Genomic DNA, 55004 nt, shown 5'->3' on the forward strand with positions numbered 1-55004 from the left:
ATTACACACTGCTAAACTATAATGTAGGTTTACATAGATCAAAAACATTACACTACGAAATGTTTTTAAATATTAAATACCTTTGTATAGAATACACCTCCACTGTTCATTTTCTCTGAGATTAGCACACTATGAAGGTGGTATATTCACTCCGAAAATAGTGCCAACTTATTTGTCACCAGGCTCTGTCGGAAATATTTTCGTTCTGCTATCCAACCCATAATCACACATTTACATAAAATCAAATACAATGAATCATTTGTTAATCAATTATCCATACTATTATTTATTACAAAACAAAACAAAACACATTACCAAATACAAATCATATTCAGTTACATAAAGCAGAACAAGCAGACCATATCTCCCAATCTCTATAAACAGAGTATACGAAATGTGTGTATGTGCTTGCAACCACACGTCACAAACGACAAAAAGGAAAGAAAGTTATTATTTTGATTTGTTGTTCTGATTCCAGAAGTGTTAAATTCTAAACTAGGCTTAATTACATTTGACACACACAGAACACAGTATCAACAAACTAAAATGTTTGTAAATTTTCCAATATAACAAAAAAAATATTGTGGGAGTTTGATATCCAAATAGTGGTTTCGATTAGCGTTACCTACTAAATTGTAAAGAAAATGATATATAAAAAGCATATATAGTCTTTCAAGAGAAATATTACACATACATTATCATGTAAAATAGAAGCTCAAATCATGAAATAATACATCTGCCTTAGAGATAAAACCCAAATAATACGCGTATGGATTGTTCATCATGTCTGTTCGTTTAACAAACAATCCATCAATATTGCTAAATACAGGCAAAGCTCGTTAGTTTGCTAATGGACCTACCCGATTATTATAAACAATGTTAACATACTTTGCAATGTAAAATTAACCTTTCTGTAACAAACCAAGTACACATTTCCACATACCCAAACGTTACAGTGTGATTGTATGCTATATTTGTCTTTTGTATATTGTTAGATGGTATCATCACCGCTAGTAAGATAAACTTGTACAACTCGACATATGCTAGGCAAATTACTTTCATGATGGAAGCTTATTTCTCATTTATATTGATACAGTTAGATGAAATGTTGGGTACATCCATGTTGTGATGACAGTTTTGTCGAATCAGTTCATCCTCGCTGATGATGCCCTTCGAGATCAAGTAACGATTCAGTAGAATGGGGATTAGCTACGGGAATAAGAACAAAGACATAAATAGAAACCTAATCACTCGTGCTGTCCAAAATATTGGTATTGCAGTAATAATTTAATAACATAAAAAAGTGCCATGTGATATCCGATTTGATTTTGATGAAATGTACTAAATTTTGTTAATCATCAGTCTCTTGTAGTATAAACACCGTTTATTTGAACTCAGTAATATACGGATTAGGAAACATGTTTTTTTTTGTCACTTACTTGCTCGTACGAGGACGTTCTAACCATTGGAAGTCCACAACTAGACATTTTTGTCGGTGAATTCTCTAGCTGTAAAATAAAATTTACATTCATTATTAAAAAAATGAACAAATCCACACAAGTTAAAAGTTGGACATTGTTGTTTCCCTTGATCGCAAAACATAAACGGAGATATATTGAAAATGTTGAAAAACACCAAAATGTTTCATAAGCAAATGCCAATCCATTCTAGAATGTAGCAAAAGTGCATTGGGTGTTGCGAAAATATGTACATCAGTTTATATTATAAAATGCATTGGGGTTATGAAATGTAACTCCGCGTTTTAGCACCAAATGCTCAAACTCTTATTATTGAATCTACAGAAAACAATATAGAAAACAGCACTCTATAGTATAGTATAGTTTAGTGCAAATGTGATTTGAAAACACCACTGAGTTAACACGGGTAATCAATTCTGTTCTAATCGGCGGACTAAGCACAGAAAGTTGCTAAATTACACATTGTACTTGCTGACACATTGTGAAACACTGTCTTATCTGTATTGGCGCCGACATATGCACTTAGTTTGTAGTTGCAATATTTGGCACAACCAATCTTTTTCCGGGACCAATGCAATTGACAGTATGAACACCACTATCAAAGCAAGGGTATATATCGAAACAAATATTATAAATACCTTTATATCTGCTTGAACGTTTTTTGTTTTATTCCTGTAGAAGCATTTTCGAGCAATGTTTTTCACACACACCACAGATGGGAAAATGTTGAATGGTGCTGGTAAGACTGGTGCATCTACATAGTTCACATACACTGTAGTTCGGAAATACTTGTATTCTTTGTCCATTTGGTGCTAAGTGATTTAACATTTTATTATTATATTTTTATTGTTTGTATTTGTAATTACAATAAAACCACTCGTTTATATCAATTTGCGATGTGATTGCCTGGTAGCACATGAAAAAAAAAGCTTTCGGTTAAGCATTATTGTTTGCATTTTATTGAAAATAAAACAAAACACATAAACTGATGGCGTTTATCGCAATACTAACTAGTGACTGTTCACACTAAAGGCCACGACTATGGAATATATTCATAATGATCCTGTGAAGTATCGTCAATATAGTACATGGCAAATAAGGGATGACTATGTACATGTGCGTATCATTATTGCAACGAGTATATACACACACTTTATATATAAATACTATTCCTATCGGGATATGAATTTCGATGTGTTAAACGTTGGCGTTATATGACGTGATGGAATATTCATCAAATGTTTTACCTTAACACGTACTTACACATTTTCTTGCGTATGTATTTGACATCATGGCAATACATACGGAAAGCAGTACTAGCATAACAAGCGTGCCAAACACTGCGTATAACGTAAAGCCTACCCCTTTGTACAAAGCTGATGCATCATATAGCTCGTTCGATGTGTTGTTCACTAAAACCACAACGTTGAGACTGTTGGTGGGATCACCGCCGAATATTGCCGTAATTAACGTCGCAATCGTAGTACCAAAGCTGAATGCAGTAACAAATGACATGCATCAAATTACTGACTTGGTAAGCTGTGACACAGGTTGCTCATACAATACACAAGTAATACGTTTTAATGGTGGGTCTCGTGCATGCCAAATAGACAAGGTTCTCCTTCGAAAATATCCGTATAGATGACAACTTGTGAACGACTAAGGAGTGTTTTATAACAAGCGACTTACTTGTTGAATTGGGTTTTCTCAACGCCATCGAATATGTAATAAAATCCAATGGCAAACGACATCACAGCAAATGTGAAGATAACTAGAAATCTTACAACGTCGGCTTTCATCGCAGAAAACATTAACATCATAGGCCCCAAGTTAGAAGACAAATATAGATTCTCCATAAGGCGTAGACAAGCAAACGTAATAGATATACCTGTCCATGTAAACCAGAAAAGAAAGAAGGAGTCGGGGATATCGACCAAGAAATACCCATGCAGAATGCGAAGAGAAATGTCTACGAGGAATGAGAAAAGAATCAACAGATCCACGTAGTTCCAGAAATCGAAAAAATACTTAGTAGGTCCGTATATCATCATCTGCGTCATTTCTGCCCAAAGCAATGCAATGTCATAAACGAGAGCCAATAACAATAATGGCACGTATAACATGAGCAGGTCATCGCCAGTATATTTATCGAATAACATATTTAGAATGAGAACCAATATCAAAAACACGACGTAGGACACCATTTGCGTAATAAATTTTGCCTTGGGGCTGTCCAAGATTGAAGCTAGACTACATGTAGGTGCAACGATGTAGACTATAGCGAAGAACGGCAGCAGTATTACGTAGAAGAGGCAACAATACAATACGTAGATAATCAGCCAATGTATGGCGTTTCGACGATACCACTCGGGTTGGCCGCGATGCCATATATTCCTGACAATGTTTTGGCATTTATAGTGGGCGATGAACTGAAAAAAATGAAATTCATGACTGCTGAGTTGAACCATAAGTGTTGTTAAAATAGGCACTGGTTACCCACAATTGCACGTTATTTAATAAATGATCTATCTAAAAACTACTAACAAGCTAATATGTTAACACCCAAAACAAACTATTCAATTTATTGACTCTCCACTTATCACAAACTTCGTATGTTCATAAAAAATATATTAAAGTTGAAAAATGCATTCAGCTAATGAAAATTATGAAATATGTTATATTTAGTTTTGTTGATTACGCATGGTTCAGCCCAAATAAAAACGCTACACAAATACACAAAATTATACCATTTTATATTGCATTATAAAATCAATATGTATTTTGCATTATGTATGCTATATAATCAAACTTTTCAAGAGGTTGGATGGAAGATACACGTAATACACCGCGAAAAGATATGGTAAGAGACTGCAAACCGCGATCGTGCGATTTAACATACTAAATAAAGTTATACCCCATAACCTACATTTTCTCGTTTTGTTCATATTGATTAACCCACAGTTTCCGTCATAATCTAGCGATCTTTTGGAATTTTATCAAATCTCTGGTTTATTTATATCTGTAAATCCACACCTTATCGTGGTGGTAATAAAACTTACTTCTTTGTTGCGAGCCGCAATTGCACTCCTCAACATTTCACCTTTTTTCAATCGATTGTCTCCGTTTCCAAGCAATAGGGTTTTTACCTCTAACGAAGTGACACAGCAATCCAGTATCTCCACAGCGTACTTCTCAGGCGTCTTTCTTAATTCGTTATACCGTCCCTAGTGCATTTACGTACAGAATTACTGACTATAGAATTATTATGGATAACACCAATGCGAACATCATAGTAACCAAGTATGAACCATTGATTCAAAGTTGGCAAGTGCATCGTAAATAGCAAATATTTTCGTTACCTGTGTTGTCACATTGATTTCCCTCGACTCGCTTACATTCCGAAGTTCACCAGTTAGATTGATAGCCGCCAAAAGCGGGTCTCTGTGTGCTAAGCTGAGGTAGGCAGGGGATGATATGGCGACATATCGTCTAAACCGAGCATCTTCGTCTGTAATATCTTCTACCCCTGTTATGGCAAAAAAAAAAAATATCGAAATGATCAAACGTATGTTATTTTAATCGTTAGAAATTGTGATGAAAAATGTTAATACGAAAATAATGCACTGTGTGAACTATACACATTGCAATATATATTGTCATGAGATATAAAATCAATTTTCCAATCTGCGCATTTTTTTTTATTAAGAAAATATTAATAAAGGGGAGGAACGAGAATATGAAAATCCCATTTCCTAGTAAATATAAACATGCCATGCCATGGTCTTTTTCGAATAATAATCATCCCGACCTTATCAGCCAATTCAAATATATTGAACACAGTGTACCTAGTCAAACTCACATCTTACAATGTGTCAATGACTCAATGTGACATACTTTGTGACAGTGCAATGAATATGTGTTATGTGCATATTCGTTTAACTGCCATAAACCGAATATACTGGATATCATTCTGATCGCTCGAACAGTTTATATTTATATATATAATTCATAACGCCAATATTGACAAACACAAACTTTTTTGGTTCGGCAAGTTGGTTGAAAACATATATTTATGCATCAAAATTCCCTTTACAATGCAACCAGTATTGAACACAGGCAGTGACCTAGTACAAGCTACAGTAAATATAATTCGAAAATGAGCCGTTTTTTCTGAATTCAATATGTGCAATATAAAGATATCTGTGATTTACAATATATTAGTTATGCATGTATAGTAAGTGTTGCAAAAATCCATTAAATATTCATCTATCTTAAAATAATTACAGTATTATAGTGTGCATGGCGACTTTTGTACAAAATTACGTCAAATACCCCAATGCTTCCACTCTATGACTGACCATTTGACGGACGGGGGTAGTCTAGACGATTTGCGCCGCTGTCAATCAACAGTTTAACCATGTGGTAGTCATCCGCCTCAGCTGCAAGTTGTAACAGTGTCATCTGTTGTCCCATATGATTGTATATTAAGTTGCAATTGACGCCATTTCCTTCATTCTGCAATTAATAGTGTGTTAATTAATGTATTAAAATTAACCTATTAAATGCATGTCGATTTTAATTGCGTTGTCGTGTATTATAATATATACATATTCTTTTAGGATACATTCACGCAAGTGCAAGCAAACATTGGTGTGAATACGTTACGGAGAACACTTGTATAGTGATGAGATATACAGGCGTGAGAACGTAACGCCAGCGAAAAAATATCAACATGGCGGAGTATAAATCACTTCGTACGAGGCGGTATTATCACCATGGTCTCCACGCCATTACTGTGACCATTCTAAGTGGATTAGGAAAGGGAATTTAGGTCAACTATATTCACTTTTAACCAAATTCTAACCGCAAATAAAAATGCGTTTAAGTTGAAATATTTTAACATTTATGACATCTTCTTTTTTGTAACTAATGGGCGTGACTTGACCCAACTGTAACTAGTCAGAATACGGCGAATAGCAAAGAATGTACTTAAAATGACTGATATATCAAAATACACTTGGACCCAACAGTGTTGATAATGTAACACCATGTGTGAGGGGATAAACAAGGTACAATCAATACATAGAATATAGAACCACGACACATACCTGTAATATATACTTTGCCTTGGGAACGTCGCCATGTTTCACCACTGAAAAGAGTTGACGTTCTTGATCTGTCAATCTCCCATTCGACAGTGACATGTACTGCCATTCGCATTGCGTCAACGAGACGAGACTTTCCGCGTTCATCATTATTCACCGTTACTTTTCATATGACGTATTAGAAATTCGGAAAGCGTAGGCCTGGGCAATATCGATGTGACTGTGTCGAGATATGCGGTTGCACGGTGCCAATACACGTACATTTTATTTGAAACTAATGTCAATATGTCATCGAGGCAACCTGCATGGGTGTGATAAAGCAATAAAAACAAATGTAAACATGTGTTTTTTTAAGTGATAACGTCAGTTTTAGTTTTATTACCAGATGGTAATAAAAGCTAATGGACACGACCTTGTTGAACCAAAGGAAATAGAAAACTTGTCTATTTCATAGTTACGAATTTGTAACAAGTTCGTAGTTAAACTGAACATTTTCTATAAATGCCACAGATACATATTTATTCAAGCAGTCATCGGTTACACCAGATTTGATGTGATATGTATGTTTCTGATTGATAGACGGTCTAGTCAATTTCCGTACGTCGTTTCACTTGCACAATGTACTTTACTTATTACAATGTTAAAATTGCACCTTATTCACCAGCTCTACGCAATTGTGGGGGATATCTCATGTGTAATACACGAGCTACTCAATCCCCATGAAGTTATATATAAATATAATATAATTGGTTACACTAGCTGAACATATCATATATCATTTATAGTATTATATAATTCAAATTACATACAGTAAAACCGTCAAAACATTGGGTTGTTTGAATATTTTCTAAATCTTCTTGGAGAAACCATTCAGGTTACTGAGATTATTACATATTATTAATATACATCTATCACCGTAACGCCATACGTTACAGCGTGCAGTAATTTAGCGGTATTTTATGGCATGCAAATTCTGAATAATAATAAAAAACAAACATGACTGCCACCAGGGTTTGACCGGAGTCTATACAAAGAAGTTCGCTGATTCTGTTTTAAAACAATTATTACACTTATTTATTACACAGAATATACTTATAACAAACATACCTGGGTGTAATCTGTCAGCATCCTTATTCTCTGTTTTTTTATATATTACCTCAAACCTTGCAAATATAAGTGTGCATGAAATCATGGGAAGTAACGGTGTACATTGCCGTGTTATAACTGTCATAAAGGTGATTACAACTCTGGAAGGATAAGTGGAATATACCAGGGGTTGTTGTGATTTACATAACAAACGATGTTTACTATTTACTGACTTGCCTACGTGAGACAGCTGCTAGCAAGACCACATTCCGATTGGCTCATGTGCAAACCCGGGTGGTGTACCTGAATCTGGGCCGTTTATGCATATAAATATGATGGAGTGAGGAGAGCTTGTGTCCACTATTTCAATAAGTAACTTGTGTGTTGCTGCTGCGATATTGTGAGTTATTATTAATGCACACTTCCCTAGTCAATCTATTTTAGTGAATTTATTCATTGTATTATTAGGTGCTTTGTTTCTTGTTACATGTGTTGTTATGTAAAGGTTGGTATTGACGCGAACTGTTTACTGGATTTAATACAATTTTCAACAGTGAAATATTCACGGTAGACAGAGCTACAGTGAGGAGAGAAGCGGGACACAGCTAAGATCCTAGAGGGTATAAACGTTTTTCTGTTAGTCGTCGGCTGATATTTTCGAGTAATACGGGTGAAAACCATCACCGGTATCGCAAGAGGGCGTCTACAAGGGTCACAAGTCCTTTGTTTTTTTGGCGGTAACACGACTTTCGCCATTTACACACTTCCATGATATTTTATTATGAAAAAAAATAAATAAAACAACAACAAATAAACAAGAGACTATGCAAGTCTATTACACAGTAGGTATAGCTAACAGGGTTACGTACAGACACAGACAACTGAATATGTGCGTGTTGGTGACTTTGTAGTAATACACCGTAATATGTTTTTGTAATTGTCTCACTATTGAACAGCACACTGATTATATGTCACACATTGCGCATTGGGAGGTTTAGTTACGCGTTCTTATTCAAATTTACGTGTGGTGAATACGCGTAACGTGATCATCACGTGACATAAGAACACATACGCGTGCGTTCCGATAGTTAAGGTGCAGTTCTAGACGTTGATATCATCAAGTTACGATTAAGTTCAAAGACAATTTTCTACAATTGTGCTTGCATTTTGCGATTAGATTCTCCTAATATGTAATATTGATAATTAATATAAACTTAAAAAATCGATGATAAATATTTGTGTTTGTTTTATGAGAGTATTTCGTCACGGCAGCTGGATCATCTCAGTTGGCTCCTCATAGCCCTGCACCTAACATTTGAGAAACAATGATGACATTTGCTGCATAGCAAGATGTATTGCTACTGGGGAATGTAGTCACAGAAAATCCTTTCACTGTTCCTTGAAAGAATCGGGTAAAACCTTGTATGTTATCGGGTCGTTTGTTGTGGATGGTCGGCGGGTCAGAGAGAAGACTTGTTTACTTTTATACTGTGTGAAATTATCTCCTTCGTGGTGGTACAGTGTTAAATCTGGTAAACAAACGACTAGCTGTAGAAATATACGAGTTTATACAAATTATGCATGATTTGGACCAAGAGTGAATACTGTGTAGAGCAAATGGTTTCCCCCATGGTGGTATGGTATTAAATCTGGTATACTACCAACTAACCATTAGCTAACAAAAGTAGATGTCCATTATCTCTGACAAGAATGTACAAATGCAGTAACGTATTCATTAAATATTTTAATTTTAGTTTATAGAGTAACTCCAATGTATGTATATTCCAGTATAGTAGTCAATAGCAAGTTGTTCCAATATAATCCTTTTAGATATTTTCAATAAAAATAAGAATAGGAAATTTAGACCCATTAGTTCAGGATAAAAAGCATTAAGAAACATGCGTTCCTTAACAACATTCAAGTTGTACATATTAAGTGTGACGGACAAATATTCAAAATACAAACCCATAATGTTTTTAAGCAGAAAAAAAACAAAAGCTTTTTTATTCGAATATATACTAGTTTTAACTTAATTTTTCATTTATTCTTAGCCAAGGCAGCAAGAATTGACAATATTTTACGGGATCATGCACGCCGATTGTCGTCAACTCACAATGTAATGGCGCCCTCAGCGACGTAAATGTACACGCTTTCCTTTTTAAGGTTCGCGCGACTAAACACGGACGCCGAAATTGTCAGTACGTGTACAGATAGATCAGACGCATGGAATCACTAATCCGATCTACTTTCTAGTCACTGGTAACGAATTGGGAAATACCATGTTATCCTATTAGTTTAGATTGACATATACTTGAGTGCCTTTATGGCTAGATACAATATCTAGTGTATGATCTTCTAGAAAATACTAGGATTTGCCAAAAGATATATGCATGATCAACAAAATATATGAATAGTATAATTCAAAACAATTTCTGATACGTAAAAAATTTTCATGTGACAAGAACACGCTGTTCTACTGTAAATTGAAAGTCAAATAGAGCTTAAAGGGGAATCTCGTGCACTGTAGTATTGGATACATGAAGTACAAATCAGGAATAATGTACTTGCTAAATTAGAACTACATATTCAATATACAACAATACTTGTTCCCGTCATTTGAGCAGATGTACAAATATAAGCAAATATTAATGCAATGAACAGAGTGACAAATGACTTTGGTATAATAATTATAAACATTTAATGAAATCATACCATATAAGATGACTTAATATTTCGCCCTTAAATCTTATCTAACATCAAAATTATTTGCTAATTAATATGCAAATTAGGTCATCAATATACACGATACTTCGACAAAAAATCATCAGGTCGATGCATTATTTCAGACATTTATATAGCATGTTAATGGTACTTGAAGAAAGTGAAACTTATTGAAATTGGATAAGTATCTATTAGTACTAGGTGTTATTACATTATGTTCAATAAAATATAGAAACTAGTGGAAATGTTTAAAATCAACTAAATATAAATATGGAGATTCGTTCATGAATATGCAAGGAATTCAACATGAAGCTGAATACAGCATGTTCCATTTACATTAATATCACATTCGTGTCAAATTAAGAAATACAAGTGCAAACATGTCTGCTTTAATTTTTAGAATGGGCAGAAGTATGGAATTTCCGATTGATATCTTCGTTCACAACACCCTTCATCACCATATACCGAGCATGTAGTACTTTTATTAACTGCAATAAATCACATGTATGATTACCTAATATGTAATGCTCTTTAAAACAAAGTTCCCAGGAATAACTAAACATGTATACATATAACTCGTGCAATGACAATCTTTGTGTAGCTTAATTAAGAATGAGTCTTATTTTTCCTATAAAATCTATCTTTAGATATTAAAACAAAAAAAATAGGTTTCCTGTCAAATTTTAAAATACTGCCTAGCCATTTTTTTCAAATTGAATATTGTGTTACAAGAACGTTATACAATCTACTCACCTCCTCATAGAGTAGCTCTTGCTTCATGGACATTTGTCCTGTGCTCTCATTCGATATTTTGACCTGTAGATCAGAAAAATTAGAATTATTCTGAAGTCAAAAACTTATTTCTTGTAATGACCGCATTCCTATGTTATTTTTATATGGTCTTACCTCAATGCCTTCATCTCTTCTCAACCTAGGCCAACACCAACTAACACATTTTTTGATAACAGTAATCAAACAGGGGATCGTTGGAATGATGTTATATGGAGCTGGCAGTACTGGGGCGTCAACATACCCCAACCTAATCTTCGTCCGCATAAATGCATACTCAACATTTATATTTTCCTAAAAAAAGTCGACAATATGCATAAACTAGGAAAGAAAATTACAAAATACAAATGATCTCATAGCCTTAAAACGAGCTCAGCTGTTGGCATAAATGCTGAATAATCCAATAACAGAGAAATGAACATTAACATGTTCCGTGCGAGATATAGTAGCCCCCAGCGACCGTCCGTTCTTTCTGAACTGAATACATTTAATATTCATCCTTTTAAATCGTCGTAACCACAATGCATATGAAGTTTAGGGACCTATTGTTTTTGTTAGCTATGAAATTGTGATATCCAAACACGTTCTATATATTATAAGACAGGTGCATTTTTGTTTCACAGTGACGTCGCAATATTTTAAGATGAACTACCTCACGTAAAATAATTTGTTTTAGAAATTATTTATCAATGTCTGACAACTGTAGAAACTGAATTACAAATAATTGTATGTATGTATTGACATTTTTTATTTTAAATTTTATATCTTCGACTTTTGATAACTACCTGCTGAATTGCTTTGATGCTTAATATGTATGTCTTTTGTATGAACGTATGTTAGAATATTAGGGTTGTACAAACCCGTTTGTTTATCTAATCATAGCTACCAGAATGTCTGTAGAAAAAATAAATCCCATTTATTACTCGTTGGCTTAACTACAGATTACAGCTCCAGTCGGAAACTCTTAGGGAACATATCCTGTTTACAAAGAACACCTTAGGGTAGCATTCCTTATAGAAAAAAGGCCTCTTTTAATGGGCCACCCCGCACGCTGCCACAATGAGCCGCCGGAAGCTTTGTGGGGAGGTGGGCGTGTTTTTTCCACAAACTTTCTGGTAGGTGTGAATAGGTAAACAAACGGGTTTGTTCAACCCTAATAGTTTACTACATCATCTATCAGAAAGTCCGTGGAAATAATAAATTCCATTTATTTAGGTGGTCCAAAAACCAAAACTGAGAAATCTAATGTTACTCACCAACAAGGAATCTAGTCCCAGGATGAATCCAGTTAGGTGACTCTTCAGGGACCGGATGCCTGAGGGTAGACCCACAAATTTAGGGAGGCTACTAAAGCCGGTCAAATGAACAATAAATAGGGCCCCAACAATTTTAATGCATCGACACAGTATATTGCTAAGGTTCAATAGCGCTGAACAAAAACCGGTAGTGTCGAGCAAAAGAGGCTGGTTTTGGCTGAAGGCACTATCGCGCTACGCTTTTGCACAGAGGGCCCCTTGGTAGTGCGGGCTGAGTCAGCGAACACAGTCTGACCCGTCACCACTGGACCCAACCTGTATAGACCCTCCTGCAGCGCTTGGAGGTCTCTCAGATATGAGTTAATGATGACATTCTGAGATCTCCAGAACCTGCTCGAAGCACCTGCTCGAGCAAGGCCCCTGACATTAAAGCCAATGAGTTAGCTACCCCACGCACCTCGTGTGCGTTATCTGGTGGCGTTCCAAACGAACTGATGAAGAAGCAGTTAACTTGTACGCTTCCATGATCGTATCAACAATCCACTGCGAAATGGTGATATTCAAAGCAGGGTGGCTCTGTTTGCCTGGCCCATAACAGACAAACATGCGCTTCTCACTACCCCTAGACACCTTGGTGCGATCAGGCATAGGATCCGTTCCTGACAGTCCTCCTTGCCCACAATGTTAGTGAGGCGTGGGATGATGATCGGCTCAGGATCGCGCCCTGGAATTTGATTCTTGACAAGAAAGCCCAGCTGAGTCTTCAGAATAACTTGCGAGTTCATAAAGGAGGCACATTCATCACAGTTTCATTCAGAGTACAGTTTCCATCTGTATTCGTACAACCGTCTGGTGCCATCCAACTGTGCCGAAGAGAGAAACTTGGACAACTCTACAGAAAAGCCTTGCGTTTGCACGAGTTCATCGATAGCCTCCAGGCGTGAAGATGGAATAGCACTGGTCTCATTGGTAGCATGCCGTCCGGATGGGACAACAAATCCGGCAGCTCCACGGGTGACTCGACTAGAAGTTCCAGCAACGTCAGAATACAGGTGGGCTTGAGTTGTAACTTCTCAAACACTTGGTGCACCAGATGGAAGGGTGGGAATGCATAAGCGTCTATGTGGCTCCAAGAAATAGATAGAGCGTCCATGGCGAATACGCTCGTCTCCGAGAAGTGTGACACATTGGCGTTCTGGTGATTGGCAAACAGATCTATCTGGGGCTCGTCCTAGAAACAAAAAAGCCGGTCCGCCACCCTTTGGGGGATCTGCCATTTGGTGTTCTGGAACCGAATACGTCTTGAGAAGGCGTCCGCGGCGCTGTTGCGTATCCCCAGAAGGTGGTGAGCCGATAACTCCACTCCAGGCACCAAAGAAGAATCTCCTCCGCTAGCTTTGAAAACATGGGGAAATGTGTCCCCTTTCTTGTTGATGTACGACACTACTGAGCTGTTGTCTGTGCGGCTTCCTGAAATGTTTCAGAGAGAGTAGGATGGTCTCCAACTCCAACCAATTGATGTGGCGGTCCCAATACATGGGCGGCCACATCCCCTGGACCTGAGGGTCCATCAGATGACCACTCCATCCCTCGAGCGACGTATCAGTAATGAGAGTCAGCGAGGGAGTCGTCGGATCTAGGGGTAAACCCGTTTCCAAGTTTTGTGCATCCTGCCACCAAAGGAGGGCCCCCATCGCTTGATCCGACAGTTGAACTCTGAACGTCAAGTCCTGCATGTTGACTCTGTAGTCCAGTAAGCACCTCTGAATTGGACGAGACTGGAGAGCTGCTAACGAAACCAGATGCCGAACTGACGTCATTTTGCCGCATCAGTTCGCACATTGACGCCGATCCCGACCGGAGTTGGCTGGCGAGCTCTACAAGCGAAGCGCATCACTCTTGAGGGGGGCGAACACGCCCTTGCTCCGTGTCGAACTGCATACCCAGAGAAACTAGGCTGTGGGATGGTATTCGGTAGGACTTGGCAATATTTATTAAAAAGCCAAACTCGTGCAAGAGCGTCTGCGTCAACCGCACATGCTCCACTAAGACCTCCCTGTCTCAGTTGTGTATTAACCAGTCATCGAGGTATGGGTTCAGATAGACCAACGACCGGTGTTGCAGCTGGGTCACCTGTCTTAGCACTCAGGTCTTCACCTACAGTGCCGTGCACAGACCGCAGAGGAGGGTGGTAAACTCATAGACTTTGCCCTCCATTGGGAATCTGACAAACCTGTTCATCCGACTAAGGTCTAAAACTGGACACCACCCCTGAGCTCTTGGGAACGAAGAAGATGCGGGAATAGAACCCTGGTGTTACACAGGGGTTCCCCACTAGGCCCTTTTCCCTTTTCCCCAGAAGGCTTGGTACTGTCAGATTGTCTCTGCCTTGCCTCCGTCCCTTGGCAAAAGACCTGAGGGAGGGTGAGGAGTCAGAGGAGGAGGAGACTGAAGAGGAATCCGATACCCATGCAACACTACTTCAAGCGACCAGGGATTCGAAACCATCCTGCACCAAGCTGATATGTGCTGCATAAGGCACGATCCCATGGGAAGGAGCGGACGGGGGTTCGGAGCTAGTGCTTCCCGAAATCCATCCTCCAGAATGGGAGGACAAAAAGGTGTAGACAGAGCCCGGGGACCCCAGGGAGAGAAACCCGGAGTCGTACCACCATCCATGTCCTGGCAGCTGGCATAACCTTCAAAGAGTCTTTGCAGCCCCCAGTCCCCAGAAGTGTCAGAACGCCCACCACCATCACTACATTTCTTGGGCTTTTGTTGATGCTTCCCACTACTAGTCTTCTTCTGCCACTTCGAAGGAGACCATGAGTGCTTTGATCCTCGTCCGTTGAGGCTGCAAGTGGCGGACTTACTACCTGGGCTGCCTTGCGGTTTTGGTCTGATCCATTGACCAGAAGGAGTAGCTATCTTAGCCAACAGAGATGATTGCTTCAATTGGACACGCTGATCTTCCACAACCGCTAAACCATTCACTGCATCCACTAACCAGCCACCAAATAGCCAGTCACGCCCCCAAGGCCTTCTCCGCAGGCAACTAAACTCGTCTCCCACTGGAGTAGGATATGTGCACAGACCCAGAACTGCCTCACGCTCAGCCAAAACCGCTTCTGCCAAGAGGGCAGTATGGACTTGCAGGATATCGCACATAGCAAATCTCTGCTCCGCCAGGAACTGGCCCATCTGCCCGAGGATCAAGGTTTGTTACTGAGCACTCAGACGATCAGGACTAAGCAAGGTGAGCTGACACTCTAATGCTAGAGAAACCTATTCAAAAAAATTGATGGGTCTACGTTCCGCCCGTAAAGCCCTAGTAGGCTCTGGTGCCGGTCAAATGACCACACAGCGTGGCCTTCCAGATCAGCACTACCCGCCTTAACAAATGTATGGGTACTGGGATCAGGACGAGGAACCCGTGGAGAAGGCTATGGCACCACGTGTGTAATCCACTTCAGAAAGCCATCGACGGTTTGTGTAGCCCCAATGGGGTACCGATAAACCCTTCCCACTGATGTGAATTGTCCCCCTGACCCTCTGAAGGAGGGGTCACTAAGAGAAAGAAACACACCTGACCCTAGCCCTGTACAGGCAATATCTCAACCCCCCCCACTTACCCCCCAGGTTATCCTGCGTCCTACCCTGAGACTGCAGAAGGGAGTTGACTTTTGAAGCCAGACGCATCCAGACTGTTCAAGCCATATTTTCACTCTGAGAGAGTCGTTTGTCATCTTGACTAGTACCAGTACAGGGAGGCAACTGGGCATGTCCCTGCGATTGTGCAATGCACTCAGGCTGCGTCAGTAACCGTAAAGCGTGGCAGTCGTCGCGCATGTGCGAAATATATGGGTCTCATATAAACAGAGATGGCGACTTTGACTGTTGCGCAGATCAACGAGTACGAACTGACACGTTTCCAAGCTTTAATTAGGTAATTTTCATGTGATTGGAAGGTATTGAAGGAGTCACCGACGGTAATCAGTGCAAGTCGTTCCCAGATCAAACCTCATACTTGTGATTTTCATTTGAAGAGCGCATTGGATTGTGGGAAAATTAATGTTTATCAACACAAATGTCGAACATGTGCAGCGCGACGACTACCACGCTTTAAGTACCGGTGGATTAAACCGGTTCGGTCTCTAAAGGACGTGCCGATTCCACCATGGAACTGAGAGGGAACACGCCGTTTATCAACGTCCGTCGCCGTGGTGACTGGGAACTCCGATTTCCCTGCAAAAGTGGTTGACCGATGAATCAGACATACTAGCTAGCGCAGTAAGGGATTTCCCCTTCTTTCCGCGACTTCCACCAGCTTTAGATCGCCTGTCTTCAGTCTTCTAACCCGCTTCACAAATGAACCACATTTTATGGTCCCATAAATCACAAATCCCCTCAAGGCAGACCCCGGGGTCCCTGATACAATTAAGGCAAGCGTGACAACACATATGAGGATCCCTCTCGTGCACTAGCGTGAAGCAGGAAGAGCATGTCCCACGTTCCGTCTGAAGCGGGACGTTCTTCGTCTTTTTGTGTGACTTATTAGCATCTGCAACAATTACGAAAGGGAGAAACGAGTAAATTCACCGCGCCAAATGAGCCGGCAATTCAACTAAAAAACAGTAAAAACGGGGCTCCTAATAATGGTAAGCCTTTACCGTAATGAGTCAATCACCACACTGGAAATTCTAGATGATTCTCAGTCAGAAAACTGTAACCTGTCTTTCGTCATGCTTGTAAAAAGCAGAGCGAAAAAATATAGCTGCCATTGTAAGCAGAAACGAAAGAGAATATCCGATCACGCCTCTTATGCGTGACCACCCCGCGCGCGTGGTGTTTTTTGTGAACAGGGTATATTCCCTAATAGTTTCACATTGGGCTGTAATCTGTAGTTTAGCCTAGAGTAATAAATGGAATTCTAAAAAAAATCAATAATAACATTGTTTGACAATCCATTAAGTGAACGTGGATTAAAAGATGGAATTCTTATATACTGAGACGACATTTAATTGTATGAAAACGTTGCCTTGTGAAACGAGTGGATACATGAATTGAATTTTCGATAACAAGTAATAGCAATAATTATAATTTATGTTATATGTAAAAACTTCAAATCTACCATTTTTCTCCGGATTTCTGAAGGTGGTGAGTTAACAAAACGATATATAACTGTAAGAGGAGTATAATATATTTAGTTTTTAATAAAAAGTAAATTGTTAAACGTTTTCTGAAATATTTCAATTATTTAATTAGAACACTCTTTAGCGAACACTCAACCGATATATACACAGATGTAATAAGGGAAACTTTACACGTATGCTTAAGAAATTCTAGCATTTGAACGCTTTCTTAACACAGTCGTACCCTGGTAACGAACTTGACTCTTTTAATAGCTACACTATTTAGTCTATCTATTCTGTATTAGGGAATGAAAATACTACATTTGGTACTAAAAATTACATATTTTGCAAGATTTTGACTGACATGTTATATCGTACACCACATTAGAATCCAACATATATTCTCTTTGATATATATTATATTATAGAGCTATGTGTTAAACATTGTGTTTCATTCAAAACAAGAAAGTGTTTTCCCGATTTATAGGTACTTTATATGAAGGCATGTTCTACTCACCTTCATCTTTGCATAAGTATCAGACATCATGGCAATGCAGATATTTAGCAATACGAGCATACATATAGTACCAAACGATGCATATAGTATAAACCCCATTGTTTGGTACATAGGTCTTGCATCAAGTAAACCCTCAGATCCAGCAGCAGTAACGTTGAAAACCAGATCGTCGGATTTTAAACTATCCGTCGGGTTGCCTCCAAAGATAGTAGATATTAGAGCAACAAAAGAAGAAGAGAACCTATATGTCGGTGGAAAGTACATGAGATAAAATAAATGTTCAAGTTGAGGGACCATGTCCGCGTGCACTAATTCAAAAATATATACTGTGGTATGCGTGTATGCATGTGAGTGTATTTTTGCCTATGATTGCATACCTCCTTATTAAGAACTTGCAGGGTGAATATGTAGCGTTTCTTAGAACATCTTGCGACTTACAATACCTGCACTGGTTACATTTTAATACGTATGATCACATGTCATTATCACAGGATATGCTCATGTATGTTCAGAATATAACTATTAGTAAAAAGTTTTGTCTTGTTCAACGAATTTTTGTATATCACCGTGAATACCTTGATCTGTAAGTATGACTCCAACATATATACTTGTTTTCTAACTCGACTCAGATCAAAAGGGAAGGTAACATTGAATAAGCGGAAATCTACTAATGCTCTCATACTTATTTCTGTTTGGGCTTGCTTAAACAATTTAATACACACGATTACATACATACACATACGCTTTGGTTGAAAATAAGACCACACCATGTATGACATAGTAAATATAATATACATGTACATTTCCAAGTCTGTACGCAATTTTATTATCAGATATCCGCCTCATATGACGTTACACATACTGCATTGTTGACAAGCAGGGTATACTTACTCGCTGAAAACATTATTTGCACCAAAATCTTTATACAAGTAGTAGAACCCGAAGGCAAACGCCGTGACAGCATATACAAATATGATGAGAAACTTAATGACGTCACCGGTCATTGCAGTGAAAATTAGCAACATTGGACCAAGATAAAAGCAAAGGTAAAAATTCTCCATGAATACAAGACAGGCAAGGGTAAGAGTGAAAGCCGTCCACGTAACCCAGAATAAAAAACCTACAGGATTGATATCCACCAAATTTGAATAGACAATTATACGAAGAGAGATGTTGGCAAAAAATGATGATAGGATCAGTAGATCTATGTAGTTCCAGAAAGAAGTGAAGAAAGATTTTAGTCCACATATCATCATTTCGCGAATTTCACCCCAGATGAGAGCAACGATGTAGATTAATAGAAAGGGTAGAGAATAAATATATGAATATGTTTCAAAGTAAATCTTATCCTCAGGCTTAATGTTAAGCAAGATGACTAGAATAATAAATTGAAAGTAAGCGACCATTTTCATTAAGAATTTGGCTTTAGGGTTATCCAGAATTTTAGTCACTGGAGAGCAAGGTGCTATGATATATATAACGGCCAACAATGGCACTAGCAACACGTATACAATGAAACAGTAGATAAAGTATAAACACCGCCACCAAAAGTTATTCTTGCAATGCCATCCTGGTTGTCCCGTGTGCCAAACCTTTCTCATCACGTTCTGACATTTGTAGTGTGCTATAAGCTGAGAACAGTAAAACAAACACTTGTCAAGCAAATAGGCCCCTATAAGTGTAAGGTGCAAAGCAATACCAGGTCAACGCAACACGACAATAATATAATGGCAATAAACAGATGATATATGACAACCTGCAATAATGTTTGCATAATTTGCGTGCTGGAATTTTGTAATACAAGTAGCGTGGTTATTGCATCAAATGCCCGTTGACCGTGAGATAATTGTTTGCCTAAATATACTGTAATGGCAGCATGTATGTAAATATAACCCAACTGTTTTAATGACCCACGGATATACGAAAAAGAACAAAATGATAGTAATGAAAATGCTGGTAGCTATGCCCAAACGTGTCTAAACTGAGAGAAATATAAATATAGCTATTCTTGTATGACACAAGGCATAATAGTGTGAATCCGTAAAAAGTAAAAGCAATTCTAACCAAACGTGATACTGCAAAGATCACACAAACAATGGCGAGTGATGGTGCTACATACCTTCTTATGCCCCGTTTCTATGGCTTTGGTGACCACTTTTCCTTTCAGAAAAAGTTTGATTCGTTTTTGTTTAACATCCTTGCTTCCAAGCATCAAAGTAGACACTTCATCGGAGCTCCCACAGCAATTAAGTAAATCAAGGCTATACTGTTGTACCTTATTTTTCAATTCAATATATCTTTCCTTAGTGAAAACAAAACGAAATATGTATAAAACATGAAATTGTCATGCCAACGAATAGATTGTAATACATGTTATATTTGTAATGATATGTAATTTAATACCACAGATGTCATTTGGATTTCTCTCGCTTGGATTACATTCTGTATATCGTGTGCTAGATCCATTGAGTCACGGTTAGCGAGGCTTAGGTAAGCAGGTGCAGTTAAGCCACAAAATAGGTTGTATCTCAAGTCATCATTCAAAATATCCTCCTCACCTGAAAACAATAACATTCCACTTTTTAACACTATACACTATGAACCCCCCCCCCAAAAAAAACACTACCAATACCAGTGATAATATATAATATGTTTTTGCACTGACCATTGCAAGTCGTTGGTTTTGGGATACGATTTACGCCACTGTCCAGCAGCAATCGAATCATCTGGAAATTGTTGCTCTCTGCGGCCAGCTGCATTGCCGTGACTGGTAGCATTCGTCGCATGGCAACGCAGTTGATGTCAAGTGATTCTTTCTGTCACGAAAATGAAAGGACGGAGAGATGAAATTGTTCAAAGTCAAAAAATAAGATACTTCCCAGAATCATCGCTTCTAAATATTAAAATGCACGCAGTTTTATTGTGTAAGATTGCTGAAAAAAAATGCTCAAATCAGACATGCGATATATGTATTTTGTATTAAAACATACAGATAAAAAAAATCACGCTAATTTCGCGCCTTCTGTAGATTGGGAAATATCAACCTATTTTTTCCCGTGATGGTGATGGAATCTAATGTCATCATAAATAAATTTTAACCCTGAATGTCAGTCAGCTCATCGACTGAAGTCTATTTTTTGCTACAATATACGGTGCAGTCGTTAATAGTATATTTTGAAAGTGTAGAAAGTACATTGTTCATGTGCTTTAGGTGTACAATACACAAAACGGGTCCATCTCGCAGTGTAAAGCAATAATTAACATAATTTTGCTTATGTACCGTCACACTTGTTTATATCTTGCGCTCATATGCGTGCGTAGCGACGGGCTGGTAAGAACCGATCGTACGTACTCAAATCCAAAAATATGACGTTTTTCGCTGCTGCTTGTATTACATATTGAGAGTGTAATATATGTTTCAAGCGAAGAGAGGTCTATAGTCTGTCTTTTGACAGATCTCTTTGATAGAACACATGCTTACCTTCAATAATATTTTGGTGTTGATAACATCACCGCTTTCAACCATTGCTAAAAATTCTGCTTCGGGAGGGGCCAGTCCATCTTTCCCATTTGCAAAATAGGCCCACTCCTTGGTTGTTAATTGGCAAAGATCGCGTACGTCTGAATTCGCCATGTTGAGTTTTGGTACCGACTGTCGGGTTAGGCACTAGAATTGGTGAATCCCTCGTAGTTCTCACTTGACACTGGTTGGATCAGTCAACGAGTCAACAATTTGTCAAAGTGTATGCTTTGGAAAGTGAATGCGATTTGCATGTCAATCAAGCATTTCTTATTTTTTCCAACCACGAGTCAATGTTGCTGGTCATATTGATATATATTACTAAGAATGACAGGTGTATTTTAGAATCGATGTTTAATTCTATATGATTACAATATTTCAAATGCATTGTTTGCATACATACTTTAAAATAGAGAGTTACTGGTTGTATTTATGCTATGTAATCAGCAATATCGGTTGAATATTCATTGATATTCTTTATAAATTTATAAATTATTTATAAATAAATACTCACTGCATCAGCGTTTCTATGCACTTATATTTTTGTGGAAATAAATGCTGAATTATTGTTGCTATATCTTAAGGAATTTCGATTAACACGATTATCTAATAAACATTTTATCATTGAATACTTAATTGAATATTTTTATTAGATTGTGTAATTTAAACTTGTTACTTTAAAAGTGTTGATTTTACTTACATCATGAATTGAACGCTCGATATGACAATGACTATAATAAATATAAATAAAGTGTAATTTAAATGAAATTAACCGTATTGGGCGACAATAATATGCAAGTGAAAATGTTACTTGTAGTTTCCATTTCTTTATTTCTATTTTTTTAAAGGTTTTTGTGCCAGGCGATAGTTCCGGACATTGGATGTCATGTCACTGTTGTCTCTCCTGACGTTTTTTTGTATGTGCAAATTGCAAGTGCTAATGCTGAAACATAATGCATTATTGCCACATAAGTCATATTCATGTTTGGGACTACATGATAGGGCTGTGTGGCAATCCCTCTATCAAATGGCAATTTAATGTCAATTAAATTAAATCAACCAGAGTCGGTCGAACACAATCACCTGTGGACCTTAACAAGGTTCCCCAAAAGTCGCATTCGTTAGTTAATGAATCTCGGCCAGTGGAATAGGCCTTTCCATTGAGTCTGTGACACACTCACCCAGGGTAGGGATCGACCCTTTTGATGTTCAGCCTAAGGAATGATTTGAACTTGGGTCTACTGGTCATGGGTCTGATGCAACAACCACTAGGCTACCCAATGACCGGTAACTGATCTGATCGCATTCACTCCGACCACTACCATATGTTCTGAAATATGAATAGAATACTACAACAATACAATAGCAGGGTACGTTTTACATAAAATGTTTTCTCGTCTTCACAATGCATGTTGTGAATATCTGATAACAATTCGACAAAATTTCAGAACAAATTCAAATTTGAACTCCTTCTAAGTAACGGATGGGTAATGGTATCCCAAGTCTCATTTAACTCCAGGTCGAAAAACATCAAGCACAGATTTTAATTCTTGTTTATTATCATGCAAGAATAAATAAACATGTCCAAATTTATTTATATAAAATTACGTGCAAATGCTTGGAATGAATTTGAATAAATGAATCTCAAAATATGTTTACAAGTATCTGAACTTAAAACAATCATATTTATTTCATTTGCATGGTATTCTCTGAGTGAGAACCTCTTTACGGTGTCAAAGCCCATTTTTTGTTATGCATGTATTTGTCACATAAACTAGCTTTAATGCAATTAGATGCATCTTTCGGAAGAAAAAAATCAATATAGTTTAGTTTACTGCTATATTATACATAAACATAATTTGAGTAATAATGTTTCTACTTGTAAACTTGTAATCACAAACTCGTATATCGTAAAATCGTATACAATATATCTCATTACATATGCATTGAAACAAACAGAAGCAAACGGGTGCGGCAACGACCTAAATTATTAACAATATCAAAACAAAAATATGTATGATCATATTTATCTTTATTGATAAATCTCAAAGCGTTACTTTGAACATTTTACTGATGAAAACTATATATATGATGTAATGATAATTAGATATATTGAATGAAAAAAAAACGGCTTTGGAATGTCCAGAGAAAGGAATTTTATAGTGATTATAAACGCGATCTTTCTATTGCCGCTCGGACACGCTAGCCAATGTGGAACGTAGTCAGATACGAAATAACCACGATTGGTCTGTTCCGAGGCGTATTTATTCCTATAATTATTCATAATATGCAGTGAGCGTATGGAACCCGCGAATGGAACACGTCCTAAAGTGGAAAGTAAGCGTGCGCTTGTGTGAAAAATTCTACGCACCAGACCACGCTTGCATTATAGTTGCCTAGAATAGTTTAGACCAAAAACTTCCCTTTTCATTGCTCGGCACTTCAGCATTCATGTTAGTCATTAGTATATTTACCACCACACAACACGAGGTGAAACTTAGAGGTCACGGAAGTACAGACCAGTCGTGGCAATTTCGCATCAACGCCAGAGATTCTACAAACTCATTCTTCAAGGTATTAATACATAAATTGCTACATTGGGTTATAAATGATAAAACTAGTATGTTTTTCTTTGTGAATTTTGTGAACAAAAATGTTATCTTGATCTATCTCAATCGAATTATATATGATTAATCACTTATATTTACTTTGCATTCCGAGTAAATAAGTAAATAATACAGCTACATTCTTATCGAGCCTCATAAGGTAGAGAATGTATGTGATATATTGTCGCTGATATAATACAACACGGTATATGTTATGATTTCAATGATTATCAATCATCACGACTTTCTCGGTAACGAAAATGTAATGATCTCTTTATAGCATAATGCAAGATATAACAAACAAAGTATGCTTGCGTGTGCTGAATACTGAGCGCGCCAATCGCGCGCGCCAACGACGTTCGGCGTCTTGCACGTCGATACCTATTAAGCGAATGTAATTATAACATATGTTGAGACTGAATTGAGCATTGGCAGTAAATACTATAATAAATACTACAGCAAATTTACTCAAGTACCCGTATATACAATTGGGAATACACACAAGTGTACTAAAGATGAACCCACAGCCAGGTGGTTTAAATAATAGTCTGTAAAATATGTAGAAACTGTAAAAATCACATTAACATATTGTGCATTATAAGGAGTCAAACAATATTGAGATGTAATTAGAATCCAATAATCTGTATAAATCCGATCACAGTCGTTATCGTGTTTCTTATACCTGAATAACCCATACCAGTCAAATCTATAAACTGTCAAATATTCAAAAATTATCATGGTTATGATAACTAACATTGACGTTTAGAAATACGTCATATCCGTAGATTCTTTGACGTCTTCGTCTTCCAAAGTATGAGCAGACGTATAAAACTTCCGCATGATTTCCTTGTTAACGATTCCTTTCATCACCATATAACGATTACATAATATATTTATTAACTACAAAAAAAAATATTATATGTTTAATCACAATATACAATCGTTTCTGTAAAACAAACGGCCTCAGAATAACTAATTAGAACTACCGCAATGCATGTTGCTTGGTATACTACATATACTATATCAGATTTCTTAAGAATATGCCCTTTTATTGTGATTGGGGCCCTCTATAGTTGGGATCAGTATCTTTATTTCTGCTTCGCTTTGTTGACGTCGAGGTCACTAATACGATAGTCATGGTTACTGGTTGACTTGTATTCAAATGAAGTATATTGAAGCTGCCTGGTGTATCATGTAGCACTAACATAGTCCTACGACTCCTATGGCTCGTTTTTGAAAGCCACTTACTGTGTGGCTCATACCTTGATATTTTTTGCGAGACAGGCATTATGTGATTTTGGATACTGATCTGTGTCTTTCGTGTGCAAACAATTGTGGTTTCAATGTTCTTGAGATTGAATAAGCGATTTCTTATGGTTGCACGTCGTGCCTGAAGAGATGCACAATACTAATAGTATCTCAGGAATCCCGTAAGAGCTGTAAGATGTGTAATTTTATTGTTAAACTTGTAATTTATTTTAGGCCGTCATATGAGTTCGGCATTCATTTTGTCAATATAACCCTTCTTCATGCTCATTAAATGAAATCGGTTTGCGTTCTAACAAAAACAAAAGACTGTATAATGGGAGTATGCCAAATGAAATTTAGATTTTTTCTCCATTGAATAATGTATGTCCAAAAGGTGGAATAATACAAATACTTAACTCACCTCTTCATAGAGTAATCCTGTACTATTTATCTGTACTTCTCTGTTGATATAATTCGGTAAGCCTAACTGCAAATTTAAAATAATGCCCAGAATTAGACAACTGTCAACTTTTCGTATTATAAATATTCATTTGTTATTTTACCATGATCTTACTTCAACGTCTTCATCTGTATTCCATCTAGGCCTATATCTATAAACACATTTTGTGACAATAGAAACCAAACACGAGACTGATGGGATAATGTTATACGGAGCTGGCAATACGGGGGCGTCTACATAATTCAACCATATCTTCGTCCTCATAAATGCATATTCAACCTTGATATTATCCTAAAAAATAAGCATATATTAAACAAAGCAAAATGCGTTCTTATTGTTTTCAATCTCACATTGTTGTTACATCTTGTTATTTCCTCATAATTGTTATGATCAGTGTAACTTGGTGTTCTTGTAATCGAAATGCAATCAACTCGCCCAAAAATTGGTAGATTTGATTGTTGCCGTATTATCTATATTTTCAGACAAAGAATTTGTCATTGTTGGTCAGAGAGTAAAGTTAGAAAAAAGTTGAATGTGAAATGGAAAGTGTTGTGATTGAATTGCAATATTCAGATTGTTCAAATAATGTACACTATCATATTGTAGAAGCTAATGTTATGACGTTGGACCAACATTTTTACATATGTTACTCAAAAATACTTTGATCGATCACCTTGATATTGTGCATTTACAATGTACATAACCGTCATATTGTTTGACCACCATTTGGCTGTCTTGGAAAAATTGTTACAAACTAGGGAATTTATTTTTCATTGAGTGCTTTAACTGATCAAGTTCCTGTTTTGTATTTAAGGTGTGTTTGAACATCTTCTCAATAATTTGTTTGGACTATATTTACTGTGTGACAAAGCATACAACAGAACTTCAATATATTCCGGCAATCACATAGACTATTTCATACACTGATACAAGGGACACGTTTATATAAATTATATCAATATTATTATGCACAAAGATATTGTACAGGGCTGTGATGTGTTGTCCATGTATACCATAATTGTGTTTTCTATTACTATTATTTATTTTACGTCATTCAGGTAGTGATCCGTGTCTTTGATGTTTGATGGTAGTGCTGAAACTAAAAGTTGTTGATAATGGTTGAGCCATTGTAGTGTTAAGAGTATTGCAGTGTGTTCTGATAGGTCTTAGTGGAATATTCAATTTGTGTAGTTTTAGGAGACCATAGAAGTGTTCACCTGTATGAGTTTGTTTAACTACGAGGGGCGTTCAATAAGTAATGCCCCTGACCCACTTCCAGTTGTCTGATCTAGATGAAATTTTGCATGTGTAATGATTTGCATCTCTATGGATTATGTTGCAAAAAGCTCTGAACTAATTGTGGTTTTTTATTTACAGGTATTTGAACTGAGTCAGGTGTTAAATGGAGCCAGTTGAGTGTCGCGCAGTAATCCGGTTTTTGTATTCGAAAGGACGCACACCAAAGGAGACTTTTGATTAAATGAAAGAAACTTATGGTGATGATGCCCCATCATATGACCTTGTAAAACGCTAGCATCGTGAATTCAAACATGGCCGGAAGTCAGTGAAAACAGCTCCCAGACCTGGTCGTCTCTCTTCTGCTATTGATGAGGCATCTACGCGTCAAGTTGAGGCAGCCATTTTGGAAAATCGATGCATTACTGTTTGCCAAATATCCAAAGATGTAAAGATTGGTATAGGGTCTGTGGAAACTATCATTCATGACCATTTGCATATGCATAAGGTGTCTGCCAGGTGGATTCCCAGGTTGCCCACACCTTTCAAGAAGCAAGAACGCGTCGAGTGCTCGGGAATGAATTTAGAGATGTACCAAGAAGATGAGTCAAAGTTTTTCAAAAGACTGATTACACAGGATGAAACTTGGGTCCATCACTATGATCCAGAGACCAAGGCCCAGTGAATGCGGTGGAAGAACTTGGACTCACCACCTCCAAAGAAGGCAAGGGTGCAGCTCTCCTCTGGCACGGTCATGGTCACAGTCTTCTGGGACATGGACGAAGTAGTGATGACAGATTTCAGGACAATTACAGGAGCCTATTACGCTTCACGTTTGATGAAATTAAGAGAAGCTATCAAAATCAAAAGGCGGGGCAAGATCAGCATAGGTATCCTCCTCCTGCAGGACAATGCTTCGGTCCACAACTCGCATGTCGCCATGCCTCTTACTCTCCTGACCTTGCACCCTCTGACTTTCATCGCTTCCCAGTCATTTTTGAAAAGAAATCGTTTATTGTATAAATCTTATCTTGATAGAATTTACAGTGCCTTCCTTTACATCTTACACGCAACAGAGCTTGAGATAAGTCATTAAAGTTATATTCACTGGTACAATACGTCTAAAGGGTTTCCTACAAAATACAAATGAGCGTGCCGAAGCTTATGGGAGAACGGGTCTGAACAATACAAATGCTACCATAGAACACAGTATTTATCTATTAAAAACATGTTTTGCTGTTGCTACATGTGTTTTGAAGCAGAAAACATACCACAGCGTGTTTTCCAAGAGTAATATGCTCACTTTATTTATGAAGTAATGTTCTACTCACCTTCATCCGTGCATAAGTATCAGACATCATGGCAACGCAGATATTAACCAACACGAGCATACAGAGAGTTCCAAAAGATGCATAAAGTATAAACCCTATTGCTTTGTACATTGATCTCGCATCAAGTACACCCTCATCTCCGGCACCAGTAAGATTAAAAACCAGGTCATTCGCTTTCAAACTTTCCGTTGGATTGCCTCCAAAGATTGTTGTGACCAGAACAACAAAAGACGAAGGAAATCTGTGTCCCACAAAAACAAATAGTATTACAATACTATGCATAACACGATTTCTCTGTCAAAGAAGGTTTAAAGGTACTTATGGTGTGGAGTCTCACTGCTTTAACTCAAGACAGATATTGTGTATGCTTCGTGGAAAAGCGCTTCCAAAGAATTAGTAATGAACATGTATAGTATGCATGCATTGTTTTGGTCAGTTTATAACGGCTCATAATTAAAAGCAGTTATTTAATATCTTTATCATTACAAGTTAAAATGAATCTTGCTAGTAATTATAACATAACAAGTCATGTTTCTTGAATATATATTCTCTAAAACCGATGATAAAGAGATATGACTATGACAATGTGTGATTGTATCGTATTTTATCTATGGTTGACATATTATTGTTCTTTTTATATCAATCACTATGGAAAACAGTTACCAGCATGGATTCTTTAGTCCAGGTACTTTTGTACTCTCGCTATCACACTGACAAGAATGACAATAAAACACAAATGGAGCAGTAACGTATGTATGTATGTATTTTTCAGATCGGTGCTGATATTTTGTATGCATGAGGGAGATACGACTACAAATACCTTTATATATGTCGGAAATAATGCGAGACACGGTTGGCAATCAGGTAATTGAAGTGGCGGGGTCTATATGTACACAGTTTCTGTTTTATAATGTAATACCAAAGATTTCTAGACAATGAAATCCGTCAAAGTACAATCCTTGTTTATCATTGAATCATTAAAAATTATCAACGTCTTATCTTAAATATGCAATCAGCCAAGAATTGAAAGCACAGCTTTTTATGTTAGCATGTATGTTCACAAATATGTTAGGTTTGCATAATATCCAAACAGTATCAACCTTAATACAGCATATGTACATATGCTCAAATCGATTTGTTAGAACATCTGAAGATGCGCCTGATGTGCTATTAGACTGAGCTTTGAAAGCAAGTCTCAGTTCTCATGCAGTTTTTTGACATGTCGTAACAACGACATAACACATCCAATACAAAATCGAGATGTTAGTAATCAGTTGTGATGTGACATGCCAAGAATGTGCTGAATGTGACCACGTTAGTAAACAAACGTAATGGCTTCTGAGTGTAAGATGAAATGATAAAATATGAAATTTCAAGAGTGGCTCTTCAAATACGAAAACATAAATGATATTTATAGAATAACATGAGTTGTCATCCAGTTCCGGAACTAATACAAAATAATACAAAAAGGAAACGAACATAGAAATGATTATTTATTGATGACTTTAATTTGTCTAGACGTCGACAAATACAGAAATCAAGAATCTATACACAAGCAAGACCAACATGAAATTGACCCATTATTCAAAAAGCAACAACAAGAAATGAGCAGAGTGAAATGTGTTATTTGTCCAACACAATCAATAAAAGTATGTTTCAAATATAGCTTACTTTCGGTCTACCGTCATGTATTCAAGGCTTTATGATAAAGGTTGCCAAACATATTTGTTGGCATAACTTGGATTAATCAGTGGAAATATTGAAAAAAATAACTTAAGATCATAAGATTTGAATACAAAGTATACAGTTTTTCATATTATATACATATATGTATATATGTATGTATGCTATGATGTCCAGTTTGGTTTTGAAAATTCTTGGTAAACATCTTCTGGCTCAACTACACAAAATGCTGAAAGTTTTGAGAAGTACTACACGAACCATAATTCATATAAAGCGTTTTTGCCCAACTGAGTGGACAACCATGTGAACAGTATCAACATCATTATGATCATTATGTAACATTATGCTGGGGAATTTTGCAACTGCAAAACCCGTTTAAGGGAACATTGGGAAATATAATGCTATGCTAGAAATGCCTACTCCAAGATCATGAGGTACACACTGATGGCCAGAATTTCTAAATGATAGTACAATTGAAGACATGCATTCCCACAAGCAGTATTCAGTGCATCTTACACATCCTAATGGATCGCGAGAGAAAATCGCAAGAAGAGTATTCACTGAATTTAATTAGGTAGTAATCTGATTTTTGTAGTCTTTACATGAGAACTCCTAGCAGCCTCCTAGCTTTATTTTCGCCCCAGCTTGGAATGCCCTCTCTGAATTGGTCTTACACCCTATTGATCCAGGAACATTCAAAAGCTAAAATCTAAACTTGCACATTTCATTCAAATCACTCCAGAATGTGACATGGGCGCAGGCGGGGGGTGGGGGTCATAGTCAAAGGAGGTCTTTTACCTGACACAACATGATTTCAGTCATTGTGTAATTAAATTCCACTAATCAAACCCAAATTGCAATAGTCATATGGGGATTATGAAGGTGCAATGTATATTGACACATGATAAATTTGATTGATGATTAAAGCATCCACTCAGGTGTCTACATTGTGTTCTATATTTGAACATTATTAGGACTACAATAGTGGCTATACCTATGTGTGTGATAACAACGATGTAGAAAACTGCTTTCACAAATGCATCAACATATTCCCCAAAGTAGATCTTCTATATGGCTTTCATAGGGAAATCCATAGTTTTCGATCATTATTCACCAAAATGTAGTTCCACTCAGCAAGGATTGTGAATTGTCATTTATTATGCTAAGTAGCTGACATGTTGGACGAAATATTTGAAAACTTGACGGCCATTTTGTTGTTTTTCTAATTTGATTGTCAAAATCACGCTTGCCAAACACTCAAAATAAAGCATCCAGGAATATCCCCAAGTCATGTGTAAGCCAACTGGTAACATACAATGCCTAATGTCAACGAGGACATTTTCTGGGCATAAATATTCTATAAATATTCTTTCCTATATTACATACTTTTTAGTCCCCGTTCGGACGAAGTCCGAAAACAGGGACAATTAAGTTGGGTACCGTCAGTCCGTCCGTGTGTCCGCCCGGTCACCCTTTGATCGAGCTCGTTCAAACTTGGTATACAGACAATGTATGATGACCTACACATGCGCGAGATTTTCGGCCATTTTGTTATTTTCCGTTTTTGTGCTGATTCCTCCATGAGATATGGCCTGATTCAGTTGAATACAATACCATGTTTTCTTTTGAGATTTGATAAAAATTGTCGAAATGACGGTCATTTTGTTTAATATCTTAAAATCAAAGTCTATAATGTGTCTGGAACTGTTTCTCAAGATGGCCGACTGGTAGCCTATACATCTCTCATCCACCTTAGAATCGAATTGCAGTGTTATCATTCTATGTCAAGGTGTTTATTGTTCTATGGTAGTGACTCTTTCTGGGCCACTTTACCTATGTAATGTATTTCGGTAAATATTCAATATATGGATTTGTTTCCCTTTAACCTCATCATATGATTTCTGATGGAATGTCTATTGTTACGATGTCGGGTTATATCAATACATTAAATAGTGTGATCGTATTGGATTGAATTTTTCAGTATAAAAAACAAAGTTACGACTTTTAGATTATTATCATTTGTCACACACCTTAACACTATTGTTTATTTATGAGTGAAATACGTTTTTACACAGCATTTAACTCTCACTTGAAAGCTCCAACACTGCGTGACAATGTGTTACCCCGTATAAATATATATTACATTGTGTTGAGAATTCATTCTAGAAAAGTGATAATAATATTTTGCATATAAACAAGAAATAAAAAAAAGTATTTATGAGGGATACTCACTCGCTAAACACATTATTGGTACCAACACCATCATACAGGTAGTAGAATCCGAGTGCAAACGCCGTTACAGTGTATAAAAATATGATCAGAAACTTGATGACGTCACTGGTCATTGCGGTGAAGATTAGTAGCATAGGACCAAGGTATAAAGAAAGGTAGAAATTCTCCAAGAATCGAAGACAAGCAAGGGTAAGAGTTAAAGTCGTCCAAGTTACCCAGAATAAGGTAACATCCGGGTTGACGTATTCATCATTTAAAAAGCTAATAAGACGAAAGGAGATATCGGAGAGGAACGAGAGCAAGATTAGTAAATCCATATAGTTCCAAAAAGAGGTGAAGTAACATGTTAGTCCGCTAATCATCATTTCTCGAATTTCACCCAGGATGAGAGCTATGATAAAGATTAGAAGAAAAATTAAGAAATACTCATAAGCAGATTCGGAATAAAAGTTGTCATAAGGTTCGATGTTAAGAAAGATGACTAAAATAAGAAATTGAAAGTATGCCACCATTTGCGTAATAAATTTAGCTTTAGGGTTGTCCAACATTTTCCCCACCTGAGTACAAGGTGCTATGATATATGTGACAGCCATTACTGGCATTAGTATTACGTATACAAACAAACAGTAAATACAGTACAGATACCACCACCAAAAGCTATTCTTACAATGCCATCCTGGTTGTCCCTTGTGCCAAACCTTTCTCAACACATTCTGACATTTGTAGTGTGCAATGAACTGGGAATAAACAACATATGTCAATTGTATAGTTGATTGATTAACATGCAAACGCAACACTGGATTGCTCAACGAGAGAGTTATTCATTGCGCACTTTGTGAGTTATGAGCAGGATGTTTATAGAAATATCACTACTAAACATCATCTACATGTTCTCTTGCTATGTTCTATAATAATGAATAATGTTACAATTGGGTTATCCAACAACATGTTTGAAAACATATAGCAAATAGATAAAGGACATTTAAAAAACGAATTGACATATTTCTTCAAGGAGAACGCAAAATCCGTATTGTGTATGTAAATTTTTCTCAACATGTCTTCACAACATGTCTTCACAACGAAAGACGAAAACAAAATAAGGTAACAAATAATTCCCGGTACACAGGAGCATTTCCAGAAACCACATGAAGAAATTCACAAAAAACCTAATTCGGCAAAACTTGTGTTTGTGTTGTACATGTGTAATGTTTCAAAAACCTGGACAATTGCTATGATTTTACCTCCTTATTGTGTTTGTGTGATAATGGCGACCCATGGTTCTACACACCTTTTTATGCTCAGTTGCTACGGCTTTAGTGACCACTTTTCCTTTCAAAAGAAGTTTGCTGCCCACTTGTTCAACATCATTGCATCCAAGCATCAAAGTAGATACCTCTTCAGAACACTCACAGCAATCAAGTAAAGCAAGAGTATACTGTTGTACCTTATCTTTCAGTTCAATATATCTTTCCTTGGTGAAAAAATACAAACATTACAATAAGATTCTGCACCGTGCAAAATCTACGTTTGCTGCAATATCCTTGATTTATGTGAGAATGCTGAATATTTAATAATGTAATTCAATACCACTGATGTCATTTGAATCTCTCTCACTTCTGTTACTCTCTGTAAATCGTTTGCTAGATCCATCGATGCCATCACTGGGTCACGGCTAGCGAGGGTCAGGTAGGCAGGTGAAGCCAGCCCACAATAAATGCTGTATCTCAAGTCATCCTCCAAAATATGTTCTTCCCCTGAAATAATTACGTGTATTTAACACATTGTTACGCGTTAAATATCAAACGTGTGTGAATAAAAATATAGTGCAAGTGATTATGTGTTTTTGAACTGACCATTGCATATCGATGGTTTGGGAATACGTTTCACACCACAATCCAACAGCAATCGAACCATCTGGAAGTTGTTGCTTTCAGCTGCAAGCTGGATTGCCGTAACAGGTAACATATCACGCATGACAACGCAGTTGATGTCAAGTAATTCATTCTGTCAAAAAGTAAAAATTATCGGAAGACATGCTAATAATATTACATGAACAATATACTTTATACTCTTTGTAATTTTAGATTAAAGTTATTGGTGGTTCTGTTGTGAAATACGGAATTTTATATCATGTATACGACATAACTTTCCTAGATATTGATTCTCCAATTCGATTTGTTTTTATTATTCACTACATATTACGTTCCCACAACTTGTTTACTGATCGTATGTGTTTTAATATATGACACATTTTTATCGCCACATTAAAATCTTTTTAAGTGTTTCATAATTGATCAGATTGAATGTTGTTTTTAAATCTCAATTAATTTACAATTCTACTGTTTAAAAAAAACAAAAACATTTTTACTGTTTGTGGTAAAACCTTTAAGGTGTCTATAAGCTTGTCCCCACCTTAAAAATATTTGAAGTGTTTATGTGTTTATAATCTTTATATTTATGCAAAGTGAATATAATGAAAAAAACATGTAGTCTGTGCTTACACTAGTAAAGTGTTTCCACGAGGAACACTTATTGAAAAGTTCTTATTATCACAAGAATTTTAAAAGTACTTTCAATCAAAAACAATCTGAATATTGAAACATGCTTGTAAAAGAGACTCATTTAAAAATGTTTTTCACGGATAACATGGTAACAACAATCATCATTTTTGAAAGTGTTATTGAGCGAAATATTATGCGTTTTGCACTATTAGACAGTAGTCTTAGCATACAATTAACAAATCAAATAATCAAGTTAGTATTTATCCCTATATAAACATTAAAGTACATATATAGTTGTTGTAAAGAATATTAATCTCACAAAGACTTATGTGCAGCCTAAAATAGTGTGTTAACTGAAATTCAAACCTTTCGTGAAACTGTAGAAACAATATTCAATAATTATAAATAATTAAACTTCAAAACAGATATGTAATGAATTGAAACAAACAAAAACATCATTAAACTCTTTCTTCATTATATGCGACCTGTCTCCAAACCACTCATAGTATAATACAAGTGTTGAATTAGCGGGCGCACGAACACAGGTTACTTTAACACGCAACATATACTAGTGTTCATCGTGAGCACCATCGTTTATGAAAGGTAGTCCAAGAAGGAATAGCAACTTGAATTATTTTTCAATATTACTTTCCCCATTGTATTGTATTGTATTTATCCAATTTCTAAATAGCAGTTGAGTGGTTATGTATTGAGACATAGAGGAGCTCATTATATGCGAATTGGCAAAGGTGTGGGTAATCACCACATTAGATGGAATTCGAAATTGAGACACCGCCAATAGAATAATAGCTCCGTAGAAAATGAACCTAATGATTAGATCACAGGTAATTTACACCTGTTTAGCGTTGCATCATCCGGCTTGCTAGAGCATTAATAAAAACATCGAGCATGTTCCATTAATTTGGTTACTAAACTCATGACAGGTACATGGTATGCAGGCTAAATTTTTGAAACTACTAAAATCAATACATTTATCGCTACATTCATAGTTTGTCTGTTGACAATGGTGACGTATGTGGGCTACTAATAAATATGTTGCATACAGTCGATAATAGGCATTGCGGCTATTACAAATGAACACTTTTGTAGTCCGGTGTCTGAAGTACATAAAACAGATTACAAGAAAACGTGTTTTAGTTACGCTTGTGATATTGTGTACAAATGGTATACATACATAATTATGAAACATGTATAGTCAGATTTTTTAGGTTGAAATATTGCACATGTTTTCTGAAGGGCTTCGAAATAAAACGGTTTGGAAAAAAAAATGTTACTATTAATAACTTACTTGTATATGTCTTATACATGAACACTCATGAAACATAAACACTTTTGAAACATGTATGGACAGATGTTTCAGGCTGACATTGCATGTGTGTTTGTGCTTCAAGATAAAACAAATTGAAAAAAGTTGCATTTTTGAAGTGTTGCAAGTTTCAAGTTCATTTCACTTTTCAATTTTGTTAGCACGACTAGCATATAGTTGGATGCATTAATCCATATACATCATAATGGCATATTTATGTCCCCGTAGACACTCATTGTTTTATTTCGGAAAAAAGTGTATTTACAGTTAGCTAAATTTTCATTAAACAATGTTTTAATAACTCCCCTAAACACTTTTTTTAAAAGTAGTGAAACCCTACTGTTTCGATAGCAAATACAGGTGTTTTATAAGATAATACATATATTTTTAACAGTATGTTTAGTGTGTTTTAATGAAAAATATATGTTGTATATGATGTTGAGGTACGTAAATTAATACATTATGAGCTAATAAGATTTTGAAGACGTGCATATAAGATGATACGATCTAATTAACATATATGGTTTAGGAACTGGTCATTTGCACCCAATGACAAAACAATAGCTGTTCGCTGATGCTGTTATTATACAATGCAATTGTGATGTGTGTTTAAGGAGTTGCCTTTAACAGATAATCATTAGAAAAACGTCTTACCTCCAATAACATTTTAGTTTTAATGACATCACCGCTTTCAACCATTGCTAAGAATTTAGCTTCGTTGGGTGCCGGTCCACCTTCCCCGTTCATAAAATAGGCCCACTCTTTGGTTGTCATTCTGCAAAGATTACATGCGTTCAACTCTGCCATGTTGAGTTCTTGTACCGACAGATGTGTTTTCTATTTCGTGCAGATAACAGATTATTGAATCAGAACGGATGGTCGTCCTTCTTGATTACGATCGTTTGCTGAACGCTGTAAATCACTTTGACAAGAAAGTGTTTCCACAAAAGCGAACGCGCTGATCACACACACAGAACACTTATGTGCTTGTATAATCGTCACCGTCCTGTTCCAGGGTTCGCACTAATTAGCATATCAAACAAGCGTCACTTGTTTCTACTCGTTCCATTCGCCGTAATATCCTATGTTCAAGTAGCCAGTTAAATTATACCATCTTATAATACACTCATTGCAAGTTTGCAATTCATGATGTCGTATGATCTGCATAGCATTTGGAAGCCTTTTATTTTAGACAAAAAAATAGGTGTTTCATAGGTGCTTTCCCGTTTGTGGCAGCAGTACCTGTAACTTTCTACAATTTTTATTTTATTTTATAATTATTACCTTCAACATTCAAAAGAAGTTAAAATTATCCCGTGTCACCAACGAGTCATTAATCTTATGTACAGCTAATGAACATTTCATTCACCACTGAGAGCGTCATAAACAAACAGTATGGTAACATTGACATGCAATGGAATGATCTATGCTCTTCTCATGGTAAGGTCATTTTAGGTCTCATTCTATTTGCCCCAATAGCACTACAGGTACAAATTACGTATCATAGTCAACACTCAAAAGGTAGCAACATTTTTGTATCTTCTTTGTCTAAGTCGAATCGTCTCTGTTTTTTTCACATTCATGACACTCTTCTTGTTTCTCACTGCAGCTGGTAATGGGATATGGAAGCTGTGCAATGTCCAGCCAGAGAGTTATATTTCCTTAGTGTCTCCTGTATTGAGTGGAATACCATATCATTGACCTCTAAGCTTGTAGAGCTGTGTTCTCATAACTGCCATTTGCATCGTAAGAGCTAGCTGAAACTTAATTCCTCAAAACGCCTGAATCTCTTCTCTAAGTTTCCGGTGAATTTGAGATGTGATTTCTCCAAGAAAGCTCTTAGATAATCTCACCTGCATTGTTTTCATCAAATACATCCAGGATGTCCTACTGGTAGTCCTGAGTTGTTAGACAAATCCTTTTTCTTTTCTTTAGCCCTACGAGGCGAGGGAGTAAATGCCGATATCTCCTAGGCAGTAAAGGCTTAAACAAGCGCTTCTGCATTGCAGGTCAAACTACAAACTTGTCAAACATGTGTTAAGAGTAAATGACAGATACTAACATTCTGTCATTATTTCCGTAATTTTTCTTTTTTCATTCTTTTGCCTGCGCGGAATGTTTGGTTCTAATACCAGACTGATAAGAAACAAGTAGTTTATTCGCACAAAAATATTCATAAAACTGACTATGTACACATTTCTCCAACAATTTGCCGGTCAGGGACATTTGTCTGGGTGCGTGTGTGCAGACCCAATCTGTGAAGAGCCGTAATTGCTGGAACAACACTGGTATTTAACATTAAACCGGTAACAGCCTATGGTGAGGAGATGAGAATGTATTCTATCAATCATTGTCGCAATGTTAATGGAAATCTTGTGAAGATTGATTTCTAATGAATTTCAATATTTGTATTAGATGATGCCACCTTTGTAGTATACGTTATTGGATTTAAACGTGCTATTAGAATGGAAATGGCTAGCTTGGTACCAAATTTAACAAAATTAAATAAATTGTTTTGTGGGCGGCATTCAACATTGTTGAATGCCGCCGAGCTGCCGAATTTACTAAGATAAACAAGACGAATGAGTTGATAAATATGGTTGTTTTAAAGAGTTTTAATAATTCAAAAAACTGATATAATGAATATAAAAGTTATATGTGGATAATTATAGGTCTAAAATATGTAATTATATAAGGTTATTAAAGACAATATCGACCGACGCGCCATATTATCTTTCCCATGATACACTATGGGAATGTCGAAATCCAAAAAGTTTAGAGCAGAATCAGCGAACATCTTTGTGTGGAGTCCGGTCAAAACTGGTGGCTGCCATGTGTGTTTTCATTATTGGAGGAGGCTTACGTGCCTAATCATTCCATATTTGAAATTCGCATTTCCTTATACAGTAGGATTATAAATACCCTGTAAAATACCACAAAGTTACGGCACGCTGTAACTTATGACGTTACGGTGACAGGTGTATAATTATAAGTGATATCAATAATAGTTTAAAAATATATATTACATATTAACTATTGTGAATTACAGTCAAACACGCAATACTGCGTTGTAATATATTATGATACAATAATAATTATAAATCCCACCACAGTCTTCATATGTTCCATATACCTATAAAATTAGTATATTGCAACTAATATGGTAGAATATTATCAGAGATAAGTCATATGCGTACGTTCGTTGTTGTCATTTTCGTTTTTCAGGTGATGAACTGACATATAGAAATTGAATAATGCTCGTTACTCGAAATAAAAAACATTGTTTAAGCAGCTGTTATATATAACACGTTCGCTGAGACATCATAACTCGTAATTTAGCTTCAGAAGGTATGGAAATTGATATATTATCGGTAGTTGATGACCTGATTGTGGTATCGAAACTAGAAATCAGGCTGCTAACTACAGCTTCTTGTAGACGTCTTTCAACTATCAGTAATTCATACAAAATTTAATTCCTCCATTCTGCATTGAATATTGTAACAATTGTAAATATTGTATTTTTGTCAAAACAAGGATTGATTGGAGTAATCCTTTTTTGGTCTGCACGCTCTTGTGGAACTCCTTGTTATACTTACCCACAGCGTAGACATATGCTTATAGAATTAGACAACGTTCATTTCCTTATATCAATATTCCTTCATCATTTTCCGTTGGTCTTACCTCAATGTCTGACATTTTCACTCTTGGTAATCAATCGGATAGGACTATATTATATATACAGAGATGGCAGTACTGGTACATTGACATAGCTTAATCATGACCTCGTTCGCATAAATGCATATTGAACTTTGACATATTCCCGGAAAAAGTGGAAAATAAACATACTTTAATAAAGGTTTACTGAAAAGTGAGTAATATACGCACTTTATATATTATATACGCACCTTTATCCTTGTATCAGACATGATGGTCATGGATATATTAACCAACACGAGCATACATGGCCTAAGCATGGCAGTTCACACAATGTATCATCGTGTATAATTTTACAGTCGCTATGTATGTATTTTTAAATATCACCTAGTAAATGGCAAATTTTCCCATTTGCTAAAGGTGTAAGGGTGAATGTTAATGGCCAGTGAGAACTGTGCACAAAGACAAACTAGTAGCATCATTTGCTGCAGACCTTATTTTGTAATCGATTCGTATTATGTGTTTAAGGCTAAGAATATTCATCTGGTGGGAAGAATGTTCACCTTTATCAACATTTTAGTTTTAGGAACATCATTGTTTTTAACCATTGTTTTTGGGCGTCAGTTCATCTTTCGCGCTCTTGGAATGGATCTATACTTTGGTTTCCATTTTGCAAAGATCGCGTACGTTTTCTTTTCCCTTGCTTATGAAAGTTTATGTTTTGATAGCAAACAAGTCCAGGGTTTATACCGATCGTCATGTCATAAGACATCCCTGGTTCTTCTATTTGTTTTTTGAGAATCAACAATGAGCCGCTGTTATAAACAATGACGGGTTTATTATTTTTGTTCCATTGCTTTATAATGCACATGTATTATTTGCAGACATGCTTTCAAATATGCGGGTTACTGGTACCATATTTGCCATGCAATCTGCAATGATAATTTATTATTCTATTTTTATATTACATGGAAAGTACGATTCTTTTGTTACAGTAAATATAACTCATTAAATATGAGAAAATATGGATCTATGCTGTCTGAACTATATATCTGTTATCACCGAGTGCACGCATAATTCAATCTCATTCGCACTCGAGTGTGTCTGTCTCGATGTTTTATTATCTCCTTTGTACTAAATGTGTATTCATCTACTTTTCGTTCTTATAATATTATCTTATTGAACATTCTTATGTTTTTGTGGTAAGTTGTTATTGTAAAAACGAATAATTGAATTTAAAATAAATCATACATTCGATCAAAAATGGCTGCCATACATTATTTTTTTTCTCAAGCTCATCGGTACTTTATCTTTATTGATCATCTTGACATAAAATACTGGATTATATCCAGCCTCGCTAGCATCAAAAAGTGATGAAATTGGATTGTTGCTGGTTCACCAAAATCTTTTGGACATCTTTCAATTAGAGTAAGAGAGTGGATAGTGGAATGTGGTGGTGCATGAAGTGTGTGCTATTGGGGATTTAAGTGTTTAATTTAATTTATTTTAATCTGTCATTCTTTAAATTATGAATGATTCCTGAGGACCAACTTTTGCATGGAGATTTCGGATGTGGATGCGCTGTGTATCTTTGGCGATTACATTATTTAATCCAAATTAAAATTATAGGAACCGCCAATAATTAAATTGTAGAAAAAAATGATGAATGAGTCTGTTTATTAGCGCACCGACGAGCCACGGTCACAGTGCCCTGAGCTTAATTAGAATGACCTGGATTTCTGTCTCAATGGAGAGACACATGTTTTGAAATCTGCAATATATTATGTAAACTGCATTGAACAGCATTTTTTATGTCTACCAGAAGATATATATTTATACATTAAATGCACCACGTCATTATGCTGCACGGTCGTTGCTCGATTTGTATGCATTTCCATGAAACTGTATGTCATAAATACCTAAATTATTATATAAAGCAGTTGAGAGTTCATTTAAATTTATACACATAATAAATCATATGACTATGACAATTAACAAATGCAAGTATAATAATAGTATGTATTGGAATAGAAATTACAGATATAATAACAATAATAATATTTTTCAGTCATTGAGTTATCTTGTCTGTTACCGAATTTGTTTTGTTTTTTGGCTGCTGGTTTTTAATTGCTCCAATGAGCATATACATGATTGTAAATGTCGATAAATTTGTTGAGCAGGAAGTTTATTGTCATGATGTATGTGGAGGGATATTTATCATTCGGCCCTATTAATATTATTCTATGCAAATCATTATGCTACCAAAACAACCCTCGTTGATGATCAAGGTGGCCGTGTTTCTAGCTGCTAGGGCAACGTAACTATGTACCAGTATTTTCTATCACAATATACCCTTAAGGATCAGTTGCCACAACAACTGTGACAACTTCCCTTTAACCCTTATCTGTCCATACGACAATGTCGACCTGTGTGTTTTGATTAAACTTTATGTATGTGTTCCGTAGCAATTATTCATAACAAATACGCAAATACTAAAAGAAATGAAATGATTGATTCAAAATATTTTTATTTACAAACAACAAGTCGTCGTAAATTTCCGAAACACGGGTTCGTGTAAGTTTGTGAGCCCTAATATTTTGCGGTGAGTAATTGATTTACTATTACTTCAAGTAGCCAGTAAATAAAACTACATTGTAATGAATTCATTACAATTTGAAAAGTCGTATTGCATTATGATATCATATGATTTGCATACTATTTTGTTTTTGGCCAAATACATAGGTGCTTCAGATCCCTTTCTTGTTTGTGGCAGCAGTACCTGCAACTTTTCACCGTTTTTTTTATATAATATTTTATAATTATTACCCCCAACACTCAAAATGAGTTAAAATTATTCCGTGTCACAATGACGACAAGTCATTCATTTTATGTACAGCTAATGAATATTTCATTCATAGTGAGAGGTCATAAACAAACAGTACAGTAGCATTGACATGCAATGGAATGATCATTGCTCTTCTCATTATAATAAGGTCGTTTTACGCTAATATCAATACAGATACAAATTACGTATTATAGAAAACACAGAACAGGCATATAGAGAATAATTTGTAAGGGTTTTCTGCCCATTCAATATATACTGCGTAATTCTTTGTTGAAAATGTGACACACCAGCGAGGAAACCGAGGAAGATAAACAGGACTCGACTAAAAGATAGAATACATACAGCAAACATTTGTTTTGTTTCTGTGGTAAAACAAGTTGTCACTAAATATAAATATATATTGAAAACATAAATATGGGCGTAATGTAATGTAATATAACATACACCACGAGCATTTCGAGTCTGATTCTGATTTGAAACTAAATCGTCAAACAAATATTTTTGTACCACAAAATAGTGTCTATACAATATTCTGACATAGAAATGATAGGTGCTCACTAAACTATGTGAAAAGTCAGAATATAGTTAAGGGTATTACGGGGTTGTTCTCATGTAGTTGATGGGGTAGTTTTTGGATTTCTACATAATTGCATGCTGCAAAGTGAAACTGAAAGGAATAACTTGCATCAATACCAAAGCTTCCCGCCGTGCTTTTGTCAAAAAACAACAGCAAACAAGTATTGTTCAAACGGAAGATGATAGACAGGCAATGAAATACGACCACAACGGAGTGTCGAATTGGAAAATGATTTATTGGTTGCCCTTTATGTTGAGCAATCATTTATGAAAACACATAATAAGATCACTCACATGGATTATAACCAATCAGCCTGTGTTTCAGAGATTACATTTATAAGGATGCATTAAATAAATGTGTATTCGTAATGTGGTTACACATTTGGAGACATAGATGTTTGCTATCAATATGACTTTGGTTTCAATTTGTCAAATATAACGATTTATACAACAATTATACTCTTAAGCATATGAATGTACTGCTATGAACTACTTAACACCCTGATTCTTACCAAGTGAATATGTATGCAAACCAACCTATTTAAAAAAAAGATTGACGATGAACCAAACGTGTTTACATACTGTTGACTGATACTATGACAAATAATTGTATATTATTTGTGCACTTGTCAAAACAAATCGCGACTAGCGGATGAACAAGAAGTTTATTCCTTCTAAATAGTGGTAATAATCAACCATGGAATTCAATAACATTTATATATTGATGCGATTTTACCAATGGCAATGAATATATATAAATGTATATCCTAATTATATATTGAAAATAGGTATATAGAAATTATATATTTGTTTCAGAACAAGTGTTCATGAGTAGATATTGTACGTTCAAGAGAAGTGAGTTACAGTCAAACATGCAGAATAAGTCCCATTAGAGTCGTTATAATTTTTATTAGACCTGGATAACCCACGCCCATATAATTAGTAACAAACATGTTACAAGCATTATTTATATCACATAATTAACTTTTAGAGATACGTCATATCCGAAGGTTGCTTGATGTCTTCTTTATCTTCCAGAGAATGAACTGACGTTCGGAAATATCTCATGACATCGTCGTCCACGACTCCATTCACCATCAAATACCGAGTACATATTATATTTATTAACTACAAGAAATCAGACGTTTGATGTTACACTATATTAAGTCGGCCAAAGAGTAACCAATTACGACCACGGTAAGGCATGTTGTATTACAGCAAGTAAAAGTTTTTCCTAAATGTGTTAAGAAATATCGGTATTTATTTCATCAATACGCTCTATAGAATAGAGCGTCCAACGTAAACACTTTATAGTGAGAGTAATACTACTTGTCGCTATTGTCCGCCAACCTTCGATAGTGGATATTTTTGTTCAATATTTCCCTAGGCAAGTGCTGTTTCTTCAATCCAAACAAGACATGTTTACCTCTTTTTTTGTTCTTAACAATGCTCGTTTATACTAGTTACGTTGTTGTCAACAATGCCAATTTACTTAGACAAAGTTTTTCGGAAGTAGGTTATTTTCAGTTAAAGTTGAAGTCATCGTTCCTGTGGGTCTCGGAAATTCACTGGAACCTCGACCTCATATAGGTAAAGAACTACCACAAGCGTTTTTGTAGGCGTACTTTTAGTATCAGTTATACTATTTTTGGGGTCAGTGAACACACTTTCGTTTGAAGAGAGATTTTCCTTAGCCTTACTAAGAAAGTACTCTCCCTTTACTCAGAACCGAACCTAGTTTACTAGTTTGTTTTTGTTTGAACATTGCCCGTATACAAGGCATGTACTTGTTTCAAAGAATACCCGTAACTTTCCGCTCGCAATTTTAAAATAGAACATTCAATGAGCAGTTTGGATAGACGAGCTGTGTGAATGTATAGTCACTCGGAACGAGTTCCATACAAAGAAGTGTTACGTAAAACACGTTTGTGTGACAACATAACCCGCGACGCCACAGTAGAATAAACATCTAGAAAATAATATTTATTGTATCAATCTAAAAAAGAGACTGTTGACTCCAGTTAGTTTCTCGTAGACGTCTCTTAACTATCAGTAATTTGTAAATATTTAGCTCCTTTGAATATTGTATGCGTCCCAATAGAAAATTAGTAATTTTGTTGCCAAAATAATGACGTAACTTACCTCCTTGTAGAGTAAATCTTTGTTTGTTTGCGCTCTTCTTGTGGCATCTTTTGGTACAGTTAACTGCAGATTAGACAAATGCTTAGAATTAGACAACGTCATTTGTTTATAATAAACATTCCTTCATTATTTTCCGTTGGTCTTACCTCAACGTCTACATTTGTACTCGAACTATAGATGCTCAGAAATCTTTTGATAATGGCAATCAAACAAGAAACTGATGGGATGATATTATACGGAGCTGGCAGTACTGGGGCGTCAACATAACTCAACCATATCTTCGTTCGCATGAATGCATACTCAACTTTAATATTTTGCTAAAAAGGTTGAAAAAAAAATCATGTTAAAGATGTGTTAAACGTGCAAACTCTGCTATGGCATAATATAATGTTATTCTTGTCAAGAACTTAATGCTTTATTTAGGAACATTAAAATTGTGTGTGCTGACAATTTTCCTAATTTTGATACACTACCATCAAAATGTTATTTAATTACTGCAACATATTTTCCAAACATAGTAAAACACTACTGTATCGATTATAAGAGCATGTGCTTGAAACATGCGCATAGCGGTGCATTAAATATATAAGTGTACCTCTACGTACCTTTATCCTTGCATAAGTATCAGACATCATGGCGATGAAAATATTGACCAAAACGAGCATACAGAGAGTACCAAAAGATGCATATAATATAAATCCCATTGCTTCGTACATTGGTCCTGCATCGAGTATACCCTCATATCCGGGACCAGTGAAATTGAAATACAGATCGTCGGCTTTCAAGCTTTCCGTCGGATTGCCTCCAAAAATCGTCGTTACCAGAGCAACAAAAGACGATGAAAATCTATATGATGGGAAAATACACAGTGTAAAAGAGATAAAGTGAATGTGTGCATTCTTTTTGCGACATTGTCAATACACAGTAAATGGAAGAAGAAGGGGCAATGTGATTTGGAAGAGGATGATAACGTATGTCCTCAATGACTGCAGGTGTACTGATGATGTATTGTGTAGTTTCGGTATGTGTTTTTTTTCCAAGTGACTGGAAGCATTTGTTTGGAGTTTGGAGGGAGAGGTTAAATCTTTAGAAAATTTTAGAAATTCCGGGATGCAAAATATGATTGACATCATTGTGTATTCAGGTTTGTAGATTCTACCATTTGCATATTGTATCCATTTGCACATAAAAGTAATACGTCTTTGTTTTTTTCAAATAGTTTTTTTTTATCTTCAGTATTTCTCACTTTGTTTTTAAATTCTAATTTAAACTATTTGTTAATACCTAATGAGGTTTTTGTATACACACATTGCATCCTTGTATAATTCCAAATCACGATTGACACCACAATTTCGGAATTTCCAGTATTATACTAATTTAATCATTCTTACACGTCTTACACTGCTATGAGCGCGAATTTCTAGATTTGTGAACTCGATTATGTCCTCGGATGTATCCCCTAAATTTGCCTGATTCAAATAAGTCGATCGAAACAATGATCTTAGTAAATTGGGGTCCTATTTCTGGTGGATGGTCATATCTGTAATTGATACACTCGTTGTTAATCAAATATGGTCGCTCTTGTTAATTGATTGTCGATGATAGTGAGATGTCACAGACAGTAAAGTTATATTCTTACACGTTGTACGAATGTGGGGCCATATTTTGTATGTGAACTATTTTTTTGTGACCTGAAATAGATAAGGGATAATCAAAGTTGAAATTTTTGAAGCAGCGATGAGTTTTAACGTGATATCTCTTTTTGGCCCTGTGTTTCCAGATTCACGTGTTTTTGCGCTTCAGTTGATGATGTGCGCCCTCAATACAATTTAGATGTACTTCTACGAGAGATTCGATTTAGATATTTGCCGCGGGCGGTGTCTATTTATTTTGAATATATTGCTTTGTTGACTGCAATATACACATTAGGCAATATGTCACAATTTTGTTGATAGATTTAATCATGATTTTTAAGCAGAACAAATAATTATTCACAGGCGAATTTCAAATTTAGAGTTTTGTGTAATTGAAACCGTAATAAGTAATCATAATTCCCTCAGTGATCAAAGGGTTGTCGGGTCGCTGGCTTTGAGGGAGTCACGTACATCACAGTTTCCTTTTGATGGATTTTTATCATTCGACCGAGCAAACTAAAATTACAGTTATTACTTCACTCATATTAACACTGTCAGCCACTGACAGACTTTTGAGTTGGCGATACCAGTAAATGTCCTAACTCAGTAAAAATTAACCGATTCACAAAATGTTTATAACTACAAATTTAAAAAAAACGAGAATGAAACAGTGTTTTTACCGACTTGAGTTTCCATTTACGTGCATTCACAAGTCCAAAAACTCAAGCAAATTATTACGGAAACAAGATACAGAAAGACACTTCAACCACACGACCAAATAATATACTATTTTTGACAAAATGTACATCATTTAATTATAACAACAATTGGTAAGTATGGCTAGGTTGTATTATTAAATATTATAACTAGTTTTGAAGTTTTATATTGTAATCATTTGTTTTGTCTCGGACTTTGAGAGATATTTGTTATTTATTAGTACAGTGAATTATTTTGCACTGCATTTAAATCTTGAGTAATGTAGCACGGCGTGGCAGTGAATAATTCTTATAAATATTGTATTATCGTGACTGTTGGCTAATTATATCAAATGTAGTTTATTGTCATTTATTTTGGATTGTATGTGAGTTTGTATGGCATTACCTAAATTTTCGTTCATAAGAAAAATTCATTTCTATCATGAAAACATTATTTTATGTTTATGCAAAGTAACTGGTCTGTGGCACCCTTTTAACATGGGATACGCGAACACAATAACAAAGGTTGCACATGTAAATATACCATTGTTTGAAATAATTCTTTTGACCACATCAATTGTAATCGACCTATATGCAACTTTAGAATTTGATAAATGCGATAGTATTATACTATATATAACCGAGAACACGTTGTATTGGCAAAACAGGAATTACTTACTCGCTAAAAACATTGTCTTCACCAAAGTCTTCGTACAGATAATAGAATCCGAGTGCAAATGCCGTTACAGTGTATAAAAATATGATAAGAAACCTGATGACGTCACCAGTCATTGAAGTGAACATTAATAGCATGGGCCCAAGATAAAAAGAAAGATAGAAATTTTCCATAAATCTAAGACAAGCAAGGGTGAGAGTAAAAGCCGTCCAAGTGATCCAAAATATGTACACTCTGGGGTTGATGTACACATATTGAAAAAGACTAATAAAACGAAGACAGATGTCAGCAAGAAACGAGAACAGGATTAATATATTCATGTTGTTCCAGACAGAGGTGAAGTAATGTTTTCGTCCACAGATCATCATTTTTCGAAGTTCACACCAGATCAGTGCAATGACATATATTAGGAGAAAAATAATGAAATGTGCATATGCAGATTCATAATACAAGTTGCCATCAAGCTCTATGTTAAGCAAGATGACTAAAAGCAGAAATTCAAAGTAAGCCACCATTTGCATTATGAATTTGGCTTTAGGGTTATCCAGAATTTTCGCCACCGGAGAGCAAGGTGCTATGATATATATGACGGCCAACAGTGGCATTAGTAACACGTATACAATCAAACAGTATATGCAGTACAAAAACCACCACCAAAAGCTATTCTTGCAATGCCATTCTGGCTGTCCCTTGTGCCAAACCTTCCTCAACACGTTCTGACATTTGTAGTGTGCTATGAACTGTGAATATTAATAAAAAAATGGTAAAATTGATTCTGAGTGTCACTTATACTTGGTAAAATCATAAGATATTAAGTTCAGTGACAGACCTTTCCGCTTATTCTCAAATACAAAAATGGCACACTTTTTATGTCAAAATCCTTATTACACAATGGCGTAACAAACAAACACGCATAAAACAAACATGATAACAAGTTCTTTAGCAAACAATTCAGTTTTCAGTAACAATTACAACAATAACATATATTTCATACATACATATATACCCCATATAGAGATAGTCTATAATATTGTTTATGTGTAAAGTTTAAAATAAACGGTTAAACTATTATGATTCATCATATTTGAATGTTCGGATTTGCTGGTCGTTATTTGCACCTTATTCACGGGTGGTAATGACCAGTCATTGTGCTACATACCTTTTTATGCTTAGTTGCTATAGCTTTGGTAACCACTTTTCCTTTTAGCGGAAGTTCGTTTTCCAATTGTGTAACTTCATTGCATCCAAGAATTAACGTAGATACCTCTTCGGAACTTTCGCAGCAGTCAAGTAAATCTAAAGTATACTCTTGTACTTTATTTTTCAATTCAATATATCTTTCCTGCGTTATGATGTAAGGAAAATTCACATATATAGCAGTGTGGTCGTTCAAATCGTTAAAACTGCATGTTACAAAATAATCTAAAAAATTATCAACACTAAACATGATATTATTAACAAAGAATTAATGTTTTAGTTGGACTGCGAATTACACTGTCCTACGCTAAGTGCCAAGTCTGCTGTAATAACTGTTATTGTAGTGAACATGATGGCTATATTATAATGTAATTCAATACCACTGATGTCATTTGAATTTCTCTTGCTTCTGTTACTCTCTGTAAATCACTTGCTAGGTCCATCGATGCCACCACAGGGTCACTGTTAGCGAGGCTAAGGTAGGCAGGTGAAGCAAGTTCACAAAATATACTGTATCTCAAGTCATCAATCAAAATGTGTTCTTCTCCTGTAATAATGAACATGGCATGGATTTAACACGATATAAAGCGTGCATTTATACACGAATGTGTATTACTGAACAATACTAATGACAAAGTGTTTTTTTTTTCACTTACCATTGCAAGTCGATGGTTTGGGGATACGTTTTACACCACTATCTAACAACAATCGAACCATCTGAAAGTTGTTTTTTTCTGCAGCCAGCTGAATTGCCGTGAATGGGAGCATTTTCCGTCTGACAACACAGTTAATGTCTAGTAATTCATTCTGTCAAGAAAATGATGGAATAGATGATCGTACACAATGCTGCAGCCAATACCATGATCACATGCATCTGTGAAACTTGTAAAAATCGTGAAATATACTTTTTTCTCGTTTAGAAGCCGAGAAGCTAATACGATACACATAGAACTTTAGTAAATGCATACAACTTTCCCAGAATGTGAGTTTTAAATAATATTTTAAATCCCATTAATACGTTTTGAAGCATTCAAAAGTACACTTTTAAGAACCACAAGTTATCGCCTTTTGCTCGCAATTTCTAGATATATTTTTGAAAACTCTAAGTATAATTGTACCCCGCCATGTTAGCTCACATGAAAGAAGTGGCAGCGTGTATGGTTTGAGTGGCTAAATCTGTGTTATTAAATACGAGAGAATGTAAATGGCTAATGAGAATTGCACACACAGACAAACTAATTGCGATGTTTTCTGATGTTCTTAATCTGTAATAGGTGCGCGATATGTGTTTGAGACTAAGCGTGGCATGTAACAGCAACTATATCTGGTAGACCAAAGGCTTACCTTCAATAACATTTTGGTTTTTAAAACATCACCGCTTTCAACCATTGATATGAATTTAGCTTCGTTGGGCGCCATTCCATCTTTTGCGCTCGAGAGATGGGTCCACTCTTTGGTTCCCATTTTGCAAAGATCGCGTACGCCCAAGTTCCTGTACAACAGTCGCTTTCTTCTTGAGTAAAATTTAACAATAATTTTAATTGATAAGTGTCCTCGTTATGTCTGATTGCTGAACCTGGTTGAGCCAGTCAGAAAGATAATTTTGAAAGAAGACACGTTCAACACAAACACAATACATTTAACTGATGTGTAGCTTTCACTTCAGTTCAGGTATATACCAATTAGCATATCAAAAATTGCTATACAATGCAGCTGTATTATTTGTAGACGCGCTTTCAAATAAGCGGGTTACTGGTACCATATTTTCAATGCAATCTGCAATGATAATTTATTATTCTATTTTTGTATTCCATTATTGTTTAGTGAAAAAATATGGATCTATCCAAATAACTCGAAACACTATTCAAATTTAAACGGGAAGACGTCACATGCGCATGCGTCAGATGACCATAGCGTGTCGTTGTTTACAAACAATCGTCTACCCATGAGCCTTTTCGTTTTTAGCGTGTGTTGTTATCGTCGCTTGGGACTCAATTCTCGTGCGTGCGCAGGTGACAACCTTCCCGCTTCAAACTATGTTCAGTCCATTGCCAGTTAACGTCGACCGAATCATTAAACAACATGGTGAAGGTATTTTATCATGAATAAGCTGTTTCGCTTTGAATAATTTGTAAAATAACATACAAAATGGCGGCGCTCATTGGCCGGAAGAGCACCGTTTTCAAACTCTTAGGGTATATAGTTATCTTCCATACAGTTATGTATACACATGTTATCTGAAGACCTTGCTTTGCGACAGGTCTTCGGCTTCTTTCGCTGCACTCGTTCTTTATCTACTTTCCATAGTTACACTATTCCTTGTTGAACATTGCAGTGTGTTGCTTGTTAATTTTTACTGTAGGAAGAGCGCTATGATTAATTGAATTATTTTTAATAAATAAAGCATTGCTTTAAAATAGCAGCCATACATTTCTTTGTATGCTCGTTTAAGAAGTAGCTTTTTCAATTTCAATATCTATGCTACAATCCACAGTCAGTCTTAGTAGTACTCAATCCATTTATTTGTGCATTCGTCTATTTTGCGTGTTCCATGTGTATTTAGGAACATTTAACTACTGTTGTTTTTTGAAACCATGTTGTTTTATTACCTATGTATCATAGCACTGTCTAGCTGTCAGTCTTAATATATATTTTTTTCAATTGTTAAAATTATTTCCTGTTTCAGGGGTCCGTTTATGCAAACTGATACAATTGCTGTGGCGAAATTTGTATAAGCTATTTAAATGTGTTTTTCGCCATTTGTTAGCCACCCTAATATATGATACTGTACCATAACCAAATTTGCTACCATCAAAAAAGTGTTGGTACACCGAAATCCTCTTGTTTTCTATAATTAGGGTAAGTCTAGATCTTTTAATTATTTTTCCAGTGTGAGCAGAATATTAAAATTTCAATCCAGCTGGTAACATCATCTTGGACATAATAATTGAAGGCGATGGTAAACTCAATTGGTCACGAACAGCTATTACAATGATAATACAATGTAACACAAACCCCTCCCTAAACATCATCAACTAACACCAACTACCCGCTCATGTTATCTATCCATATCGGGTTTATACTCACGTATTTTTGTTACCAACACACAACAACAGGCAGACAATATCCAAAAAATAAAATATAAATCTTGAAAGATAATAGATAATGCCAATCTATTAATATTCCCAAAACCTAGACCATACAACATCATACAACATTTGAAAAAAATAGGCATTCATTTACTAGATTAACTGAAAAAAAATGCAAATACATGTCAACGTATCCACATTGACAGCATATTCGCGTACCATACCATTATATTGTTAATATATGAAACATAACAGCCAATTTTTCAAACACAGGATGTTCCAACCAATACACATAACATCACATTAATCTCAGAATTGAAATTCAATAGTTTCATTTCTCACACGATACAATTTACATAAAATGGACATTTTTACACCCGTATATTTGATTGGATCATTTTGATCTTTTGGGGTTTGCACTGATAGTAATATGAATCAAATATATTTCTTTGTTAATATCAATGTATTAGAATATTTGTATAGTATATGCCTGATCAAGTACACTATCATACTGTAGAAGCTAAAGTTATGACTCTGGACTAACAGTTTTAGAAATGTGTCCTTGTACAATCAACGCTACAACCCCATTTGTCATATACAAGTAAAAGAACACAAATAAAATAAAGTGCAACAGTGAAATCAAGCATCAGCTGGTCTTTTTCACTAAATGATTTTGGTAGGCAACTAACACTTCTGGCTGGAAGTTTATGCAATGACATAAATATAAGTCGAGCATTCATTCATAGCTAGCGAATCTAAATTGTATTTTTTCTTCGCTCTAGCCACACACCGAGATGATGATGGTTGAACGTTACTTTTCTGCTTCATTTTACGCCTATGTTGTCAAATGGTAATTTAGATATATAATTCTACAAAGGAATAACGAATGTTCAGTGCAATAACAGGCATCATTATTATTTAACCAACCGTCCAGGTATCATTCTAATTGCGTGTTGCTAAGTCAATAAATGATTGCATGCTGTGTAATTAGGACGTCGGGATTCATTGAATCAAAAAACATCAGATATATACAACAATGGAACCGACACTTGAAATATATCAGCAATCAGGAACATAACGTACCTCAATGAAGTATTGTATGTCCTTACTTGGATATGATAGATTATCTGGTCTTATTAGATGATACCGTTAACAGCTTTATGTAAGCACTGCTTACTACACTTCATTTTCTTTACACATAATATATATATATATATTATGTACTAGCACAATAATATTGTCAGCGACTAAAAACCAAACATAATTCTAAAGAAAATGAAATTGTTTTTCGGGAAGGAATTATTGTCTCATTTCAAATCAAATGTTCAAATGCTTGGAAAAATAAATTTAACATTTTCATTATTCAATTATTTTTTTCAATTAACAATAACATTTCTTTTTTCGAAAACGTTTTATAATTCATAGTAATTTCCAGAATAGTTTGTAATAGGGGAAATAACATCGAATACATGGCTTAGTAAAGTAAACATGCATAAAGTACTTAGATTCGAATCAGAACCAATAGAGCATACACTGGGTATGCGATGGAATGTTGGGTCAGACACTATTGGATTCAAAGCTGAATTAAGGAGAAATCAGCATTGTAGTATTAATAGTTGTTCGTGACCAATTGAGTGTTACCATCAAGTTTCACAAATGCTAGTGATTATGACCATGAACTAAATTGGCGTCAGCATTATGTACAATCATTTCGTCCATCATTTTCCTGACAGAATGAATTACTAGACAATAACTGCGTTGTCAGGCGGAGAATGCTACCTTTCATGGCAATTCAGCTGGCTGCAGATAGAAAAACTTTCAGATGGTTCGATTGTTGTTAGACAGTGATGTGAAACGTGTCCCTAACCATCGACTTGTAATGGTAATAAATTGTTCAGTAATACACATTCATGTATAATGCACGCTTTATATCGTGTTAAATCCATGCGATGTTCATTTTTACAGGTGAAGAACACATTTTGATTGATGACTTGAGATACAGTATATAATGTTTAGACTTGCTTCACCTGCCTACATTAGCCTCACTAACAGTGACCCTATGGTGGCATTGATGGACCTAGCAAGTGATTTACAGAGAGTAACAGAAGCAAGAGTAATTCAAATGACATTAGTGGTATTGAATTACATCATAATATAGCCATCACATTCACTACAATAACAGTTATTACAGCACTTAGCGTAAGACAGTGTAATTCGTAGACCCACTAAAAAAATAATTATTTGTTAATAATATCATTTTCAGTGCTG

The 55004-nt window shown here is 35.8% G+C and overlaps 3 protein-coding genes and 1 long non-coding RNA gene across 4 annotated transcripts; all 4 read right to left on the reverse strand.

The window, feature by feature from the left end:
• Window positions 1–1071: 1071 nt before the first annotated feature.
• LOC146747548 (short transient receptor potential channel 4-like) lies at window positions 1072–13712 on the reverse strand. The gene is made up of 11 exons (XM_085497351.1): window positions 13515–13712; window positions 11297–11473; window positions 11144–11206; window positions 5837–5993; window positions 4787–5004; window positions 4538–4702; window positions 3168–3907; window positions 2841–2970; window positions 2117–2290; window positions 1440–1508; window positions 1072–1209 (listed from the first exon to the last, which is right to left on the reverse strand). Exons 1-11 carry the CDS (start codon window positions 13710–13712, stop codon window positions 1072–1074), a joined length of 2229 nt encoding a protein of 742 aa, XP_085353477.1.
• Window positions 13713–16572: 2860 nt separating this feature from the next.
• LOC102802643 (short transient receptor potential channel 4-like) lies at window positions 16573–21718 on the reverse strand. The gene is made up of 7 exons (XM_085497352.1): window positions 21566–21718; window positions 20750–20900; window positions 20488–20642; window positions 20204–20386; window positions 18976–19715; window positions 18085–18325; window positions 16573–16680 (listed from the first exon to the last, which is right to left on the reverse strand). The coding sequence occupies exons 1-7, from the start codon at window positions 21716–21718 to the stop codon at window positions 16573–16575; spliced, it is 1731 nt and encodes a 576-aa protein (XP_085353478.1).
• Window positions 21719–24972: 3254 nt separating this feature from the next.
• Window positions 24973–38105, reverse strand: LOC144363023 (short transient receptor potential channel 4-like). Its single transcript, XM_085497353.1, has 11 exons — window positions 38010–38105; window positions 36883–37065; window positions 34254–34404; window positions 34015–34154; window positions 33689–33871; window positions 33068–33137; window positions 32401–32791; window positions 28486–28726; window positions 26033–26209; window positions 25880–25945; window positions 24973–25110 (listed from the first exon to the last, which is right to left on the reverse strand). The coding sequence occupies exons 1-11, from the start codon at window positions 38103–38105 to the stop codon at window positions 24973–24975; spliced, it is 1836 nt and encodes a 611-aa protein (XP_085353479.1).
• Window positions 38106–43518: 5413 nt separating this feature from the next.
• Window positions 43519–45714, reverse strand: LOC146747549 (uncharacterized). Its single transcript, XR_014928865.1, has 2 exons — window positions 45446–45714; window positions 43519–44431 (listed from the first exon to the last, which is right to left on the reverse strand). It is a non-coding gene; the product is annotated as an uncharacterized LOC146747549 (long non-coding RNA).
• Between the last annotated feature and the right edge of the window lie 9290 nt (window positions 45715–55004).

This window comes from Saccoglossus kowalevskii, chromosome 3, assembly GCF_978046115.1.
Source record: "Saccoglossus kowalevskii chromosome 3, keSacKowa6.1, whole genome shotgun sequence".
NCBI classification, from domain to species: domain Eukaryota; kingdom Metazoa; phylum Hemichordata; class Enteropneusta; family Harrimaniidae; genus Saccoglossus; species Saccoglossus kowalevskii.

Coding starts and splice junctions, on each gene's coding strand:
- LOC146747548 (XM_085497351.1), bottom strand. CDS start 13,712: ATGGCAGATCCCCCAAAGGGTGGCGGACCGGCTTTTTTGTTTCTAGGA. Junction 11,207..11,296: donor GAAGAGATGAAGGCATTGAG/GTAAGACCATAT, acceptor TCTGATCTACAG/GTCAAAATATCGAATGAGAG. Junction 3,908..4,537: donor TTGCGGCTCGCAACAAAGAA/GTAAGTTTTATT, acceptor CATTTTTTTCAG/TTCATCGCCCACTATAAATG.
- LOC102802643 (XM_085497352.1), bottom strand. CDS start 21,718: ATGGCGAATTCAGACGTACGCGATCTTTGCCAATTAACAACCAAGGAG. Junction 20,387..20,487: donor AAATCCAAATGACATCTGTG/GTATTAAATTAC, acceptor GTTTTCACTAAG/GAAAGATATATTGAATTGAA. Junction 16,681..18,084: donor ATACTTATGCAAAGATGAAG/GTGAGTAGAACA, acceptor CCACTTTTGCAG/GGAAATCGGAGTTCCCAGTC.
- LOC144363023 (XM_085497353.1), bottom strand. CDS start 38,105: ATGTATTTGATGAAAACAATGCAGGTGAGATTATCTAAGAGCTTTCTT. Junction 37,066..38,009: donor AACTTAGAGAAGAGATTCAG/GCGTTTTGAGGA, acceptor TGCACGAAATAG/AAAACACATCTGTCGGTACA. Junction 25,111..25,879: donor CAGGATTACTCTATGAAGAG/GTGAGTTAAGTA, acceptor TTTTTTTTGTAG/TTAATAAATATATTATGTAA.